This window comes from Pecten maximus, chromosome 2 (assembly GCF_902652985.1).
Source record: "Pecten maximus chromosome 2, xPecMax1.1, whole genome shotgun sequence".
Lineage (NCBI taxonomy): Eukaryota > Metazoa > Mollusca > Bivalvia > Pectinida > Pectinidae > Pecten > Pecten maximus.
The window spans coordinates 51,270,682-51,325,495 of NC_047016.1; the positions used below are offsets into that span (position 1 = coordinate 51,270,682).

Below are 54,814 nucleotides of genomic sequence, written 5' to 3' on the forward strand. Positions count from 1 at the left end.
GATTGTCATACAGTCCAGTCCATCACACAGGGACTTGGACAAGGACGTCATCGATTGTCATACAGTCCATCACACAGGGACTTTGACAAGAACATTGATTGTCATACAGTCCATCACACAGGGACATGGACAAGGACGTCATTGATCGTCATACAGTCCATTACAGAGGGACTTAGACAAGAACGTCATTGATTGTCATACAGTCCATCACACAGGGACTTGGACAAGAACGTCATTGGTTGTCATACAGTCCATTACACAGGGACTTTGACAAGAACGTCATTGATTGTCATACAGTCCATCACACATGGACTTAGACAAGAACGTCATTGATTGTCATACAGTCCATCACACAGGGACTTGGACAAGGACGTCATTGATTGTCATACAGTCCATCACACAGGGACTTGGACAAGAACGTCATTGATTGTCATACAGTCCATCACACAGGGACGTAGACCAGAACGTCATTGACTGTCATACGGTCCATCACACTGGGACTTAGACAAGAACGTCATTGATTGTCATACAGTCCATCACACAGGGACTTGGACAAGAACATTGATTGTCATACAGTCCATCACACAGGGACTTGGGCAAGAACGTCACTGATTGTCATACAGTCCACTACACAGAAACTTAGACAAGAATGTCATTGATTGTCATAGTCCATATCACAGGGACTTAGACAAGAACGTCATTGATTGTCATACAGTCCATCACACAGGGACTTAGGCAAGAACGTCACTGATTGTCATACAGTCCATTACACAGGGACTTAGACAGGAACGTCATTGATTGTAATACAGTCCATCACACAGGGACTTGGACAAGGACGTCATTGATGGTCATACAGTCCATTACACAGGGATTTAGACAAGAACATCATTGATTGTCATACAGTCCATTACACAGGGACTTCGACAAGAACGTCATTGATTGTCATACAGTCCATTACACAGGGATTTAGACAAGAACATCATTGATTGTCATACAGTCCATTACACAGGGACTTCGACAAGAACGTCATTGATTGTCATACAGTCCATCACACAGGGACTTGGACAAGAACGTCATTGATTGTAATACAGTCCATCACACAGGGACTTGGACAAGGACGTCATTGATGGTCATACAGTCCATTACACAGGGATTTAGACAAGAACATCATTGATTGTCATACAGTCCATCACACAGGGACTTAACACGAATATGAAATAAAAACAACTCACTGTCACAACGGAAACTCGATAAAACAAGTATTTGGTCTTCATAGTATCGACTTCTGTATTCCCATGTGTTTTAAACGTCAATGTTGGTATATTGGACCACTCACCAGGACACATTTGTGCACAGATTTAGGATACGTTCACAAGGTGGCATACTGAATAGGAACATTTGGCTATTTAATGCCATTGTAGCTGACGAGGCCGTGTTGAAGGTTAACTTTTGAATTGTAGACCTTTTCGGATGGGCAAGAAAGACTTTAATATTCTTGTGAATTAAGGGACATATCTATTTTGAGCTACCTCGGGCATTTTGGATTATGACAAAATCTTGGTCAGTTATTTCCATGAACGATTCAAAAATCTTAAAACTGAGTTTCAAGTTTCATTTACTAAGTAGCTTGATTGTGCTTGCCACCTTCTGAGTATTATTGTAATTGCGTTGCCATAATGATTTCGGAAGTTAAATGAAACTAATGTCACATGCCAGCCTAAATGGGCTACATGTGTAGATGTGATAATAAAAAACAACAGTAAGATATCGTGAGAAATTGTATTTTTTATTTCATTAGTGAAGATATACTAGATGAAACAATTGGGAGTCTGAAGTAAAAAGCAGAAATCACTAAGAAATTTTAGTTTAGTTTTAATTGTCTTAGAATATTTGTGTTATATATAACTATGTAAAGGCATTTTGAGAAGCCATTACAGTTGATATTATCGTTTTATTTGTGACGCGACACGAACATTATCAGTTTTATTGTGACGTCACATTCATTAATCTTTAAACAAGAAAATTGTAGGCTGTACAAAATTGATTTTAAAGATGCTAGCCTATCCCTCGCAATGTTTCATTTTGGCTCATATTTTGTCTGAAAAACTCGATTGTGAAACTTTCTCTCAATCGACTAAAACCCTTTTATAACGACATTTCTGAACAAATGGAGACAGAGAGATAGAGATTTTATTACAATAAAGAAAATGTACACTGGGGTGACTAACTATTGTGAAAAAAATCATTCGGACAAACCTTCATTATTCATATTTTTAATCTGTGATGTTTAAAAAATGTTATAATGTTAGCAAAATATCTAAAAGATTTAACTTAAAACTATTTTTAGAATTGTTTCTGTTGCACGCTTAGAGCCAGCAATATAGGCACATTTTGAAGTGATTTATACATATTCCTTATAATGAATATTGGTCTAAGGTAGATTGGATATGGCTAATAGTTAGCAAGAATTACATATCCGGTTGGCAAGTTTTGTTCAGCTGATATTGCCTTACTCCAACGATATATATATTTCCCGAAAAATGTGTTTGAAGTAACGTAGTTCTCGGTAGCCATCGTGACAACTAAAGACAGAAGTCCTTTGTTAAACCTGAAACGAAACGAGTGAATAATCAATAATACAATCCTGATGTAGCATAACAAATAATATTCTAATGAAATTGAAATATTTCATTTTGAGAATGTGATATAACCCGGATTTGAACAGAGGACTCTTGCTCCTCTGGAGCACCTGGTATAATCCTTGTACATTTTCCATGGACTTCATATCAATATATATTTTCGTTTATATTTTACTCTCGTTATATCGATTTTGATTTAGAATCATAGTTACATTACCATGTCGGTATTCATTGTAGTGATAACAAAAGCATTACGTTGATCGTTGGATTTTTATAATGCTAATGAACTAAATCAATTAAATCAATTTTCTTGTTATTAAACCCACAGTTTGATATTTTCTACTAATAAAAGCAATGTTATCATCGTATAAATTATAAAAAAAAGCTTCAACCAGTCAAAAATTAGAATTTCAAATACCAATCCAACAATGCGACGTCACATACATAGTTCCGATATGTGATGCACAATCGGGACACCTCGCCTCCGTCTGCGAACGTAGGCTGTCTAGTTTCGAAGAACATGACGAGGTGTTCCGATTGATGTGATGCATTAGAATTGACATGACTGCCTTGTTGCAAAACATCATATCAAATTTTGATCATGGTCTTAAAATCTACGTACATATTGCCGGTCGTACGTATGAATCTGATGCCCTCTCGGAAGTCCTCTTGCTGTGCTGATGTTCACAAGCTTTAACACAGTCCTGGTATTTCGCTATCATGCCGAGTAGGTCTCCACGGACTGGTTGCAGCCATGGATACCGCTCCGATGCAGCCACCAGTGACGTCACGAACGCCTCAAAGGACATATCTAAAATTCGAAAACGATAACATCAAATTTTAAGTCAAAAATATAAGTAATCACATGTCTGATTACTTCACTAATTTATTGTTCTCCATGTGAATTCAAATCAAGATATGTACAGGAACAATGCAAACAAACAAAACATATTTGCACGAATACACTTGAAAGAGTAAGACCACGTGCTCAGACAGAGTAAGCCATTTTGGTTCATCGACGACACCCGCTTAAAAAATATACATTTTTTTGGGTAATCAGTGAAGAGGGTTGAACAAAATGTTTGAAATTGGGATGATGCCGGTATGAACGCCAGCCGGTTACATGATACTGTTTCTCAATGGTGGATCGCTATGAAATCAATGCTCTAATATTTGTGATATTGTCAACTAAATAAATAAAAGTACCAGACATGTAAAATTATGTCAAGTAAAATAGTCCCAGGAATCTTCGTTAACTATCTCATCTCAACCAAAAACAGGCACAGAAAATTCATATAATCAAGAGATCGTACAGAAGGCAATGCATTTCGTTGGCTTACGGGAATACTCCCGATAGAACTGTCTACTTGTTAACTGCTTTGGATACAGTTTGTTTGGTCGCCATCATGATACCATTGGGAAATGTTCTATTTACTTAATTGCGAGATATCGAGATCAGCAATGTTGATGGTTGTTAAGATAGTGCTTCTGTTCCTCACCTGTTCTCATTTTAAGAAAGTCTCCTTACAAGGTTTTCCTAGATTTAAATTAACAGGGAACACTTTTATCTAATACTTCTTCATGCGTCGCATATTTTGCCATCGTCACAAAGACAATTACATATCGTATTAGGTTGTTTTTTTACTACTTCTTTCACACGAGACAGAAAAATGAACACGACAGTCAAGAAACTTTACAAAAAATCTTCCATAGCATATTTACTCTCTTGTTTCAGACATACATATCGATTATCGATTGGTGATATCTATTTAGGGACGCCACACAAAGAAGAAAAAGGGATAGAAAGGAGGGGAATTCTTACTAGTGCTATACTAAAATTGCAATATATGAGACAGTATACGGACTTATGAATAACCCAGTGAGTACTAGGAACCTTTCTAATAGGTAAGTATAGGCTATTTGCTGGTGGGGGCATGCTGAACAGTTATGTCATTATATAAGGGTATAATTTAGCTCACAAAATACAGAGAAATCGGTTTTAAACGTTAACATACACAGTTTGTCTGAAACATAGGGGATTGCGCACACTGAACACATACAATTTGTCTGAAACATGGGGGATTGCGCACACTGAACACATATACAATTTGTCTGAAACATGGGGGATTGCGCAAACTGAACACATATACAATTTGTCTGAAACATGGGGGATTGCGCAAACTGAACACATATACAATTTGTCTGAAACATGGGGGATTGCGCAAACTGAACACATATACAATTTGTCTGAAACATGGGGGATTGCGCAAACTGAACACATGCACAATATCTCGTAAACAGAAGGGAAAGTGCGGTTATCTGAGATTCATGCTTGAAATAAAACGCCGATAAATAAATAATAATTTAGACACATACGATCCATATTTGCACAAAACATTAGAGAAGAGATTACGGGGTTGATGTTTAAATAACTAGTAACGACAACTGTTGAGAAGGATGATGTCCGCAATACACAACCGCTGTCAACTTTAACCTTACACAAGAGTTTAAAATGTAACTCAAGAAAGATATGTTTGATACCGGGGGTGTACAAAACAAAACATCGACAGCGATAAACTGCGCAGCATGCAAAAAACTGAAAGACAGTTTAGTAGAAGTGGAAGCAGACTACATCACAAATGTGAGATAATCAACCATTGAATGTGTCATTCTCCTATCGTCATGATAAAATGGATTCCATGAGGCATGGGGCAGTCATACGTCGCTGTGTCTCTAAAATAGAACAGCCCTTCGTCACTGTGCCCCTAAAATGGAAAAACCCTAAGTCGCTGTGTCCCTAATTTAGAACAGCCCTACGACAGTGAAATGTTTCCTGGATGGCACGACGCGAGGGAGAGGAGAAGCATCAAAATGTTACCGAATTGATCGCTTTCCGCTACTCTCCGTCATACTATATTAGCCCGAGTTTCCCCTGGATCTGACACAATGTCTGGTGTCAGGGCCAGAGGAAACTCGGGCTAGTACTATATGTACATGGCCTTCGTAATATGAATTCTGTCTAGCATTTATATTGATAAGGCTGTTAACATTGTCCTGAAATATACTTTAATACGTTTTATGGTCGACATCCTTGTACGACATGAAGTCAGACGTGTTCGATGTTTCTTAAAATGCCTATAGGCTCCGTTAATCTCTACTTAGTTCTCATTTTAAGAATGTGACTAACCCGGATTTGACTTAGATTTGTATGGCTGGTGTCGTCGTGACCTAGATTTGTATGGCGGGTGTCGTCGTGACCTAGTTTGTATGGCGGGTGTCGTCGTGACCTATATTTGTATGGCGGGCGTCGTCGTGATCTAGGTTTGTATGACGGGTGTCGTCGTGACCTATATTTGTATGGCTGGTGTCGTCGTGACCTATATTTGTATGGCTGGTGTCGTCGTGACCTATATTTGTATGGCGGGTGTCGTCGTGACCTAGATTTGTATAGCGGGTGTCGTCGTGACCTAGATTTGTATGGCGGGTGTCGTCGTGACCTAGATTTGTATGGCGGGTGTTGTAGATGAAACAGACGATACTTACTCTTTCGGAACACCTGGTCTTATTCAACTTGTAAATATGTAATTTGGTTCTTATTTTGCCGTCGTTTTGTCGATTTCGAGTTAGAATGACGATTTCGTTATTTTCTGTTGTTGTCATAGCAAAAATGCCATAATATCGATAACAATAAATGTCAACCACAGTACCGAGTGGTTCCAACCGAGCATCATAAAATAACACACTATTTAGATTTAATGAGGGTTGGTTTTATTGAACGATTGATACCAGGTATAATTGAGGCATTGAACTTTAGTTTTATGCGTAGGAAATATCCAGGAAACACAAACGACAGATACAGTCACATTTCGAAATAAATCAGGCAGAAATATCCAGAAGTTACAATGATACAATAAAATATAATCAGGTAGTCACAAAAGAAGATAGAGACACGATAAATTTACATGGATTTAACAGTCCATCATAAGATCTCATGGTCTTTATCTCTCTGTTGTATTACATGATTTTCTGTCACTGTTATTTGGAATTTATACCACAAATACGGATTATTCCCGGGAAGGTTGATCTTTTAGACGATAAGGGTATTAGTAAATTTAGTTCAGTGGTGGCTGTACAAATAACAAATAGGTTAGCAATGCCATTGACTATATCTGTGAATTCATCAATAATTTTAGTATAAAAATGCCACAAAACTAATAAAACGAATACTCTTTCTTACTTCATTCCTCTAGGATTCGTCACTAATTTGAAGGATGTTTGTTAAAAAAAAATGCGTGATAACATTTCTTTTATGTGTCTACAAAGATGTCACTAATGTCGATAATGAATATGATGGTATTCAACAAATTTAGCCATTTACAAAGACAATACCTAACATTTCAGTGAGTGCGGATCGTCTGTTTGACACGATACATTTTATGAATATGACAGTGTCGTCATCATTTTGAAGTAACCCCCGTTAATTGTCGTTATAAATTAAAGTTCTATTAAAGATGCTAGAACGTCGACACCCTATACACTACTTGTTACAAAAATTCACAAAAATACGCCCATGGTGTTAAAACTATCTAATCAACGAATGAAAAGAAAGATAATACTGTCATAACAATGGTCCCTTTTTTAAGATTAAAAGTTATAACCCCACCAGAGTAACTTGCCATGTTGACTTTTGATTGGCAAAAGAGCCAATATTCATACAAGGAAAATAGGTATGTTGCATATATACTTTTTACATTGACGAGTCTGTGGTTTCGTCAGTGAGCTCAGATCGCCTGCTTTGCGTATCCGATGAAAATGCCAACGCGACAGGTTGGTAGAGGCGGATCACAATGGAATTTATTCGGGATAATAAATTATTTTCTACTTTAGATTTAAAAGATACAATTAGAAGCTGAATATTTGGAGGGTTGTATAGCATGCACTTTGGGTATACAAATATATAACAGCCTGTCCTTTTTTTAAATGGATCATAATTACTCTTTGTCGACGCTGAAGCATCTTTAGATATTGAACACTATTGAATTCTTATTACACAACTATTTCCTCCTATTGTATTGCCTTTTTACAGAAATAAATGCTGCTATTTATACTTAATCATCAGACATTTTATTCTAGGCTAAGACATTGACTTAATAGACCATTACTGCCCCGCCAGGCAATTACATTTTACTCCCTCGTTCAATCTAGTGATATCGTCTGCCAATTTCAACGTCTATCACATCTAATAAGTATTTAACAGAAAAGTAAATTCCAAATCATAGGATGACCGGAGAATTCACTGCGTGCGGGAGAGTCATGGTTTAGGAAATTTGTAGGAGTGGGGGAGGAGGAACTCGACAGTTGATCTCAAAATAGATGTTCCTACTTAGGAATCTCACTTACAGTAATCAATAAACCCGTTTATCATAAGCCGATTAAAACATGTAAGCATTGATCTGTCTCGCTTTGGTGCTTATAACTATAAATGGCTGATCATTACATGCACGCGATGCTTGTGTTTAAAGCTATGTTATGTAACACCTATACATATCACATCTACATCTACGTTTACGTCGAGACCATCACTAAAGTGATGGTTATTGCTGAAGTGTTCTCTTACGCACGAAACTAAATACCTTGCACGTCTAACAACAATATTGCATGTTAAGGTGTTAACAGGTAAATGTTTCGAAATGTCAAACCATTCTCCAGTCCTAAATACTCACACCATTCTCCAGTCCTAAATACTCAAACCATTCTCCAGTCCTAAATACTCAAACCATTCTCCAGTCCTAAATACTCAAAAAACATTCTCCAGTCCTAAATACTCATAAAAACATTCTCCAGTCCTAAATACTCAAACCATTCTCCAGTCCTAAATACTCAAAAACCATTATATAGTCCTAAATACTCAAACCATTCTCCAGTCCTTAATACTCACCCCATTCTCCAGTCCTAAATACTCAAAACATTCTCCAGTCCTAAATACTCAAAACATTCTCCGGTCCTAAATACTCACACCATTCTCCAGTCCTAAATACTCAAAACATTCTCCAGTCCTAAATACTCAAAACATTCTCCGGTCCTAAATACTCAAAAAACATTCTCCAGTCCTAGATACTCAAACCATTCTCCAGTCTTAAATACTCAAACCATTCTCCAGTCCTAAATACTCAAACCATTCTCCAGTCCTAAATACTCATAAAAACATTCTCCAGTCCTAAATACTCAAACCATTCTCCAGTCCTAAATACTCAAACCATTCTCCAGTCCTAAATACTCAAACCATTCTCCAGTCCTAAATACTCAAACCATTCTCCAGTCCTAAATACTCACACCATTCTCCAGTCCTAAATACTCAAACCATTCTCCAGTCCTAAATACTCAAACCATTCTCCAGTCCTAAATACTCAAACCATTCTCCAGTCCTAAATACTCAAACCATTCTCCAGTCCTAAATACTCAAACCATTCTCCAGTCCTAAATACTCAAACCATTCTCCAGTCCTAAATACTCAAACCATTCTCCAGTCCTAAATACTCAAACCATTCTCCAGTCCTAAATACTCAAACCATTCTCCAGTCCTAAATACTCAAACCATTCTCCAGTCCTAAATACTCAAACCATTCTCCAGTCCTAAATACTCACACCATTCTCCAGTCCTAAATACTCAAACCATTCTCCAGTCCTAAATACTCAAACCATTCTCCAGTCCTTAAATACTCAAACCTTCTCCAGTCTTAAAACTCAAACCATTCTCCAGTCCTAAATACTCAAAACCATTCTCCAGTCCTAAATACTCAAACCATTCTCCAGTCCTAAATACTCAAACCATTCTCCGAGTCCTAAATACTCAAACCATTCTCCGTCCTAAATACTCAAGCCATTCTCCAGGTCCTAAATACTCACACCATTCTCCAGTCCTAATACTCAAAACCATTCTCCAGTCCTAAATACTCAAAAACATTCTCCAGTCCTAAATACTGAAACCATTCTCCAGTCCTAAATACTCAAACCATTCTCCAGTCCTAAATACTCAAACCATTCTCCAGTCCTAAATACCCAAAAAACATTCTCCAGTCCTAAATACTCACACCATTCTCCAGTCCTAAATACTCAAACCATTCTCCAGTCCTAAATACTCAAGCCATTCTCCGGTCCTAAATACTCAAACCATTCTCCAGTCCTAAATACTCAAACCATTCTCCAGTCCTAAATACTCAAACCATTCTCCAGTCCTAAATACTCAAACCATTCTCCAGTCCTAAATACTCAAACCATTCTCCAGTCCTAAATACTCAAACCATTCTCCAGTCCTAAATACTCAAACCATTCTCCAGTCCTAAATACTCAAACCATTCTCCAGTCCTAAATACTCAAACCATTCTCCAGTCCTAAATACTCAAACCATTCTCCAGTCCTAAATACTCAAAAACCATTCTCCAGTCCTAAATACTCAAACCATTCTCCAGTCCTAAATACTCAAACCATTCTCCAGTCCTAAATACTCAAACCATTCTCCAGTCCTAAATACTCAAACCATTCTCCAGTCCTAAATACTCAAACCATTCTCCAGTCCTAAATACTCAAAACCATTCTCCAGTCCTAAATACTCAAACCATTCTCCAGTCCTAAATACTCAAACCATTCTCCAGTCCTAAATACTCAAAACAATTCTCCAGTCCTAAATACTCAAACCATTCTCCAGTCCTAAATACTCACACCATTCTCCAGTCCTAAATACTCAAAAACCATTCTCCAGTCCTAAATACTCAAAAACCATTCTCCAGTCCTAAATACTCAAACCATTCTCCAGTCCTAAATGCTCAAACCATTCTCCAGTCCTAAATACTCAAAAACCATTCTCCAGTCCTAAATACTCAAACCATTCTCCAGTCCTAAATACTCAAACCATTCTCCGGTCCTAAATACTCAAACCATTCTCCAGTCCTAAATACTAAAACCATTCTCCAGTCCTAAATACTCAAACCATTCTCCAGTCCTAAATGCTCAAACCATTCTCCAGTCCTAAATACTCAAACCATTCTCCAGTCCTAAATACTCAAACCATTCTCCAGTCCTAAATACTCAAACCATTCTCCAGTCCTAAATACTCAAACCATTCTCCAGTCCTAAATACTCAAACCATTCTCCAGTCCTAAATACTCAAACCATTCTCCAGTCCTAAATACTCAAACCATTCTCCAGTCCTAAATGCTCAAACCATTCTCCAGTCCTAAATACTCAAACCATTCTCCAGTCCTAAATACTCAAACCATTCTCCAGTCCTAAATACTCAAACCATTCTCCAGTCCTAAATACTCAAACCATTCTCCAGTCCTAAATACTCAAACCATTCTCCAGTCCTAATACTAAAACCATTCTCCAGTCCTAAATACTCAAACCATTCTCCAGTCCTAAATACTCAAACCATTCTCCGGTCCTAAATACTCAAACCATTCTCCAGTCCTAAATGCTCAAACCATTCTCCAGTCCTAAATACTCAAACCATTCTCCGGTCCTAAATACTCAAACCATTCTCCAGTCCTAAATACTCAAACCATTCTCCAGTCCTAAATACTAAAACCATTCTCCAGTCCTAAATACTCAAACCATTCTCCAGTCCTAAATACTCAAACCATTCTCCAGTCCTAAATACTCAAACCATTCTCCAGTCCTAAATACTCAAACCATTCTCCGGTCCTAAATACTCAAACCATTCTCCAGTCCTAAATACTCACACCATTCTCCAGTCCTAAATACTCACACCATTCTCCAGTCCTAAATACTCAAACCATTCTCCAGTCCTAAATACTCAAACCATTCTCCAGTCCTAAATACTAAAACCATTCTCCAGTCCTAAATACTCACACCATTCTCCAGTCCTAAATACTCAAACCATTCTCCAGTCCTAAATACTCAAACCATTCTCCAGTCCTAAATACTCACACCATTCTCCAGGTCCTAAATACTCAAACCATTCTCCAGTCCTAAATACTCAAACCATTCTCCAGTCCTAAATACTCAAACCATTCTCCAGTCCTAAATACTCACACCATTCTCCAGTCCTAAATACTCAAACCATTATATAGTCCTAAATACTCACACCATTCTCCAGTCCTAAATACTCACACCATTCTCCAGTCCTAAATACTTAAACCATTCTCCAGTCCTAAATACTCAAACCATTATATAGTCCTAAATACTCACACCATTCTCCAGTCCTAAATACTTAAACCATTCTCCAGTCCTAAATACTCACACCATTATATAGTCCTAAATACTCAAACCATTCTCCAGTCCTAAATACTCAAAACATTCTCCAGTCCTAAATACTTAAACCATTCTCCAGTCCTAAATACTCAAACCATTCTCCAGTCTTAAATACTCACACCATTCTCCAGTCCTAAATACTCAAACCATTCTCCAGTCCTAAATACTCAAACCATTCTCCAGTCCTAAATACTCAAACCATTCTCCAGTCCTAAATACTCAAACCATTATATAGTCCTAAATACTCACACCATTCTCCAGTCCTAAATACTAAAACCATTCTCCAGTCCTAAATACTCAAACCATTCTCCAGTCCTAAATACTCAAACCATTATATAGTCCTAAATACTCACACCATTCTCCAGTCCTAAATGCTCAAACCATTATATAGTCCTAAATACTCACACCATTCTCCAGTCCTAAATACTCAAACCATTCTCCAGTCCTAAATACTCACACCATTCTCCAGTCCTAAATACTCACACCATTCTCCAGTCCTAAATACTTACACTATTCTCCAGTCCTAAATACTAAAACCATTCTCCAGTCCTAAATACTCAAACCATTCTCCGGTCCTAAATACTCAAACCATTCTCCAGTCCTAAATACTCACACCATTCTCCAGTCCTAAATACTCCAAACATTCTCCAGTCCTAAATGCTCAAACCATTCTCCAGTACTAAATACTCAAACCATTATATAGTCCTAAATGCTCAAAAACCATTCTCCGGTCCTAAATACTCAAGCCATTATATAGTCCTAAAATGCTCAAACCATTCTCCGGTCCTAAATACCCACACCATTCTCCAGTCTTAAATACTCAAAAAGCATTCTCCAGTCCTAAATACTCAAACCATTATATAGTCCTAAAATGCTCAAACCATTCTCCGGTCCTAAATACCCAAACCATTCTCCAGTCTTAAATACTCAAAAAGCATTCTCCAGTCCTAAATACTCAAACCATTATATAGTCCTAAAATGCTCAAACCATTCTCCGGTCCTAAATACTCAAATCATTATATAGTCCTATATGCTCAAACCATTCTCCAGTCCTAAATACTCAAACCATTCTCCAGTCCTAAATACTCAAACCATTCTCCAGTCCTAAATACTCACACCATTCTCCAGTCCTAAATACTCAAACCATTCTCCAGTCCTAAATACTCACACCATTATATAGTCCTAAATACTCAAACCGTTCTCCAGTCCTAAATACTCAAACCATTCTCCAGTCCTAAATACTCAAACCATTCTCCAGTCCTAAATACTAAAACCATTCTCCGGTCCTAAATACTCAAACCATTCTCCAGTCCTAAATACTCATAAAAACATTCTCCAGTCCTAAATACTCAAACCATTCTCCAGTCCTAAATACTAAAACCATTCTCCAGTCCTAAATACTCATAAAAACATTCTCCAGTCCTAAATACTCAAACCATTCTCCAGTCCTAAATGCTCAAACCATTCTCCAGTCCTAAATACTCAAATCATTATATAGTCCTAAAATGCTCAAACCATTCTCCGGTCCTAAATACTCAAGCCATTATATAGTCCTAAATGCTCAAACCATTCTCCGGTCCTAAATACTCAAACCATTATATAGTCCTAAATGCTCAAACCATTCTCCGGTCCTAAATACTCAAACCATTATATAGTCCTAAAATACTCAAACCATTCTCCGGTCCTAAATGCTCAAACCATTATATAGTCCTAAAATACTCAAACCATTCTCCAGTCCTAAATACCTACCTTGTTTGCCTATCCGTTTTGACATTTTGTGCCACACATCTCGAAGTGTTTGTAGGTGTGGTGTTGACGACTCGCATCTGTTTTCACACAAGGAGCGAGTGAATGCGGCCTCGCTGTAGACACTTATGGCTATAAGTAGGATGACAGTAATACTGTTAATCTGTCGTATCGTTTGGATTTTCATTACCTGTAAGTATAACAATACACAAACTAGATTATATATAATATCACAGGGAAAAAAAGATCTAAACGGAAGTAGTCTTTATGTTGATTGTTTATTGTTTATAGTCAGGTGATCTAAAGAAAAACTATCACGGAATAAAAAACTTAAACGAATGCGAGAATTTACCATATTGAGAACGGTTATACCACATAAGGTGAAAATTTCTTTCTAAATGTAGATGACAACTGTTAAATAAGAAAAAATATAGACCAAAATAGCATATAAATGATAATAGTACCATATTAATGATGATACCGTATATATTAGAAGCGATGACAATAGAATATTTAGAACAGTAATTGGATATTGCGAATAATTATATAATATAAAGTTATGATACGGTATTATGTGATAATGCCAAATTAGGTGATAATATCACATTAGGTGATACTACCATACTAGGTGACACTACCATATTAGGTGACACTACCATATTAGGTGATACTATCCTATTAGGTGATAAGACCGCATTAGGTGATAATTACCATATAAGGTGATGTTACCACATTAGGTGATAATACCATATTAGGTGATACTATCCTATTAGGTGATAAGACTACATTCGGTGATAATTACCATATAAGGTGATGTTGCCATATTAGGTGATAATATCACATTTAGGTGATGATACCATTAGGTGATAAGACCACATTAGGTGATAAGACCACATTCGGTGATAATCAACATATAAGGTGATGTTACCATATTAGCTGATGACATACTATCTATAACCATATATGCAAGGATAATACCATATTAGAAATATTGATATAACATTTGTGATTATACTGTAACCGCAACAAAGAATACCGACATAATGACCAAACCATAAATCAAACAAAATATCAACAAAAAGATAGATTTGTATGGAGACTCATGAAAACGTACAAGAAGAATAGGACCAGGTATTCCGGGAGAGTAATCGTCCTCTGCTTCATCATTATGAACGCTGACACAGTGCAAGAAAGATAATGCTATATTTGGAAACGATAATATGCAAGGATAAAACCTATCGAAAAATGAAAAACAGCGATACAATATTCAATGTCATACTATAGCAACAAACATTCATTAAAACCGAAATTCTATTTTGTTTTTGTTTTTGTTTTGTAAACAGCAATACATGAACTTATTTTCAGAGACTGCGGGGCATTTTGTGGTGGGAACTTCGAAATGGAAATAAGGATAAGTTATTAACTTGTTCCAAGGTACAAAGGCTGCTTAAATAATTCATATTTCGGCGCGTTCAAACAAATTAATCACATGGCCATCATATATCAAACTCCTATTTTACACATCCATATATATAATGTTAACCTGTTTTTAAAGCCAACACTCGATAGGCGAGTAGCAGCAATATTTATTGTACATGTACATCGTGGTCGTTCCAAATTGCTTTCGAAATCTATATTCAAATCATATTGCATTTTAAAATTATGTGTTACATATATATATAGTATTTATTATCAGTGGCAATCATTGCGAGATGGCTTTCAAGTCACGAGGTCCTCTTTTGGAGCTATAACACAGGTCGAAAACGAATATCCCTGGGGACATGGAGGAGAGTCTAACGACGGCATGAAGCTATTATGTCGTCTTTCCATTGTCGTTATTGTTTTTAATGCATATTTTGTTGAAGGCGATAAGCTGTTAAAGTATGCCACGTGAGTATTCTAATCATACAAACCGTCGTTTAATTTTATTTTGAACACATCTCGAGATGATCTTGTTTACACATATTTTTTTCTGTGTTTGTTAATACAGAGTGATGTACGTTTATAATCTATAACATTGGTCTAATGGGAAGATATAAAACGGCGCCTTAATGATCTCTCTCTATGTATCCTGGGTTTACTATACCCTCGACAGACTTATACATTGATTTGGAATATCAATTTTGTTATAGGCGTAAAAAATGACGAAGTATTAGCCGTTCATCAGTACCTATTACCTCTGTTAATATACAACATTTCACCCCTTTTAATTGCACTTTATCTATTTATTTTTGTTTATTTATTTTATTTATTTATTTATTTATTTATTTATATCCAAAAATATACACAGGAACAAATGCTAAATTTTGAATTCAATATGAAATAAACACTACACAGTATTAGAACTACGTGAATCTTAATGAGTTCTATCTAACACATACATGACATTCATAGTCTTGTAACGTTTGAAACTAACTAACCTGCGTGAAAAAGTGATCTATTATTTTATAATGCAAATTTAAGACACTTACTTCTTTGATATCAAAGGTGAATTTGAATTTATTAATAGATCCATCATATTGAAATCATTTGAGGACTTTTGCTCCATTTAGATAATTATTACATTGCTAATTCTAATGATGCAGTGTGTTTAGATTGTCTCGATTCTCAAAAAAAGTTTTTTATCCAGTTTCAATTTATCAGGAACATGTCCATGTCGTTTTAACGGCTTCATCTGCGCAAAGGGAACTTAAAAAAAAAATCACCATGTAATAAGTGATTTTAGTAATATGGACTTTGTCGAAATGTCAATTTCTTTTCTGCTTAATGTACATCAGGGCACGGTAACTAAATTTCAAGGTCAAGATTAACCGAGAACAAAATACTGTATTGAGTACTGCATTCTATATATAATTATTTAAGAGCATTAGGAAAATAGTTATAGTAACTCCTTTGATGAACTGGAATCTTGAGAATCTTGAATGATTTGACAGATTTTTTACTTATATGGTGGTATTTCAAATAGAAGTAGGGGAAATTATATTTTAAAGCAGATATGTTATGATGTAGAATGACTGACGGAATTTAGTAACTAATGAATCATATTAACTAACTATACATAGTTAATGATATAGAATGAAGGAATATATCTAAAGATACAGATACTAAAGACAAAAATTGTATAACATTTTTGATATTTTAAGGATGACGTATTATATCAATGTCGAAAATATCTAAATTCTAACAAAAATGAAGTAAATAACAGTAAAATAAGAATAAAATACAAAGATTTCAGTACCGTGTTGATGACTTTTAAAAGTTATATATCCAACCTGTTCAATATAATATCAACATTGATTACAATCAAACTTAATTTTAGCAATGTAAACAACAACAACGACTTACCTTAGTTGTAAAGAACAAAAACAGCAACGTAAAAGTTAGCTCTATAAAACGGAATGTCGGCGATAGAAAGCCGAGGTACTCGTTACACTATTTATACATCACAATCACTGCTAGGAAGACGTTCAGACTCACATTGCGTGGGAATAATGTTATATTTTTTTGTTGTCTGAATTCTGTTGGGAAATCTAAAAACCTGCCATGAAGACTATAATTCCATTGAAATCATTTTGTGGTAGTTACACAAACTGGAGATTTGTTTCATTTCAATTTGATGAATGATTGAAAGACATGCATGACTTCTTGATAACCAACAGATGAATGGACATGGGGGTGTCTGTTTCAGATGTATGTTTCTCACAGCAATCATGCCATAGCAGTAAGCACGGTCGATGATAATCAGAGGAAATAGAGAATACGACATCGTACGTGATTTGTTGATAAAACGTTTACAAATTGCTTTCAATTCCATAATTTTTGAGAAAAAAAAATCATATCAACTTAAAAATAGTTTTTAAATCTCTAAATTAGTGTTTTAGTACATTTTAAATGAATTGTGGCTAAATTGATCTAGCAACCTGCAAGTATGTGTGGGAGTATTCTCAATTTATGCTTTGTTGCCCTCTACGGACCTCCAACCCGGTACGATTTACATGTGGATTGCGGAGTTGCGTTCGGTGAAGTTATTATGAGTGTTTTGATTTTCTATTTATCGACCTTCTTTAATGTGCTCTAATTGTCCAGTCGCCGATTGGTCGGTTTAATTGTGACTCTAACAACGAATAATAATAATGTATGATTATCCAGTCGATTCCTATTGTAGTAGCAGTAGGTAAATCGATTGATGATCTCATTCATAATTTCGCATGTCTCAATTTCACTTTTACAAACGGACGGTTGCTGATAGGAATTCCTCTTGTACAAGTTTTCGCTTGTCCGTATCTCATCTTTCAATGTTATAAAGGCAGAAACTTCCGGTTTTGGGTCAGAAATCTTCTGATTCATATTTTTGCTTGTCTGTTTTTCATATTCTAATATTCCAGCGAAAAAAACAGTCGACCCTGGTACACATTGTTTGGCTTCTTTTGGTATTGCTGTTTCCTGTATAACCAGTAGTCAAGCTAAGCGCAGTAACATTACTGACATTAAATTTCTCATGAATTTCCTAACGTAAAACTACCGGATATTTTCTATGAAATACCACATGATTATCCTATTGTCCTTTCAATCACAACCACTTTACATAGATATGTTTTATAAATATTGTTTAGAGCGCCAGAGCTTTGTTTGATATGGGTTTCTATTGTGATGTGATAGCTTCATTGTGTTATGCAATTCAAAGTAGATGGTGACTTCACAAAGGAAACAAGATATGTATTTTCAAATAAAAAGTCAATACTTTAGGTTTTAGATTTAACGTAAATGTGAGGAAATTTCGTGATTATATTCAGAATAATTTAATTTTGCTTGTAACAAGCATTTTCATTGGCTCAAAAAATTATGCTATCATCTCATAACATAAAAAAAATAAAAGGAACTACTTTCAGTTATACCGGAAGTAGCGTAGTAATCGTTGTTCACGGGATTATAAATATTTGGAGCAAAATAAACATGTTAAACTTAATGAAAATGTTTCTTATCGTTGTTAATTAAATTATAAGGGTTAACTGTAATATTTTTGTACGTTATTGAGCAATAACACAAAAAACTGGGGTGTACTCTGAATAAACCGCGAAAGTTAACCCTTAAATATTAAATTTTTCCTTTGCGTATTGAGTTTATTACTCTCATTGCGATTTGTTTGCATTTTAGCTCACTTGATGTGTAAAACATTCGTTTGTCGGTTGTTTTTCTCTTTCATAATTCTTTAATCGAGTATCAGATAGAAAAAATGTGATATAAACATCTATAAACCGAGCGACAAATAATTAAATTATTTACTCTCGATATATTTTAATTCTACTACAGAGAACAATTACTTTTTTATCATAATCGATTATGAATTTATATCCATTACAACCAATCCTTAATACCTTAATCCAGTGCTAAACTGGGTCAGGAGTTTTTTTAAATATCGGATCGACTTACATGTGGAACTACTACTCATACATATATTACAATGGTTTTTTTAGATGATGCATTTTTGAATGTAAAACGAGATAAATAGATTTGTTATTTTTTCTATATCGCTTAAACGTCTGAAGTCTGCACTTACTCTGGTCCAAAAACACGTAAAATAGCGCGTAATAAGCTAAAAATATTTCCAGAAGATGAAATATTGATTTGATAATAACACCAAATTTAAAGACAATTTGTTAAGACATCATGTAAAATGTTTATGATTTATTTTTAGAAGTGTACACGCACAATTTTAGTCAATGTAATTTTATGATATATTGATGATATGGTGGTCCGTGCTATATATAGTGTATTGGTCATTATCCTAGAAATGACATGACAAATTTCAATCAGTCATATAACCCGTTATAGTATCTAGCAAATCAATCTGAGAAAAAGCAAGACCACGCCATATTGTTTCTGTCGCCAAAGATCCAAGACCTTGTGTAGTTTAAATTCTGAAAACACGAGCACGTTATCACGAGTTTTGATGACCAAGGTTTGGTTTAAAAAAAAATCACGTATACATATGAAATTATCAATGGGGCATCTATTATATTGATATGTCTTACTGAAATTAATTTTTGTCTGATTCCGATCATCAAAAGCGATACCTAATATGTGTTACCAGTAATTACTGTAAAGACATACATTTTAGCGGAATCTTGTTTTCGCGATTTTCACTTAAGTATCATTACGTTTATTGCACATCATGTACTTTATGTTAATGGATTTTAAATAGGAACAAATGCCGCTGCACCATTGTGCTTATTTGCTTAGTTTAATAATGCGCTACAATTAGAATCCGCCAATATATATATATATATATATATAAGTCCTTTTACTAAATTTTATTACTTATATATTTAAGATTAATCCCATAGATTCTTTCCTGACTTTTGTCGAAGACACGTTTTATCATATCTCATTATCAAATACAGAAGTTTAGAATCAAGGTAAGTTTTTCTACACGTATTTTCATTGTGATCCTTAGCTTTATCAGCAATATCAGAAGCTATAGAATTGTTGTTTATTAATATTAATTATCTTTTGAAGATTATAACGCATTGCGTTGTATGATTATGATAATGAGCGTTAGAGTTGTCGCCAATCTTCTGACTTAGACGGTACTGAGGGTGTGACCTTTGACTACTGACCTTTCTCTAACTTGAGAGTAAACATTTACAATGAAGAAATCATGTGTTCGCTATCTATCACATTTACAGCGAAGAAATCGTGTGTTCGCAACCTTTCAAATTTAGAGTACAGAAATCGTGTGTTCGCTACCCCCCACATTTACAGTAAAGAAATCGTGTGTTCGCTACCTACCACATTTACAGTGAAGAAATCGTGTGTTCGCTACCTACCATATTTACAGTGAAGAAATCGTGTGTTCGCAACCTATCAAATTTAGAGTACAGAAATCGTGTGTTCGCAACCCACTGTATTAAGTCTTACAAGTATCGGAATGGTGTCTCCGCCTCCTTCCTAACTAAAATAGTTCTTTTGTTAGCGAATAAAGGTATCAAGTTCGTCACCACCTCCATTCTAATATATTGGTTCAGTAGCTATGTATTTAATGTACATGTTAACGTTTTCTTGTTGATATAAAAGTATGTCATGGAGCAAATCAATATATCTGTTATCTCGTTCACTACCCGTGTATAAATTATATGTTAATACCGGTGTATGTTTCATATCTTAAGGTTATTGAAAGGTCTTTAGGGTTTTAAGTCATTAGAGAAAATCTTTATTACAATTTTATCTTTATTGGTATATCAGCCACAGTCGATATAAAACGCGTACTTTCTACGTAATCTATGAAATGTTAGATGATGATTTGCACTAATTGTCAGTTAGATTGACGTCAAAACCGGAAATAGAGCCAAAGAAAAACCATGCATCTATTAGTTTGTTTTACTGGAAACGTTCATAATCTTCGCGGTGATGCTATTTCAGCGCGAAAGTATTTCGCTCAATTTTGATATTGCTAATTACACATATTCATACCATTTTTCATAAATACAAGTGCGTCACTTCATCTTTGGATTAATCCGTTAAAGTTTGGTAATGCGTAGGTTCACAGTGTTTTCCACCATATAGAAATGGCCATAGGTCTCAAAGTTTGTCGATGGTATCCATTTCACAGGTAATATTTCATATATTTTTTGGTGTGTTTACTCTTTGTTTATCCATCGGAGTTCAGTTTGTATTGTTTAATAGGTGTTTGTGTATATATTGTTTATGCTTTGTCGCAATTTGTTTTAGGTATAGTTAAAGCTTGGAGTATACGTCAGTATTTGTTTCTAATGTACATTTACACGCGTCATCGATATGACTTATGAAGCCGATAACTTATTGCTTAAAGTATATTTAATGTTTATAAACATAAAACTATATAGAATACTTTAGGTCATAGTCTTACCTTCTAGTCGTATATAGCTGTATCATCGTGTGCCCATTTATCTCACGTTTAGTCTATTACTTGACCTATGACCTCTATCAAATCTATGATTATGCATATAATTAGTTTGTGCTATTGTTAACTTCACTTGGAGATGATGAGCTGACCTGTCCATATCTCCCCGTGTTTCTTTGTTTCTAATTCGATTAACTACCATTCACCATATATCTACATCAAAACTACGAATCAGTCATCATCCACACCTTATACTAACATGTGTTTATCATTCACATTTTTACGATAATGTGTCCAAAGCTTTGAACATTTCCCAACGAAACGGGGATCAGTTAGTGCACGTGGGAACCACTGGACTTTAACGTTTGACCACAAGGCTTCCCCTGTGCGATAGTTTACATCTAAGCTTCGACTCTTTCATTCCCTAATTTACGGAACCTTGTTTGTGAACTTTTAGTGTGATCTTTCTTTATTCAATACTTTAGATATCTTAAGGTTTTATGTAAGGATTTTTTCCCCGGGAAGGAACACATTTTGTGGCGCCTAAACGTACTAGAGCAGTTTGTAACCATTCGTATGACCTCATATAATCCCGCAAATTGGACTGTCAAGCAACTCAAAGATGAACTTGCTAAGATATGAATTACAGCTTCTCTCGCAAGTATAACTAAAGCGTTTAATGACAATGATACAAATGTTAGATCGACGATGGTGCAAAATGTAGGCCCTAACAATTTACCAGTACAGCGAACGGGAAACTCAGAACTGCGTCGTCGATATGGACTAAACTCACAATCGGATGTGAGCGATAATTTCGCATAGCCATCGGAATTTAATTTCGTTACCTCAGGAAAATGGACTACTTGTTGACGCGGAGCCTACAGTGTCTCTTTCTGACGCGAAGAGTGATTCGCCCCGCACAGCTACACTCAGTGACCGCAACACCGCCAAACAAATATGGCTGCGCACATGACAGAACAAGATACCAGTACCAATTACATTCTCAATCAGACCATATCTCTAGAATTGACCTTTGAAGCTCTGCAAGCTCCGCAACAACCGACGCCAGGTACTACCCTCGATAGCCTAAAACTACACGCAGATTCTGACTGGATGCATCCCAGCCGATCTTCTCCCTCAAATTGACATCGTATCACCGGCCTCAAGAGGAAAATCACTCAAGGTAAGGACGTCAATCTTAACTTGCTTCTTGCTCCAGTTGCTGATCTTCTCATAATCGTGACTCCCATTCTCCGGCAGACGTAGCAAGTTTGAACTATATCGGAATCCATTACCAACTTCGGTATTTGCAAAAGGAGAAATGGACTTGATCGATACGAAGCCATTAGCATCCGCCTAAACAACACTCATGGGGCTAAAGCCTTCAAAGAGTATCACAAGGCGTGACAAGGGCATTTACGATTCGGTCGTAGCTGGACGTCGCCCTATCACATGCAAGATCTGTCGTAGCGTGGAACACTCAACACATAGATGGATGAACCTAATGGTACAGGTAGTGATTAGTCAAAAACTGATCAACGATATAGCCCCACCGTATGGTACAATGGGCAAGTCATCTGCAAAAACTTTAATACCAATAGTTGTACTTGGGTCAATTCCAAGCGTGATCACATATGACAAACCCAACAATACAACAAAGCCATTGGTAACAAAACTAAGTGACTAGACTCAATAGATGTTGTGCACGGTGAATTACTGTCCGATGGTTTTAAAGTATCAAACCCTGTTGACGCCGATGAACTGCAAACGGTCCTGATACTACTTCCCGATAGAGACTTTTTTCAGTTATCTGTGTGACGACTTGAAAAAAGGTTTTAATACTCAAGTTTCTCCATTGCCAAAATATACATACGAATCTCGCAACAATCGTTCCGCTATAAACAATCCTGTGTCCGTGTCAGAACTTATTACTAAAGAAGTTGATAAATATTTTGTTCCTGGTCCCTACCAAGCGCCGCCCTTACATATATATCGCGTTAGCCCCTTGGGTGTAGCCGAACACAGGTATTCTGAGAAGAAAAGACTTATTTTGGATTTATCGGATCCTCATCTTAATTCAGTCACCGATACTCAGAACATGACCGAGTTTCAAGACTTAAGTAAAGAAGCAATTATATGTAAAGCTGACATTCAGACGCGTTTAAGAATATTCCCATCATTCTTTTACAGTGGCATTTGTTTGGTTTTCGCTGGACCAATTTTTATTATTTTTCGTTCCGAATGGTTCGCAACACTCTGGCCAAGTAAGTTCTTGGTCTTTTAGGCCCCCTATATGTCCTTCCTCGAACTTCACCCTATCTGTTAATGCTAATCATGTGGCAGGTATAAATAATAACGTTGCTGACTTTCTTCCCTCTTCAATTTCCAGTAATTCCGGAGAGCGGCTCCTCGGGCCGACCGTCACCCATGTCCCAGCCCAGAGTTCTCTCGAGTAATGTGGAACTGAACAGAACCACTAATTGTCTCTGAGATGCAACCTTTACTCCTAGCACACGAGTAGTTTACCGCTGATCGTCCTTTTTTTGTTTACTTCTTAGTGATGTTAACTGGATGTCGGTTATGCCTTCTGTTTCCGAGGATGTTTTTTGTCGCGCATTGCTTTAGAACGTACCTTGATATTAAAGCATATACTATAAACTGTTTCTGTGCGGTATTCTTTACTCATATATGCCTGCTATGCCGACCCTTTGGTGTCTCCCGATGGTCAAGCCTTTGGCAGACTAAAGACCATCCTTAACGGCGTAAGGGAACAGCAAGGTATAATACGTAAACCCCGCTTAACAATAACCTTTGACGTTCTGGAAAAGATCTGTCTGTTGTTACGCTCAGGGATGTTTTCCCCTTACCTCGATGTTTTGATAGAGTTTCTGTTTTCCCCTTACCTCGATGTTTTGATGGAGTTTCCTCTTACCTCGATGTTTTGATGGAGTTCCCCTTACCTCGATGGTTTGATGGAGTTTCCTCTTACCTCGATGTTTTGATGGAGTTTCCCCTTACCTCGATGGTTTGATGGAGTTTCCCCTTACCTCGATGTTTTGACGGAGTTCCCCTTACCTCGATGTTTTGATGGAGTTCCCCTTACCTCGATGTTTTGATGGAGTTTCCTCTTACGTCGATGTTTTGATGGAGTTCCCCTTACCTCGATGTTTTGATGGAGTTTCCTCTTACCTCGATGTTTTGATGGAGTTTCCTCTTACCTCGATGTTTTGATGGAGTTCCCCTTACCTCGATGGTTTGATGGAGTTTCCTCTTACCTCGATGGTTTGATGGAGTTTCCTCTTACCTCGATGTTTTGATGGAATTCCCCTTACCTCGATGGTTTGATGGAGTTTCCTCTTACCTCGATGTTTTGATGGAGTTCCCCTTACCTCGATGTTTTGATGGAGTTTCTGTTTTCCCCTTACCTCGATGTTTTGACGGAGTTCCCCTTACCTCGATGTTTTGATGGAGTTCCCCTTACCTCGATGTTTTGATGGAGTTTCCTCTTACCTCGATGTTTTGATGGAGTTTCCTCTTACCTCGATGTTTTGATGGAGTTTCTGTTTTCCCCTTACCTCGATGTTTTGATGGAGTTCCCCTTACCTCGATGTTTTGATGGCGTTTCCCCTTACCTCGATGTTTTGATGGAGTTTCCTCTTACCTCGATGTTTTGATGGAGTTCCCCTTACCTCGATGTTTTGATGGAGTTTCCTCTTACCTCGATGTTTTGATGGAGTTTCCTCTTACCTCGATGTTTTGATAGAGTTTCTGTTTTCCCCTTACCTCGATGTTTTGATGGAGTTTCCCCTTACCTCGATGGTTTGATGGAGTTTCCTCTTACCTCGAAGTTTTGATGGAGTTTCCCCTTACCTCGATGTTTTGATAGAGTTCCCCTTACCTCGATGTTTTGATGGAGTTTCCTCTTACCTCGATGGTTTGATGGAGTTTCCTCTTACCTCGATGGTTTGATGGAGTTTCCTCTTACCTCGATGTTTTGATGGAGTTCCCCTTACCTCGATGGTTTGATGGAGTTTCCTCTTACCTCGATGTTTTGATAGAGTTCCCCTTACCTCGATGTTTTGATGGAGTTTCCTCTTACCTCGATGTTTTGATGGAGTTTCCTCTTACCTCGATGTTTTGATAGAGTTTCTGTTTTCCCCTTACCTCGATGTTTTGATGGAGTTTCCCCTTACCTCGATGGTTTGATGGAGTTTCCTCTTACCTCGATGTTTTGATGGAGTTTCCCCTTACCTCGATGTTTTGATGGAGTTCCCCTTACCTCGATGGTTTGATGGAGTTTCCTCTTACCTCGATGTTTTGATGGAGTTCCCCTTACCTCGATGTTTTGATGGAGTTTCCTCTTACCTCGATGTTTTGATGGAGTTCCCCTTACCTCGATGTTTTGATGGAGTTTCTGTTTTCCCCTTACCTCGATGTTTTGATGGAGTTCCCCTTACCTCGATGTTTTGATGGAGTTTCCTCTTACCTCGATGGTTTGATGGAGTTTCCTCTTACCTCGATGGTTTGATAGAGTTTCCTCTTACCTCGATGTTTTGATGGAGTTTCCCCTTACCTCGATGTTTTGATGGAGTTCCCCTTACCTCGATGTTTTGATGGAGTTCCCCTTACCTCGATGTTTTGATGGAGTTTCCTCTTACCTCGATGTTTTGATGGAGTTTCTGTTTTCCCCTTACCTCGATGTTTTGATGGAGTTTCCTCTTACCTCGATGTTTTGATAGAGTTTCTGTTTTCCCCTTACCTCGATGTTTTGATGGAGTTTCCTCTTACCTCGATGTTTTGATGGAGTTTCCCCTTACCTCGATGTTTTGATGGAGTTCCCCTTACCTCGATGTTTTGATGGAGTTTCCCCTTACCTCGATGTTTTGATGGAGTTTCCCCTTACCTCGATGTTTTGATGGAGTTACCCCTTACCTCGATGTTTTGATGGAGTTTCCTCTTACCTCGATGTTTTGATGGAGTTTCCCCTTACCTCGATGTTTTGATGGAGTTCCCCTTACCTCGATGGTTTGATGGAGTTTCCACTTACCTCGATGTTTTGATGGAGTTTCCCCTTACCTCGATGTTTTGATGGAGTTCCCCTTACCTCGATGTTTTGATGGAGTTTCCTCTTACCTCGATGTTTTGATGGAGTTTCCTCTTACCTCGATGTTTTGATAGAGTTTCTGTTTTCCCCTTACCTCGATGTTTTGATGGAGTTTCCTCTTACCTCGATGTTTTGATTAAGAGTTTCCTCTTACCTCGATGTTTTGATGGAGTTTCCTCTTACCTCGATGTTTTGATGGAGTTCCTATTACCTCGATGTTTTGATGGAGTTTCCTCTTACCTCGATGTGTTGATGGAGTTTCCTCTTACCTCGATGTTTTGATGGAGTTTCCTCTTACCTCGATGTGTTGATGGAGTTTCCTCTTACCTCGATGTTTTGATAGAGTTTCCTCTTACCTCGATGTTTTGATAGAGTTTCCTCTTACCTCGATGTTTTGATTAAGAGTTTCCTCTTACCTCGATGTTTTGATAGAGTTTCCTCTTACCTCGATGTTTTGATGGAGTTTCCTCTTACCTCGATGTTTTGATAGAGTTTCCTCTTACCTCGATGTTTTGATTAAGAGTTTCCTCTTACCTCGATGTTTTGATGGAGTTTCCTCTTACCTCGATGTTTTGATGGAGTTTCTGTTTTCCCCTTACCTCGATGTTTTGATGGAGTTTCCTCTTACCTCGATGTTTTGATGGAGTTTCCTCTTACCTCGATGTTTTGATATAGTTTCCTCTTACCTCGATGTTTTGATGTAGTTTCCTCTTAGCTCGATGTTTTGATGGAGTTTCCTCTTACCTCGAAGTTTTGAAGGGGTTTCCCCTTAGCTCGATGTTTTGATGGAGTTTCCTCTTACCTCGATGCTTTGATTAAGAGTTTCCTCTTACCTCGATGTTTTGATGGAGTTTCCTCTTACCTCGATGTTTTGATGGAGTTTCCTCTTACCTCGAAGTTTTGATGGAGTTTCCTCTTACCTCGATGTTTTGATGGGGTTTCCCCTTAGCTCGATGTTTTGATGGAGTTTCCTCTTACCTCGATGTTTTGATAGAGTTTCCTCTTACCTCGATGTTTTGATAGAGTTTCCTCTTACCTCGATGTTTTGATGGAGTTTCCTCTTACCTCGATGTTTTGATAGAGTTTCCTCTTACCTCGATGTTTTGATAGAGTTTCCTCTTACCTCGATGTTTTGATGGAGTTTCTGTTTTCCCCTTACCTCGATGTTGTGATGGAGTTTCCTCTTACCTCGATGTTTTGATGGAGTTTCCTCTTACCTCGATGTTTTGATGGAGTTTCCTCTTACCTCGATGTTTTGATTAAGAGTTTCTTCTTACCTCGATGTTTTGATTAAGAGTTTCCTCTTACCTCGATGTTTTGATGGAGTTTCCTCTTACCTCGATGTTTTGATGGAGTTTCCTCTTACCTCGATGTTTTGATGGAGTTTCCTCTTACCTCGATGATTTGATGGAGACAATGTACAGCAGCCTACTTCAAGTTCCTCCGTTGTGGATAATTCTGTGAGACAGGAGCCTTTGACCCTACGCGTCATTTGTGTATGGATGATGTGACCATAGATAATATACAACAATGTGTTAGTATAATCCCTTAATGTCTCTAAGTGTGATCCATTCAGGAAGGGTATTACCATAGTGCTATATAACACCTGTAATCTACATGTCCCTATTTAGCTGTGACGCATCACCCGTCTTTCAGAAGCGCTGCCATCCAAACATGCCAATTTCACGCTCGTGAGGTAACTGATGTTGGTGTAACTTTGACACGTTCACTGTTCATTAAGTACTTGAGATCGGTCATGACCAGACTCAATTTGCATACTAGTGGGTGCAGCCTCTATAAAAGACATATCCATACGTCGCGTAGTACTATAATATGAACTCAAAATGCCCGGATGGAAGTACATTAGAACACGTGCGGAAACTAATGACGCGTTAACTTTTCAACGATCGACCGAGCAAATGAACTACGGTCGCCTTTGTGAAAGACAATAACGTAAATGCTTCATGACTTGAAAATATCAAAACAAAAACTTTTCTTTACTTTAATTTGTTCATTTTAAATATTTACATTCCCAATTAGCATTCCTTTGATGAAGCTATAACACGAGATTTGTTATTAACTAATACATGTGATATACGCTGTCCAATCAGGAACCAACAGGCAGTACCGAGTTGCTGCCATACCTTGTTGGCAAAGTTAACACGTGACTTTGAGTCCTTATATAGATTTTATTGTTTATCCCGCCAAGTTTAATTCAGAAAAAATATGCTTACGTAGTCATTTTTACAGTTGTGTTTGATATTCAATGCTTAGCTTTTCTAAATTCATTTCAAATTTTTTGAACAGTTTGAAAAGTCATTGATTATCTCATTTTTGCTCAACACTTTATCAACACATTGTACAAGACATTTTTGTTTTTTCCTTCTTTTTTTCAGGAAAGTAAGCATTCTTAGTAACCGGTAATGAAACCAAGAGAAAGACACCGATAAACCACGAGACTGCGGCGGCAATCGTCCTCCTCTAGATACCAGTTAAAACCAAATGCAAAAGCGTCCGATGATGCTGTGCAACTATAACTATCTCAATACAAACATAGCTCAACTGTTTGTAACGCCAGGACAATTTCAATACCATAAGATATGATGAATATTGAATGTTCTGGATTATTCTGGGGGTTTTACCGAGGGAATTCTGGAAATTACGCAGAGTGCGTCACTCATAAATGCACCAATGAATGTTTGAACTGGATTTGAACTGGATTCCTGAAGCATTTGTCAGAATTTGTCTAACTTGGAAGCATTTAAAATCCAGTTTGAAGATTCGATTGTACACTAATAACAATATACGTCTGTATAGTTCTGACTGCTGGTGTTGTCTCATTAAAACATGGACCCGTCATGAATCCGCTTTGATAGAATAATCAGTCGTAGTTTTGCCAAACATCAACTTAAATACCTCCCCCTCCAATGGAGTATAGACACGGGAGAGAAAGACACCTGTTAGAGGACAGGGATGAAGAGTGGTAGCGCGCTTGTCTTTCACCTTGTTGCCAGGGTTCGATTCCCCGATCGGACGTGAAAAGGTATGGGGTGACCTGCACGACTACGTAGGTTTCCTCTAGGACAGTAATACCCACCTCTCTCTCTCTCTCTCTCTCTCTCTCTCTCTCTCTCTCTCTCTCTCTCTCTCTCTCTCTCTCTCTCACATTCACGCGCGTGCGCTTCCATCAGCGCTAACATGATTAGTTTACGTTGATATTACTTGTTTCGCAATTGTTTTTTAAATAATCATAGTTTACATTTAACAGATGAGAGAGATTGCTTTGTAACATAACGTGAGTAGATAAGAAGGATTATGAATAATCTTCCGATGAACACAACCTTATGAAACCCTGGTCAACAGAAAACAAGTTTTGATGAGCTAGATCAGAACTCGAGAGTGGAACTATAGGTAACCAGGGAAACGACTAGACGAAGAAGGAGTGATCCGTCTATATAAATTATGAGGATGGTTTTGTTATATTACATCTGTACATGACATTCAATTACTCCATAACCAGCAAATGCCAATATCGGTGTCAGATTTCAGAATGTATTTCAGGTAATACCATATTATTATTATTATATTACCCCTGTACATGATCCAGGTTCCGATTTTAGTTAATTGTCTTTAGCGTCATCCTGAAGAGTCGATTTGACTTTAGAAAATATCATACTGAAAGCATTTAATGAACTAGAATATGGTTCTCGTGACGTCAAATGTGTGTTTTATGAATTCATGAGGACTTAAAATTAAAGGCTCGTTTTATTTTTGCAACATTAATAGATGTCAAAGATCTTATCCGAAAGATTTACATTGGATTTGGGAATGCCAAGTTCACCAGTGTGAATGGCTGAATCATTTTTTATTTTTTTTTTAAACATAATATATGCGAACATTTATAAAATAAAACAATCTCATCATTGGAGGTATATAAATTATTTACACAAGATTAAAAAATTAATTTATATTTTGTCTGAGAAATAAATCATGAAAAGGTCGGAGTTATGATGGCGGCTGATAATTTATTTTGAATTTATTCACCAGAATCGTAAACGCATCCCCTGGAGATATTTTAGCGAAATAAACAGATCACATTTTTAAAATATATGTAAATATATGTCGAGTGATCAACAAAAAACTGTATGTAGGTACTGGATCTGTCTAAGTGCCAAAAAATCCGCCTTGTGTCACTCCTCAAACATAGGAGTTAAAGATCGATAATGACGACCTTGATGTTCCTTCTGTTAACATTTGTTCCACTAATGAGTCCCTATAGACGATATGGCCACATAAAATGTTTACAGAAAATGATCACATTGTTTTCCTTTTTAATCAACTAAGCTTATACCTGGTGATTAAGTCGTAAAACAATATGGGTTTATAATTGCATTGTTTTGAGTAATTGGTCGTATAAAGGGAGTTCACATTTGATTCTTGTAATGGTTCCTTTTTAGAGTAATTCTCTCTTCATGTCGTTGGTGAATAGTTGGTGAATATTACGCCTTTTGTACAAATTTATATTTTGAAATTGAATTGAATGAACAATGCATTTTAATGTTTAAATCTTAAGTTCCTCTGAAGCTATCAACAATAGTTTACTTCCAGAAATTAGGACGAAAAAAAAAATATATAAAGAGGATACCATAAACAGCAATGATAGCATACTTACATTTACGCTATCAAGCATCTAAACCTTTGAGAATTAAAACAAATCATGTATTAAACTTTTTTTCTTTCTTATGCATTTTTGAGAAATAGGAGTACATGTAAATGGCATAGCAGAAAACGCAAGAAGAATTATATGTCCGTGTGCTCGTTTTTGTGCTTTGACCGGTCCAAGATATCAATTCGACATGGTATGTTATTTAAAGTAAATTTTGCTGTTTTGAACTTTTATAGGATAATTCCATACAATATTTTCTATATGTGTTGTTAGATATGTATGAATGCTTACCGAACTGTCAAAATCAGTATTTTCTTTTATGGAAGTTATTTTACCTTTTCATTTAACTCAGAATAGCAATTTAAGTTTCCCATTATGATTTTATCACCCTTTTTCGCAGATTTAACGCTTTATATGAACATTTTTATTTTACTTATCAAAATATTTAGTTGACTTAAAGAAAACAAGTTAATCTTTCTGAAATAGTTCTTAGATAGGAGGTCCGTGTGCTTCCTTTTTATAACCCATTTTTTTGTTTTTTTTTTCTCTCTTACCATTTCGGGTCAGAAATCCAAAGTGCTTAACCTACACTAGATATGCTAGAAAATATATATACATAATTTTCAACATTGTTGTTTATCATTTTCATTGTTTCCACATTACAATATTTTACATCAAAAATGAAATTGCTACAATTTAAAATGTCCACACAGTCTAGAGTCAAAATTTGGGCATTCATGAAGAGCAGGAAATACAGATTTTAAAAATGGCTGCCGAATTAGCAAATGATCAAAATTTGCTTGCGAAAAAAACAAAAAACAAAAAAAACTATAAACAACAGACGACTAGTATTGTGACAAATTTTCCAGATTCATGTTTGCTAATAAGGTTCAAAATATTTTGGTAAATATTACAAAAAAAAACAAAAACCACAACAACAACCTAACACAATATTGAGTTTGAAAGTGACTGCAACCACAGATGAGTACATCCTTAAAGAAAAGCTTAAGTTCAAAACACTTACCTTTCTCAAAATGAAAAATATAAACAAACTTAAATGAATCCTGTCACGTCTTCAAAACGTAGATAATTGGTTAAATATCTTTTGGTATAAGTCCATTGGCACTTCCTTGCTAAGGGCGTGTATATGTCATGTTAGAAGCAGCTCTTGGCCTCATATAGATGTGGTACACCCCCGCTTACATAGACCAATGTGGATAGCTAATGTAAGTGACACCTAAGATATACACTCTTATCGTGTCAGCTCCTAGGAAAATGTCAACCCCTGAATACAACATATAATAATATATAATAATATAATGGACAAAACAAACCTTTACGACCACAAAACTGACCGATTCGTCTGTAGAAGTGGACGATAGGTCTATAGATATAGTCTTGTCATAGTTCACGATTAATGTCGTATCATATCGGTTTTGTTGAGCAATTAAATTCTAAATGTGCTTAAATGTCATGTATGGGGCACAGGCTCCCTGGGAGGGATCATGACCGGAATGTCATAACCTATCACCAGGTTAGATGACTTTAGGGAGATCTATACACAATACCAATGTGTTATGTATGAGCGTTATCTGGGAAGTAATACGACTTCGTTGATAACGTTCATTTAGAAAATTAATTATTTATTGAAATGCAGAGAACTAGTCTGGGTGCATTGGACATCGGTTAATTGTCTTGTTAACGAGCTAGGTCAGTGTTCATATGATTGTTCCCAAAAGTTATGTCCCATTAAACTAGGGATCAGAAAGTTAACGACCTTTTCTACGTAATGTGTTGTTATTACAGGAAATGTCCGATATTACTCTATTGCGATAAATATATTTTATTGATAAACACAACCATCTCCCAGAGGAGACATTCACGACAGAGGAGCATTGTCTGATGGTCAATGCCCAACAAACCTATAGAAATTCTAGGAACGGTACGTGTCATTGTCGGTGCCATGAAAGGAAATCTACATTGTTGTAATGATATTAAATTTTAGTGCAATAAGGTCAAAGAGATGTGATGTATTCCTCTACACTTTCTGATGAGTAAGTAAGTGGTTTCAGCTCTTGTGGTGTTTTGACATTCGACACGGGTCGAAAAGGATTGCTTTCAAAGAGCTTTTTTTCTTTTTTTTCTTTTTTTCTTTCTTTCTTTCTTTCTTTCTTTCTTTCTTTCTTTCCTTTTTTTATTTGTAAACAATCCCTATTGTGCATGAATTGTTTTAAATTGCCATCTTTAAAATCTTTACTTAGCCAAAACTACTTTCCAGTTGGGGGTGGTGAGTTAGGGTGACTACGCGACGTACGTTTTGTTCTACATAAACACAGTCGGTGTATTAAGAATGACAAGTCATAACTGTCACATATCGTAAAACAATGCAATACAAAGTGATATCTTCATGATAGTTTTGACCCTGTCAATACATGATTATATAATAATGAAATATAATCATAGTTTGTTAAAATCAAACCATGTAATGAAAACATCCACTCATAGAGTATTGGTATGCTATTTGTGTTTGATAGTATTCTGTTTGACAATGGATGGGATGTTAGAGTTGTCAAATTCCTTACCCGAGTTAGTAGAAAACACCTAGAATCTAACCAGGGTGACATAGTCCATGGCGGAATAAGTAGAAAACACCTATTATCTTACTTGGGTGACATAGTCCATAGCCAAATAAGTAGGAAACAGCATGTATCTTACTAGGGTGACATATTCCATGGCCTAGTTAGTAGAAAAACAGCCAGTATCTTACCAGGGTGACGTAGTCCTTAGTGAAGTTAGTAGGAAACAGCTAGAATCTAACCAGGGTGACATAGTCCATAGTCAAGTTAGTAGAAAAAAACAGCCAGTAGCTTACCAGTGTGACATATTCCAAAATATGTTGAAAAATATTATTTTGCCATTAAACATGAAGGAGAAGGGGTGACATAAATTTGCTTTTCTGAGTTGCATGAACAGATTAAACAAATTTGACTTTCATGATTCAAAAGCAAATACTAATTTTGTCAGTTTTATCTATATATATATCTGATAGCACATTACGAAGATATCGTAAGGATTTGTGTGGATTTTTCGTGTAAAAGGCCAAAACAGCAAAATCCATTTAAAATCAGATATCGTGTCAAATTGGTATCTTTCACCGGTCATAGCACAAAAGGTCCAGTAAAATGTATATGAGAAGAAAAGTTCAATACAGAAATGTTTGACTTCTCAAAGAGGTGTACATCCTTAACTAAGTTTACTGTTATTTACAAGTTTCAAAATAAAACTGTACTAGTACACTGGTTAAAAGCGACCGACGGGTATCGGCCTTCGTATGACACACATATATATATATACGTATCAGACAACTTACATGATTCTGTAGCCACTTGTCGCGTTAGACATTTATAAAGTCCCAATTCAGAGGTATTCGCTAAAAGAAGGTTTCAAGTTATCCGATAAATAGCTCATTAAAACGTGATAGGATTTCCGGGTCTCGTCGTGAGGAGGGAGTGTAGATATTTGCCACATTAATTGAGCGATCGTTTCCCCCAAGGCTTGACTGGTCCTATTCCACGTTTTAATGGGTTCCAGATTTTGGCCAAAGCCATACATTGTCTCAAGGAATGACTTCTGATTGATTACGCCGTAAGCGTCCATTGCAGTGTGTCAGGGGGTAACCAGCGTTTACCGAATGTTCCGAGATACTTGGTGAGCTCCTGTCAGTTTACGGGGATATAGATAATCTGTCAGAGGAATAGGGTTAAGGCGAAGCAAAAAAAAAAACAACGAGTATTGCTATATTTTACTCTTGAGTTTTCAAATATGCGTATGTTCTCAAAATCAAGCTCCTGGCCCCGCTTGCACAAAATATCTCAAACTGAGTAAAATCTCAAACTTAAATCGGTCTCAAATCCTTGAGATTTTTCTCATTTGAGATTTTCTCAAATATGACTTTCACGAAATATCTCAACTCAGTTTGAGTCTGGTCTCAGCTGAGACGTCTATTTAAAAAAAAAAATGAAAGTAGATCTGTTGTTTTGGAGGTGGAAAAGACATGATGGATACCCTGCTATCTAAATGCTGACCGTGATCCATAAAAAATAAACGTCAAGTCAAAATTATTAACTATGTACATATATATACATATACTATTATAAAATATCTCACAGGTTGTTGATAGCAGAATGACCTACAGTATTTCTCGTGCCGTTAACACAGTTACTTCCCTGTACAGATGTATCTTTTGTTAGTGACTTTACTGAAACATGCACTGTCTCGGCAACCGTTACTTAGGTACTTCGCGTTATCTAAGAGAGTTGTATTTCAAGTGATTTAAAATAATCTGCCACGTGGTGATACGGTACTCAAAGCATACGTTTTTCGGCATAGCCGTATAATTTTCTTTTGACCCCGGATATGACGCGAAAGGTGGCGTTACTGGTCAAGATGAAGTATGTTAGTGGTCAATGTAGCGGTAAACGCAAAATGCAGATATGCAGTTAAAGACGAAACAAAATTAAGATTGAATGCAAGCTGAATAAGTGGATTCAAATGACGCATTAAAAAAAATCATATTCCTGATTCGAATGCAGTCTTATTATCAACAAAAATGATTCAAACTGATATAATTTTGTTATCCGTGCTGAAACTGCGCATTTATTAATTAGTTCGTTAATTTATTTCACCAGCAGTTTTACATTATAACCATCAGCATTAAAACTATGCCGTTTATCTTTTTTAAAGATAAATATTTGTTAACGATATACCCTGTTATCACTGAAGGCCAAATGAAGATATTTCCAATAATAATGGTCTGCCATCACGTTTACAGTACGACTGGTACCATGGCTTGATTCAAAGTCAAAATTCCTTACAAAAGATTAGTTTCATGAATCAATGTTTGTACATATCTCTCAACACTACTAACTGACAGATCACGGTGAAGATATACTCATACGTACATAATTTACAGTCGAAAGAAAAACATACGTGATTTAATAAAGAAAATCAACATGACCTGTATCGAAATTGTGACAGCCCATGTTTTAGTGATGACACATATCTGATCGGAAATCAAGAATGTCTTTCATAGATGGCTTTAGTTGACTACTACCCCACTAGGTGGTATGACGATACCCTACCTAAGCTATGTATTTGCATGACAAGAGAGGTAGTATCAATGTAGAGTGTATATCTGTTTCCATTAAAGGATAGAAAAAAACTTAACCAATCAGTAGTTAGTCAGTCCCGTGGACTCACACTGGATTTGTATAACGTTACCAAATTTTCCGAAGGGAAATACAGCCAGACCTTTCTCACTGTGGACAAGTCTAAGGGTGGGTACGAGAAGATTTCGGTAATACCTGATCACTCATCAGGTATGCTCTGACATTTCTGTGTCGTAATGAGAAGGCACTAGTAACAGCTAAGGCTCTATCCTGAGGGATTACATAGTAATCAGTCTAGTGTTACACGAGCTCCGACCAATCGCTTGAGGGGAAGGAAAGGAGCACCCTATACCATCCTGGTCAGCAGAGCATTTCAACAAAACCCTCCTCGATATATCGGCAGCCCTGGAGGAAGAGAGAGAAAAATACTAGTTGATTCAAACATATTTGATTGTCAAAAAGTACAAAGGGATTGGGCACAAGTTTTTGCAACTTATCAACGCCCTTTCCCAAAACAAATACAAAATTACAATATTTGACAAAATAAAGACTAAAGGTCACCAATTCAATATTTTTGTAATATCTTTGTAACATTGCTCTCCGATTAGTCAAAAGGCATGAAGTTCAGAACAACAAATATCATGCATTTTAAAATATATTACTTGTTTTTATAAACTTGTGCACATTTCTGAATATGATTAAATTAGTGTCTACAGGCAGATGAACATTTCCACATAGGAGTAACTGTAAGTTTATAGCTGCATCGATATCTGCATTTCGAAGACTAACAAAAAGTAATTGCCTCTGTATATCATAATTTGGACACTCAAAGAAAAAATGAAAGGCATTTTCACAGGGGTTACCACAAATACATTCAGCATTTTCTACCAGGTTAAAACAAATTAAGTCATATTTGAGAGAACTATTTTGATACCTTAATTTGGTATGAATTACATTAATTTTCCTATCACCAAAACCATAATAACTGGGAGGTTTTAATGTATTTATATCTGGTGTAATAGCATTTTTGAAAATGCTCAAGCTAGGAGAAGATCTAATATTATGATCTAGCTCGTTCCATAGACGAAGAGTTGAAGGTAAAAAGGATGAATTTGTATTGGAAAGCCCATAGTTAGGAATAACAAAATTATTTCTATTTCTCAATGCATAATGAGTGTTTTGACCAACTGATTTGGGCACTAGAATATTTAAAAAATCTGGAGTTATATTATTTTTCATCTTATACAGTAATTGTAGTTTTCTTCTATTGCGTCTATCCAAAAGTGTCTCTAGACCCGTTTCAATGTATAAAGAATTGCTACTAGTATATGAAGGTAAACCAGTTATAATACGTGCCGCTTCACGTTGGGCCTTTTCTAATAAATTTGATTCTAACACATTACACCCATCCCATAATTCACACGCATATTCCAAAACCGGTAAGATAAATGTTTTATATATTCTTATTAATGTATCACGTTTAAGCATGTATTTTAATTTTCTCAGAGCTTTGAGCTTTTTAAGAACAGACGTATACGTATTTTCAATGTGGTCACTCCATTTTCCTTTCGAATTGAAAGTGACGCCCAAATGTCTATGGTTATTACTAAAGTTTAAGAACTCATTTTCAAATTCCAATTCAATACTTCTTCTAAGTTGTTAGAGTTCGAAATAAAAATTACTTCTGTTTTACGTGGATTAAAATCTACCAACCATCTCTTTGCCCAAGAACTTAATGATTCCAAGTCCCGGTTAATACTTATTTCAATTTCATTACAAGAGGCAGATGTACTCATAATTGAAGTATCATCAGCAAAAAGACGTGAAGCAGAAAGCAGAACTTCAGCAATATCATTTATATAAATCAAGAATAGTAGGGGACCAAGGATAGAGCCCTGAGGTACTCCTGCCTTAATATTACCAGTATCAGAGAAAGAATTGGATATGAATATTCTTTGTTTTCTGTTTGTAAGATAGTTACTTAACCATGTCAACAATTTACCAGATATACCGTAGGAATTTAATTTAATTAATAAGCCCTTATGCCATACACGATCAAATGCTTTTGATATGTCACAAAATACTAAGCAGACGTGTTACACGCATGCATGTCGCACGCACGGGAGGCCGTCCTTAAATGACCTTAGTTGTTAATAGGACGTTGAACAAAATAAACCAAACCAAACCAAACTCCTCAAGGGCTAAACAGATATTATGATATATTTCAATTAGTTGATGAACAGTGGAGTGACCAGACATAAAACCTGATTGGTACTTGTAGAAGAGAGAATGTTCAATAAAGTAATCGTGAATATGTTTATAAATAACACGCTCGAAAACTTTACCTACGGTTGATAATAACGATATTGGTCTGTAATTAGACGTAGAGTGCCTATAACATTTTTTGAACAATGGCATAACGGTGGCCATTTTCCACATATTTGGATAGATACCAGAGGAAAGTGATAAGTTACAAATAATTTCAAGCGGCTTTGCGACTGACTGTGCAGTATGTTTCAACATATGGTGGCTTATCCCATCATGACCAGAGGCTTTGCCTAATTTTAAAACATTCAATATATCCATAATTTCTGATGTGTCTACCCCTAACGAGCTAAGTGTTTTATCAGTTTTTTGTTCTAAAATAGGAATGTCTGAATTACTATCATCAACATCAGTTATAGAGCAAAACTATTTATATAAAATATTTGCTTTGTCACCGTCGTTCGTAACTCTATTTCCTAAAGCTGGATCTATAAGAGTAGGAATAGATTGGGAGTTACCCGAAGATTTCATGAGTTTCTTAATTAATCTCCAATATGTTTTAGGATCTGAGGAAGAATACTGATCAATTAGTCCGTTAACATTTTCATAAAGATTTTGACGAGCATGTTTCTTCATATTGTTGACTTTATTTCGCTGAGCCTTTTTGTTTATATCATGCTAAAGAGAAGAAGAACGAGATTTCTTATGTAATCTGTCACGAATCCTTATGTTTTTCCTTAGTTCCGATGTCATCCACGGTTTATCTTTAGGTCTAATCGTAATCTCTTTGAATGGAATACATGTATGAACAAAATCTAAATAAATTTTGCTAAAGTTTTCACACGCAATATCAACTGACCCGCACCTCGTTATCATATTCTTCCACTCAAAATTTGAAATTAAATCACTGAATTTATTACAATCAGCATGCTTGTATACCCATACCTTACGTTTATAAGAAGTTACAATTGAAGAAGGAATTTCAATAGATACTAGACTACAATCGTGGTCACTAAACGATCTTTCAATAGTAGTAGCTGATGAGTCAATATATTTGATTGAATCCGTCAAAAAGATCGGATCAAGCAGACTAGACCTGGTATGACCAATTCTAGTAGGTTCATCAATGACATTAATAAGACCAAAAGTCGATATTATATCGGACAGAACGTGTTGTGGCGATATAGTGAACATGTCAACATTCAAATCTCCATTAATAACTAAAAGTGGTGATACTTCAAGTGCTCTTTCAATTGAAGAATGCAAGTTAGGCCATAAAGTGTTTACATCATTTTCAGGTCTATAAATTGTACATATAAGTATAGTGGACTTTTGAGATTCAATCTGAGTCCATACTACCTCACCCCCAGGAAATTCAAGTTCAGGAAGTCTTTTGAATTTTAATTGTTCATTTACAAAAACCAGAATACCACCACCTGCGAAATTTCGATCTAGACGAATAGGGTTATGATAGCCTTCTAAATGAAGATTTTCTGATAAAACATGCTCATCTAAGTGTGTTTCCGTAAGGCAAATTATATCATATTCCCCAGCTAAATCCTCAATGTATTCCATTTTGTTTCTAACACTTCTAATATTTAAATGGAAAATAGATAATTCATTTGGCCCAGGATTGGATTTTATATCCATGTCGGTTAGTATCAATAGCAAGATTATCAACGTAAATTCAATATTAAGAAAATATCAGTTTAACAAATGAAATACGGAAAGGGCAAGCCATAGTATGTTTTTTTCTTAAAGAGTGGAGAAAAGTTAAAAAAAGAACTTATATTTATATCCAGAAGAATGAAAATAGATTTAATCAAACATCTGCCGTAGACCCTACAGTAAAAATTCCCAATCGCCATTCTATAGCTCATGATATCATTACCCATTGTCAAATGAGAAATTCATTTGAGAAAATATTTGGCTATTGGACAAATTTCTAAGTATAACAAAATGTGCTGACCAACGTTTTGAGCATTTGGGAGAACAACATGACAAAAAAACACAACTATCAGTAACACATGGAACAACAGTTATATACATTGATATGTAGAACAGATTCCACAACATTGATAGAGACTGACCGACTCTTTATTAAGTGTCGATCGGGGTGCAACGGATTAATGCTTCAAATTTGAAAAAAGGAAAGGAAGTAAAAGAAAAAAAGGAAAAAAGAGAAAAAAAATACAGAGTAAAGAGGAAAAAAGGAAAAGCAAAAAGCAAAAAGGGGGAAAAAGAAGAAAGAAAAAAAAGAAGAGAGAGAGAGAGAGAGAGAGAGAGAGAGAGAGAGAGAGAGAGAGAGAGAGAGAGAGAGAGAGAGAGAGAGAGAGTAAAAAGAGAATAAAAAAATTTAAAAAAGAAGAGAGAAGAAAAAGAGAAAAGTTTCCGAGAGTTTCAAAGTAGGGTGCCATATTAGTAAAAAAAAAAAAGTATAATGCAGAATATATCTTTATGCAAAGGTCATACTATAGTTCGATTAGATCAATGTCAAAATATTATGTATAACTATAACGTACGCACCATAACACACGAAACATACCCGGGGAGAAACATGCAAAGGGCATAATGTAATATATTAAGTATACCAGGTCAACCAAATTTCACTGGTAAATGCAGCAAATGCTTGGAACATGGACATGTAGCAAAAAACTGTCCCAATGAAGTCAAATGCAGACATTGTAACATGTATGGACATATAATGTCTGAGTGCAAACAAGGGTGGGGTGAAGGCTCATCAACACTTAACGAGGAGGGATCATCCGAAAATGAAAATGACTCGTCAAGTTTAGATGAATCTGCATCAGAAGACGAAGACACCGAGAAACCAACCGGCAGCCAGTCACAGACACATCTGTTGGATGGAAAGGATCAGCTCAAAGAGACACAGACAGAATATAACGAGGTAGAAACAGACAAAAAGAAAAAGAAGAAAAAACGTACCCAAAATATCTCAAACAGTGACAAAAAAAAAACGCGAGAAATACCATCGACAAATTCCTGACACAAGGCAGAAAGGAAAGTGGAACTCCATCCCGCAAATCAAAAAATGTAAGTCCGGATATACGTACACCTCCAACTCCGACGGAAGAGTTAGAAGCGGGAGGAAAAGCAAAGAAAAAAATCGAAAGATGACAAGATACACGAGTGACTTTATGAAATTACGCGCATGTGTAGATCGGAGGAAAATAATGACTATCCTGGATCTAGTGTCCTCGTGTTCCTCATATCTACACACATCACAGAATAATGGCAAAAATGAAACAAAGACTGAAACGTAAGTGAGATATATTTATTGATTAATCTACAAAGAATAACATGTATGTTATGAATGTATACATCCAATATATACACTCAAATATCATGACTATGTGTTTACTATTAAGAAAATATACCCAACAATACAATATTAATGTACAATATAATGAATATATACTTATTTTTAAGCCAAAGTAAAATCAGCCTGGCTTTGGATATTAATAGTCCAAGAAGTGTATGCCTATTAATACGCCAAATGTTTGATAATGTAAATCAAATCTATAGAGAAAGGCTATTTAACATTTATATGATAATTTTATATATGCACATATATTATCTATTGAAATTGTTACTGTTAACATTTCAAAGTAATCATTTAAATCCAAGTTACAAAGAAATCATGGATGGTATTGGTATATATATCTATGAAATCTGCATAGTCAATCTTTGTATGTACAGATATGGTTCAATGAACATATGCTTATTAGTAACTCAAAACAAACCATACAAAATATTTGTACATCATTATAACATGTATATTTAATCTATACATATATGTAGATGTGTGAGTGAAAATATTACATGTCTTTACATGACATCTTCTAGAAGCTTAATAAGTAATGGCTTATCATTAAAGAAACAACAAATCTATAGAGAAAGGCTATTTAACATTTATATAATATTTTTTTAAATATCATATTTATATGAAATTGGATATGACTTTATATACTTGCACAATATTTAGTACAAAAACAACAAAACAAATAAAATAATCTGCAACATGACGAACACAATACACTGCATAACCCTAAACACACAGGGTCTAAGGGAAAAACAAAAAAGGAACAGATTTTATCAATGGGTAAAAGAACAAAAAGCTAGTATAATTTGCATACAAGAAACACATTTTACAAAACAAATCATCAAATATATTAACACAGAATGGCAGGGAGACTTGGTTCATAACTATAGCACGAGCCAAATCAGAGGCGTTTCAATCTTAATAAAAAAAAAATTAAATCATGAGATTCTTAATACATGGTCTGATGAAAACGGGCGATGTATAATGATCAACCTTAAAATACATGAAAACATATTTACCATTATCAATGTTTATGCACCAAACGACAAATATCAAAGAAATACTTTTTACAAGAAAATAAGAAATGAAATAGATAGATTCCATCAAGGTGCCATTATAATGGGAGGTGACTGGAATGACATTCAAGAAAACATTGATAGAAAATCAGTAATTTTTTTTTAGAAAAGTGTGTACATAGTCTTACAATACTTAAAAAGGAATTAAAACTAATAGATATATGGAGAATAAAAAACCCTAAAAAAGAACAATATACATGGAGAAGAAAACACTCTAAAAAGGAAGCTAGTAGAATTGATTACTTTTTAGTATCAAGGAAGATAACTACAAAACTAATAAAAGCAGATATTCGTCCTGCCATGATCAAATCTACTGATCACCTAGCTGTATCGCTAATCCTAGATAACTCTAATCCAGACAGAGGACCAGGCAGGTTACTGGAAATTCAACAAAATTCTCCTGAACTGTGAAGAACACAAAAATTTAATAAGAAAAGTCATAAAAATGTACGATGAAAAAGTAGAAAATAAAATCATAGAGGCTAACACAGCATGGGAAATGTGTAAAATAGAAATTAAAGAAGAATCAATAGCTTTCAGTAAAAGAAAAGCCAAAGAAACAAAAAGTGCAATACAAGAAATTGAGCATTCACTTAAAAATCTATATGAACAATCAGGCAATGAAAAAAATGATGAAATAAATGAAATGGAGGCTGAATTAGAAAATATATACAGTAAACAAGCATACGGCGCGCAAGTCAGATCAAGAGCCAATTGGTTAGAAAAAGGAGAAAAGAATACCAAATATTTCCTCTCTCTAGAAAAAAATAGACAAATTAAAAAATCAATTACAAAAATTAACAATGAAGAAGGACTCATGCTAAGTAAACAGGATGATACACTCAATAGAATACGAGAATACTACAAAAAGTTATATACAACAAACAAAGCTGACCCACAACAAATATCTTCCTATATTCAACAAACAAAAATCGAAAAAGAATTAGACGAAAAAGAAAGCCAATCATGTGATGGACTAATCACTAATAAAGAAATTAAAGAAGCAATCAGTCATATGAAGTTAAATAAGTCACCGGGTATTGATGGTCTAACTGTCGAATTCTACAAAGAATTCTGGCCGTACATAGAAAACATGCTATTAAAAAGTTTTAACGAAAGCTACCAGAAAAAGGAACTTACAGCTTCACAAAGACAAGGCGTGTTATCACTACTATACAAAAAAGGCGATCCACTAAACTTAAAAAACTGGCGACCTATCGCGCTCCTAAACATAGATTATAAAATTCTAGCAAGATGCTTAGCTCAGCGATTAAAGACAACTCTCCCAAAAATAATAAATTCAGATCAAAATGGCTTCATTAAGGGTAATGCACATAGCAAATTCTGCCAAAATGCCTTGCTAAAACTATAAGGAAATAAATAATGTTTTAAAAAAATCCATGATGAAAACTGAAATCCCATATATTAACACCTTATAATACAAGAATGATTCCCAAAATGTTTAGGTTATGTGACATTTTGAGGGTAAAAACTCAAAAAAATATGCATTTCTGGAAAAGTTTTAAGGCTCTCAAAATATGGTAAATAAATAAAGCATCTTTTTTGAATAATAAAGTCATATCTATAATGAAGTTCGTGCCAGCCCGTTTATATAAAAAAAATTGGCCAGTATCCACAACACAGCACAAACTTTTTTGTGTGTCAAAGATTTGAGTCGTGTTGTAGTCGGTATTTCCAAATTTGTACCCTCAATTTACAGTACTAATCGAGGCCGATCACAGGCCATACCATCTTAATTATGCATTGAACATGAAATTTAAACCTTAAACTTGTTATTCGTGGGTCACATTGTTGGATTGCATCTATTCGATCACTTTTGTGGCCTGTTCTTGAAAAGCCGTAATTACGTTGTTCCACTTCCTGTGCGGCATCTTGTCGCGCAATAATATATAGTTGTATTTTAGTAGAAATGTGGATTAAAGTGTTGTTGTACTTATTTGTTATATGATTTTGATTCATCATATTCCAAACCATTGAAATGTTTATATGTGGTGAAATGTCAGTGTGATTTAGATATAAATAACAATTCAATTTCATAAATTTTCTTATAGCGGAACTACTTCCGGAATTGTGTGTCCGGTTGTGCTTCGGCTATTGATACATCAACACGACGAGTAAACATGAGGTTTCTTACAAAACCACGATATTAATCAACGATGCAGTATTTATGAATATATATAGGTAAGTAAAATGTAACCTTATCCATTACTGCAAACATCCGATCGTTTGTTTTTAATGTTATATGAAGGAATACAGGTAAGGTTTTGACATTGTGACATGCGGGTGTTACTTGACAGTACCGCATATTCAGATATGTTTATAGTGTGCAATATTGCTTCCAAAAATAATATAAATACAAATTCAACATTTATATAATATATAATTGCTATAGAATAGTCATGAGTTGCTAGTATGTTTTTTATCAATTAATACAAACCAAACGAAGAATGTACGGAGTGCCATAAGTGACACGTGTAATATCAACACTGATGAAGTTCGTGTAATGTTTGGTGTACATGTGAAGACTACAGGTTTTGTATGTTTGTGGGATGGTATGATACACTTTTATAAGAAAAGGAATGGCAAACAAATCCAAAAAACACAACAAAACGCCATTTGGTAAAGCAACAGGAAAATATTCCATTCAAAGAAAATGGAAAAGAACAAAATACTATACAGTAAAAGCTAACTGTGACAGAAGACCAGTATATAAGGGCCAAACATATAGATACAAAAACAAATTGACAATATTCAGAGACAGATTACTAAAGCATTACAACATCAGGGCTAAAACAAAGAACAATGCGGTGAAAAAAACATATTTCAATCATGATTTCCAAGACTTGTATAGCATACACAAGGTACTGGTGGATTCAGAGGATGGTGGGTTCAAATACAGAATCAAACGGGTCAGTTCAACTGAATATGATGGGTACAGATTGGTCAGTCTGAACCAGTTTCAAGATTTTCTGGCAACAACTACCTTGCACTCGATGCATTGTAATGGTCTTCGTGTTTTGAATAAAGTATGTCCAAATGTACCTCCTTTGAAACTGATACGTGAAATTAGAAGCAATGGGTTGGCAAGTATTATCCTCACAGAGTGCCAAGGATGCAAACAGACATTTAAATTTCAATCAAGTGCACAGTTACCATTGTCTAATAATACCATGAATACTAGTAGTAAACATTATGATATTAATGTCCGTGCAGTATGGGGAACGATGGTGACGGGAGGTGGTCTTTCTCAATTAAATGAGTTCTTGGGAACAGTAAATGCACCAGGAATGTCACAGAGCACATTCACTACTATCGAACAGGAGATAGGAGATTTATGGGGTGAAATTCTGCAAAAGGAAATGCTTGAGGCGGGTGCAGAAGAAAGACGCATTGCCATTGAGAAGGGAAATTATGACGATGGAATACCTTGCATATCAGTGGTTGCTGATGGAGGCTGGAGCAAGCGCTCCCACAAACATAGTTACAATGCCCTGGGTGGGGTTGCAGTTATCATTGGCGCAGAGACGGGAAAGTTGCTCCATATTGGAGTCAGGAATAAACATTGTTACCTCTGTAATAGAGCAGACACCACCCATACACATCCACCTCCTCATAGATGTTTTTGTAATTGGAAAGAGAGTTCACAGGCAATGGAGGCTGACATAATTGTTGATGGTTTTTTAAAAGCAGAAAAGGTCCATGGAGTAAGGTATACGAGACTCATAGCTGATGGTGATTCATCTGTTTACGCTAAAATCCAGGAGAAAGTGCCAGTGTGGGGACACCATGTTGCGAAGATAGAATGCGCGAACCATGTTTGCAAATGCTTGCGAACAAATCTTGAAAAACTGGTTGCTGATAATCAGTACTACAAAGGTAAAGGAAAGCTATCGAAGACAGCAAGAATGAGAATTGCAAGTTGTGTTAGAATAACACTCGCTAAAGGTAGTGTATTTTTTTTTTAAGAGTATACCTAACTCCATTGTATATTATACAAATATCTTATGGCTTAACATGCTCTTGTCCAGAATATTGAACCCAAGGTGGTTGTAATCAACAAGTGTTATATTGCACAAGGCCTTATTGTTTATTACACCCACCGAGGGGAAATATCTTGGACCAGAGCACACTAAGCCATAAGATATTTGTTTTATTACATAGAGCTTAATGTATTCAATATAATATCAGTTCTTGTTGAGATTTTTTAAACATCAGATTTTAAACAACTTTTGATAGGGAAGAAACCATAAAACTTTTACGAGGTGTACTTGCTTATGCATATTCTTGCTGTATGTAGCTTTTATATGGTCGAAACAAAAAAGATAGACTCCCGTCGAATAAAATATCGTAAACATCAACGTCATGACTAAAGTGTTATGACGGGATTGCGCATGAGTTGTAGGACGTCACTGTGCAATATAACTTTTCTAAGCGTTCAATATAACAAGTTATATTGAACTGTTGACAAGATTGTTGAAATTATGACATTACATCAAATATAGATTAATGTAATTCAACTATGTAATAAAACCCGATATTACACTAAAACTTAGTAATATCCTATATATACGACATTATTAACATTAAAATACATCATCAGTAATTATAAATGCTTTGCTTACTTTTCATAATTTTTTAATTTTCTTGTACTTCACAAACTACAAGGACAGTCACACAAAGAACAAAAAAGACTGAAGGACAGAAAGTGAAAGCAAGTCAGAATCCATCATCTTATGGCAACGGTGATAAAACGAATATTCCTACAACTTCAAGGTATATAAATTATAAACCAATATTGCACTAACACTTATTGAATATCCTATATATATATGACATTATTAACAGAAAAATACATCGTCAGTAATTATGAATGCTTTACTTACTTTCCATTGTTGTTAATTATTTTATGGAACAATTTTCTCGCAGTTGTACAGTATTTCTTATTGTTACAGATCTCAAAGACTGCACCGAACCAAATTTGTCGGGAGACGAATATCCCATGAATGGGTAGAAGATGAGGGACACCGTAAATGGTATGATGGGACTGTGATGGGTGTGGAATCTGGGAAGGATGGTAGCCCTGATGCTGTTTACGAAGTGATGTATGATGGAGATGAAGAGCTATACAGCATAGATCATCTGCATACAGATTTTCAGTCAGCATCTGTTAAATTTATAGACCTCATGTGGTAAGTATCCTTGTGTAAATGCATATAACTTTTTGTTGTGGTCATTGACAAGTAGTTGAAGTACTTCATTTTCATTCAAACATACAATTTGTTGATTTGAAATATCAGTATGATAGTTACTATGAAAGTATTTTCTAAAATATTCCTATATGTATATATTAAACAAGATTGCACCTATGTGCCACCATACATTCCTTTGAAAGTAGTTCCAATAAGAGTTGCCTCCCTTTAAACAATTACAAATGGCTTCTGTTTATGGTGTGACTTGAAATAAAAGCTTCTTATTTTGTAAGATTTATAATAACAAACTATTTTCTATTGCTCCCACTAACTGCTTTAATACATCAAAAATGTTTTTTTCCCCTTTCTTTGCAGAATTCAGTTATTTTGAAGAAAATTAGAAACTTTTACAGAAAACAGTTTATGGCAGGTATTTCTTTATTGCATTAGTACTGACAGTTATGCCATATACACCAATAGAAAGATAATAATTAGACGAACATTTTCATATATCACATTCTGTACTTTTACACTGATATTATATAATACAGTTTTTAAAAACTCAACCAGTTTCTGCAGTATTCATTACCCTTAAAGGAAGATATATAGGTTATAACATTAGACAAATCAAGGATATACTCAACTACACAGAAAAGCATAAAATAAATGCAGCAATATTATTTTAGACTTCGCGAAAGCGTTTGACACAGTTGAATTAGAATTTCTTTACCAAACACTCCCCAAACTTGGCTTTAACCAACACTTTATAAACTGGATTAAAATACTGTATAATAACATAAACTATGTAATCAGTAATAATGGTTGGATATCCAAACCAGTCAAAATATCTAGAGGTATCCGACAAGGATGTCCAGCATCAGCATTACTGTTCGTTATAGTGGCAGAAATCATGGCTACAAGAACTAGGAGTGATCAAAATATATTAGGCTTATCCATAAAGAACAATCAACAACGTCTATTCAAGATATCGCAGCTAGCCGATGATACTACATTATTTCTAAAATCAAAACAAGATATTAAAAAAGCCTTAAACATAATAGAAACATTTGATTCACTCTCAGGATTAATTTTAAACAGAGAAAAACTAAAGGTTTAAGACTAGGAAATCAAACAAAGATTGAAGATGAATTTGAAGACATCACATGGACAGATGAAATCATTAAAGCACTAGGAGTACACTTCTGCCTTAATCACAAAAAAATGTTAGAAATGAATTGGAATGAGAAAATAGAAAAAATGAAAAAAATTATAAATAACTGGAAAAGGAGAAAGCTAACCATGATCGGAAGGGTACAAATAGTTAAATCCTTACTCTTACCTCAACTAACATTTTTAATATCTTTGCTGCATATAGACCAAAACACGATGAAACAAGTTGAAAAGATAATATATAATTACATTTGGGAAGGAAAGACAGAGAAAGTGAAAAGAAACACAATGATTAAACCATACATAGAAGGTGGTCTGAACTCCATAGACATAAGATCACATATTGACACAGTGAGAATTAATTGGCTTAAAAAACTGGAAACCGAAGATAAAGCACTATGGAAAGTTATTCCACAATTTGAGATAAATCAGTTTGGTTCAAACTATCTCATATGTAAAATGAATTTAGACAATTTAAAAAATCTCCCTAACAGCGAAAATATATCTCCATTCTATTATGAAAGATATTTATTCAATTGATTTATTTTCTACAGGTCGTCAATAAATTAATTGAATCAACATCTTTCTGTATAACATACCATGAACTAAATTGTAATGTTGGCCCGTCCTTCATTATCCCAAAAATTGCATTTACAAGTATGACAAGTATTTTTGGACAAAGCTAATTCCAAAATACTTACATCTTAGACCAGGACCTATTCTGCTCCGGACCTTTGTGAAAGTAATAGGAATCTGGCTGTCTACAGCAAACACATACCCCATGCGAGGCATAAATCTTTGTCGTTATCAAAAATGAACTCGGCCCGCACAGGTATGATTACGGAAAACGAGTGTCGGTAATTGAGACTGTTGAATTAGTCTAGTACAAAAAGGTCCATGGGTTATCAAGTATAACTGTACCTAAATAAATCTGACGGAGTTCTTGTTGGGTACTGAGACCTTGAAAAATGTGTCAATTTGACATGTTACTTTGTCAAATTTCAAATGTACAACTATATACTACATGGACGTGTGTGCCGACATGTCACTTTGACACTTTGTCAAGTTTGCACGTACACCATTATCATTGTTGTTGTTGTAAGTACATGACTCACATCGGCCATCGTACGATTTACATGCTATGCAAAAACGAACGATAAAGTGCACATGGCCCATGTTACTCGGGTCGGGCTACAGGTATATAGTACAAATATAGGCACAGGGACCACAGCCTATAGCTACTGTACTGTCCAGAACCGTCCCAACTCGTACATCTCCCCGAGACACATAGGAAAACGAAACCTGACAGAATATAAACCTCTTTTCTACCACAATACCCTGTGTTATTCAACTCTCAGACCATCAGTTAATCATTCAGCTGTTGATTAACAATCTGTTTATACCACACGTGGTATAAACTCTGTACGCATTTTGATTGGCTAACACGGTGAACTTTGACCCAAGCTACAATTGTTATTGACGTCATCAATAATCTAATGACGTCACATCACCGGGTCCCGGACGTCACCGGTACACTTACACTTTATTTGCATACGCGAAATTATACTTGGCCACGTTTCCCTTTGATTCAAGCCGATATTATTGTGGTAGAAACAGGTCACACGACTCGAAATTGTTGGATATGGAATTTATTTCACACTCGTAAGTTATTTTTTAAAAGTTGCAAAAAACACTCGCTAAAGCTCGTGTCTTTTGTAACTTTTAAAAAATAACTTACTCGTGTGAAATAAATTCCATATCCAACAACCACTCGTTGTGTAACCTCTATATATACTAAGTATATTTTCAAATTTCAACCGAGAACAATACATGCCACCAAATGCTATACAGACACTAGGACAGGTTCAAAAGCGTACAGACCTCTCACCAACAACCAGGCCCCTGTGCGCAAAAAGTCGATACCATCAAAATATTAACATATATTTCGTTACTATCTAATACCTCAGCTAGTTATCAAATTGAAGTACAAGGGACGTAAAAAAGGTATTATGCTATAATTTAGAATTTTCAATAAAACATCGACATCTTATGCAAATGTTTGTAGATGGTTGAAAGTTACAAATCACTAAAACAAAACGAGTAACAAGGTAAGTATAACTTAACAAGAAGATGTTACACATTTTTACCATTGGATTACATACCAATTTGATACTGTGTGATGTAAGATATGTATCATGTTTTACCAGATACAAATTTGCCATGTCATGAAAGAAAGAAAAAAAGGTGAAAATTAATTTAACACTGAGATTCATAGACAACTACATACGACAGGTAAGTAATTTCAAACAATCCTAGTTCGTCAAAGACCAAATCAAAGACAGCTGGCACGCGCTTTGTGACGCTGCTCACAATAACGTAACGTCATCATTTTACGTTGTGTAAACATGTCTTAAATGATGACGTTATTAATTTTGACGTGCTGACTGGCCAAACTCTTACACTCGGGTTGAGATTAATAGAAACTATCATGGGTCTGTTCCGTGGACAGGGATATCTCAACCCGAGTGTAAGAGTTTGGCCAGTCAGCACGAGGCTTGCCGAGTGCTGGCCAGCCAAACTCTTACACGAGGGTTGATATATCCTTGTTCGCGGAACAGACCCATGATTGATTATTTTCCTCACATACTTCCAACCAAACGTATGTAAGTTTTTCATCGCGCCATCTTCAATGCTCCTTGGAATATGTGTCAACATTTATGACGTCATCATTTACGACTTTGTTACTCAACGTAAAATGATGACGTTACGTTATTGTGAGCGCGTGCCGGCTGTCTTAACCCCCCCCCACCCCACCCCACCCCACCCCACCCCCCCCCCCCCCCCTTTTCCCTAGCAACCGCCGGATAACCCGAGAAGTATGTGAGAAATCCCTGTCCACGGAACAGACTCATGTTAGATTATATTAGTCTTCGTCGCCATCTGTAAAGTTTATAGTTTTGACCATATCTCTCATACTATTGGATCTAGACCTGTGGTGTCTCAATAGTTGAGCAATATCTGTTTCAGAGAAAATGTTATCTTATTTGGGAATTGTCGGGAGTCTTTTCATAAAGTGTGTGTGTGTTCGAGGGGGAAGGGGTATTAGGCCAGGTGTAACACACAGGTGTATATTGTATCATAGATACCACGCCCATTCATACCCCATTCTCGCTACAGCCCTACACCAGGAAGAACGTGTCCGTTCCCCTTACCTGGCGGCCCTGGTAAGTGATTTGATATGGTAACATATTGAGTGAGCGATACATTTACATAACATTTAACAGTACACTATCAACTAAGCTATTCCAAGATATGGTAAGCGCATATGACATGTATGTATCCTACATTACAGATGTAATTGGGAACAAATATTCAGAACTGTACGTTCTCATTGAGTCGTCTCTGGGAGAAAGTGACCCACGTCATATACTTGTATACCCTGTACTTATCCATACATCCTTTGTTTTATTTTTAGCATTTTCTGGTGATTACGTTTGATCCAAAGGATTTAGTTTCTTGGTCGTGTCTCTTTATGAGGTATGTTTTATCCATTGTTTTGTTTGGGTATGTGTAAGGTCGTCACCAGCTGCTGAACTTGGTGTTGTTATTGGTAGCAGTTTGCGATGAAGTAAATGTAACCTTTCTTGGTTGGAGTTCGTTGGTTTGTACTTTGGTGATGTCATGATCAGCTACAAATATACAGATGTATATAACAGGATTTTACTAATGTAGGGTTAGAGACAATATATATATATATTTCATCCCTACTATCACTAATTACATTGAGATTGTTTCTCTTTGACAATATAGGCAACTTTCCTTCATTTATATTTCAAATAAATTTTAATGAATATCCTGACATGAAAAATCCTCACGGCGAGACTTTGTGAATGTGCATTAAAAGAATATATTTTCTTTACATTAAATCAGAAATTATATCGACAACCTTGAAGTTTAAGCCTCTACCTTGCACTTATCCATACAGGATTTAAATCATATACACAATTCACTATAGAAGTATACTTTTCTAATTAAAGAAAAGATTAATATTAACTTGCGAAATATCAAATCTTGAAGAGTTCTGAATTGATTACCTGCAGAAAATCGACTTAACTTTTTAATGTATTATATACATGTTTATCTACCAGGAAGTTGAGCAAACCCTGTGGTGTCAATATGTCTGTGATTTACACTCGGTGTTATCTTCTACGAAGCAAACTTTTCCCTTTAAAAGCCAAGGCTCACCCAGCTTCGTATCAGCCCGGATTCTTCTCAGTCGGACTCGTCACTCGCTCCCAGGCAACTTACTTAATTCGGCTTTCTCCGAGTATTATTGTTAACAAACCTCAAGAGCTCTAACACCAACAAAAAACATATTTAAAGAGCATTTTGTACGGTATAGGTTCGTGTTTAACCCATGTCACTATTTATCAGAAGAAATCACCGTAAAACCTTAAGGTGTATGGAGTATAAGTTAAAGTCGCTTTAACCAGCGGCAGAAAAGACGTGCGATATCAACATAATAAATCGATTCATCTCAAACACATTAACTATTAGTTTATGTCATTATAATTATTTACTCCAATGGGAAGGCGATATCACTGAAAAACTTAATTTTCTGGATAGAAACAAATGTTTCCGAACAACAACTTAAAACATAAAAATCATTCATCAAATGCTACTGGATTAAAAACTAAGACTCCGCACGATAACGTAACATTGAGGACTACATCAAGACATCTGCCGACAAAGATAAGATAAAATTTCGTCTGTAATGTCTGTCACTGATTTCGGAGACGGACGTGTGTTTACATTTTCATTGCCTGCCTTACGATCCCAATTAGGAATGTAGAAGACTTTATCATGACTTCCCATGAATTCCCGAAACCAGATTTCTTCATGACGCTGCCGTAGGTAGTCAATCGGTTCCAAAACATCTTTATATGTTATTGAATTGGGACCCTGTATAAACATTTTGGAGTCTGGAGCTCGTGCGAGCAGACGATCAACACCAGCACGCGCGTCCTTGACCATGGCGCGAAACACAGACAATGTCGTCCTCGTGAGATGATAATACAGATGTATGATGACTACTAGAGGTTTATCATGAGGTGTCCTGTCCAACCAGTTTCCAACTGATCGCATTGTTTCCAGAGGCTGGTGCGGACCTACATAAAATGGCGGGTTATGAGGAGCCCATATTAGGTCTATATTTAATTCCGTGTTCCGTGCCATTAACAGTTTATGCCAAGGCTTTTCCTTTGTATAATGCGCCGTA

At 35.8% G+C, this 54,814-nt stretch overlaps 2 protein-coding genes across 2 annotated transcripts; one reads left to right on the forward strand and one right to left on the reverse strand.

The window, feature by feature from the left end:
- Nucleotides 1-1,773: 1,773 nt before the first annotated feature.
- On the reverse strand, nt 1,774-32,641 carry LOC117322418. The gene is made up of 4 exons (XM_033877323.1): nt 32,329-32,641; nt 13,659-13,845; nt 3,262-3,450; nt 1,774-2,608 (listed from the first exon to the last, which is right to left on the reverse strand). The coding sequence occupies exons 2-4, from the start codon at nt 13,840-13,842 to the stop codon at nt 2,583-2,585; spliced, it is 399 nt and encodes a 132-aa protein (XP_033733214.1). The 5' UTR covers nt 13,843-13,845; nt 32,329-32,641; the 3' UTR covers nt 1,774-2,582.
- An 11,843-nt stretch (nt 32,642-44,484) lies between these two features.
- Nucleotides 44,485-48,932, forward strand: LOC117322419. The gene is made up of 4 exons (XM_033877324.1): nt 44,485-45,358; nt 47,843-47,950; nt 48,130-48,366; nt 48,742-48,932. Coding segments are annotated over exons 1-4 (360 nt in total). The 5' UTR covers nt 44,485-45,344; the 3' UTR covers nt 48,743-48,932.
- Nucleotides 48,933-54,814: the final 5,882 nt, after the last annotated feature.

Excerpts from the sequence above, each read along its gene's own strand:
- LOC117322418 (XM_033877323.1), bottom strand. The coding sequence starts at position 13,842 with ATGAAAATCCAAACGATACGACAGATTAACAGTATTACTGTCATCCTA. Across the intron at positions 3,451-13,658 it reads AAAACGGATAGGCAAACAAG|ATATGTCCTTTGAGGCGTTC; the intron begins GTAGGTATTTAG and ends TTCGAATTTTAG. Across the intron at positions 2,609-3,261 it reads ATACGTACGACCGGCAATAT|GTTTAACAAAGGACTTCTGT; the intron begins GTACGTAGATTT and ends GTTTCGTTTCAG.
- LOC117322419 (XM_033877324.1), top strand. Across the intron at positions 47,951-48,129 it reads AATATTCCTACAACTTCAAG|ATCTCAAAGACTGCACCGAA; the intron begins GTATATAAATTA and ends TTATTGTTACAG.